This window comes from Zonotrichia leucophrys, chromosome 9 (assembly GCF_028769735.1).
Source record: "Zonotrichia leucophrys gambelii isolate GWCS_2022_RI chromosome 9, RI_Zleu_2.0, whole genome shotgun sequence".
Lineage (NCBI taxonomy): Eukaryota > Metazoa > Chordata > Aves > Passeriformes > Passerellidae > Zonotrichia > Zonotrichia leucophrys.
In genome coordinates, this window is record NC_088179.1 from 13476039 (window position 1) to 13544423 (window position 68385).

A 68385-nucleotide genomic window follows, 5' to 3' on the forward strand; every position below is an offset into this window, starting at 1 on the left:
TCTAATTTTGTGCACTTCTTTCCTCTCATTTTACTGTACTTCCAATTCCACTACTGATAGCTTGGTATTGTGTTAAGCTGTTGAAATGAGGCTTGGTGGTTGTCAGAGGCTCAGTACTGTCCTGTGCCATATGGGGTCTTCTGTGCTATTTCAGGCTGTGTCAAAAATAGCCTGTTCCTTCTTGTGTGTTCCTGGGCTGTTCCAAGAAGCCATCACTTGAAAATGCTGAGACAGGATTTAACTGGACGGTGCTGTTTTGCTTTTCACCACTTAAAGAACAGGACAACCTTTTTACCTCCATTGTCTATTTTTGCAGGCTAAACTTTATTTTTTAACTTCAGATAACTTACAATGAAAAACACAGTGAGTGCAGGACCTTTTGATAATTTTTGAAAATATTTTTGGCATGTAATTTAGTATAATACACTAAACCTTGTCTAGTGGAAGATGTCCCTGTCAGATGGAAAGAGATGATCCTTAAGGTCCCTTCCAACCCAAACCCTTCTGTAATTCTGTAATGCTTTTCTGTTCAAATAAATATGTCTTTTGACTACTTAAGTGTTTCATCATGATTTTTGTATACTTTTATTATAGTTAATTGGTACAAATACAAACAAGAAGTACTTGAGTTACAAAAATTAATTTACCTGTACTTCTCAGTGTAAGCTGAGTACTTCAGAAGTATTGGCAGTCAACAATAAAAGAGATTTTGAAGTTTGCTTTCAAGGCACGGGAAATTTTGCACACATATGCAGGTTTATGATATAATCACACATCTTTGTGAGCTGCTAAGTTACCTATGATCAAATCCTGATTCTCTCTTATCTCTTGTAACAGCTAATGTTTCTGGCACTTCAGCAAGGATGTTGGTGTTTCGTTTGTCAGTGATGATCAAGCTTTTCTTCCAGTTGGATGCATCTATTTGTCCTGAGAATTGTGACTGCTCTTCAAAAAATGCAATTTATTGCTCTGGCCCCCACATAAAAGACCTGGAATTGTTAAATCTGCCTTGCAACATGACAGAAATTCACATAACAAATGCTAACATATCGTACTTGCAGGATGTTTTTGCTAGGATGGAGGAACTGCAGCATCTCATCCTGTCTTCAAACAACATCGCTCTGGTTTCACCAATGGCTTTTAAAGGCTTGGGAAGGCTAAAAGTCCTCAAACTGCTGGATAATAAGCTGGTTGAACTTCCACCAGAAGTATTTGATGACATGGTGCAGCTTCAGCAATTGATGATTGAAAGTAACAGGCTGAATTCTATTGAGGAAAATCTGTTTGACAAACTGGCTGGTTTGCAGGAGCTTTACTTGAACAAAAACCAACTAACAGCACTTCCCAGTGGTGTGATGAAGAAACTCACTAAACTCAGAGTACTGAACTTGTCAAGAAATTACTTAGCAGCACTGCCTAGAAATATATTTAGTGCATTAGCCAGGCTTGAGAGGCTGATGCTGTATATTAATAGACTGTCTTCAATAGAGTCTGGTGTGTTTGATAGCCTGAAGGAGCTGCAGGAGCTTTTCCTGCATTCCAATAATATCCATTCCGTTGCCCCTGATGCATTTCATTGTCTTCGTAAACTAAGAACGCTGACACTCTCCAGGAACAGGCTTCAGGTTTTGCCTTCTGGGCTTTTTTTGCACTTGCACAACCTGTCTAAACTGACCTTGTACAGGAACCCACTGAAGTCTCTTCCAGAAGTGCTGTTTGGAGAGATGAGGCATCTTGGTAGCCTATGGCTGTATCACACAAAGCTCTCAACAATACCAGATTTTGTGTTCAGTAACTTGACAAATTTAGAGCTTCTTGTGCTGAGTTTTAACCCAGAGCTTACGGTTCTTCCTAGGAATGTATTCAGTGGCCTGAATGAACTGCGGGGCCTTTCTCTCCATACAAGTAATATTTCCAGTTTGCCAGAGGGAATCTTTCTGAGCCTTCAGAAACTGCAGAACATTTCCCTGTTTGATACAAGGCTTGAGGTTCTTCCTAGAAACCTCTTTCATAATCTCAAGCACCTCCAGAAAGTTTACCTGAATAGTACTAACCTGCAGTCTCTTCCTGCAGACTTCTTTACTGCTTTACCTGAGCTGGAAGAAGTTGTCCTTGACGACAACCCTTGGAAATGTGATTGCCAAATTCTTGGCTTCCGAGAATGGCTCCAGAAGAGCACAGCAATAATTAAAAATGTGCCATCTCTGATGTGCCACAGCCCACTGGCACTGCAGAATATTTCTCTTGTGTCTCTAAGCATCGATGACCTGGAATGCCTGCCAACCACAGCTGTGACCTATCAGACGTTCAGCTCAACTTTAACATCTCCTGTGACGGAGCACTTCACATCACCTCAGGAGACTGCTGTAACTGTGCTGTCTGACATGGAAATCACCAGCACGCCCACATCCATTCCTCCTGCAACTCCAAGTTTTACCTACTCCCATATTGAAGATGTTGGACAACCTGGGCTGCATTTCTCAGATGTTCCAGTCCAAACTTCTCCCAGCATCATAGCACGAACCAGCAGTGTTAGAGGGACAGATTTAACTACTCTTGTCTGGTGGGATGAGTTTCCAGCCCACAGCAGTGCTAAACCTTATTTTAATATCAGAGTTACTTATTGCCAGCTACTCTTGTGTGTTCACAGTTTGATTTTAACACTCCAGACTGTAGTCATTGTGCTCAGTCTGTATGTGATGGGTAACACCAGGCAACTCTTGCTCTCCAGAAATATTCCTGCTCAGCCTGTAGTTCTGATAAGAATATCAAGAAGATAGAGAAATCTAGCCCAAGAAAGAACTGGAAGTGTTGCTTTGGATGTTTTTTGAACATTTGAGCAGTTAATACTTGATTACAGATCTTCATAGCAAAGACCATAAGGACCTTGTCTTTATAACATAATGGAAATGAGTTTTATGCACCTTGCAGCATTTGCCAAGAGTGGCTGTAATCACTGTAAATTGCTACAGCACTTAGTGCATGAACCCAGAGGGCAAGATGGAAGTACTGTGGTCACCTCCACACGTGTGCTGTGGGTTTCCTACCTTGGTGTGCTGCCCTGTCCTCTGCCAGAGGCTGCTGCCTGCTGAGTGTTCACTGCTCAGATGGAGTGCCATCAGTGGAGGAACTCTTACATAGGAACATGGCTTCAGCTGTGCTTTAGACATCGCCCAAAGGACTCCAATAATATTATTCCCTCTACCGCCTGCCATCTTTTGTCTCCTTACTGAGAAAAAAAAAATGGTGGTTTTGGGAGGAGATGCTGGGAAGGACCTTTAAACAATGGGAATGTGTGCAGAATGGTGTGGTGAAGTGTCTTAACTTCTGCTTTCTGTCCTCAGCCCCTTCCCAGGACGTGGCATGAGGAAGGGATACCAATCAAAGCTAACAGCAGAGGAAGATGCTGAGCTAGGAAGTATAATCATGATGTATTTTATTGTTTGATTGGAGGTTTTAATTTTAATTTTAAGTAAACACTTTCATCCTTAAACTTTGGCCAGTGGTTGAAAAAACAAGGAATTCCTGGCTGCATGATGCAGGGAATCTTGAAACCAGAGTACCAGGAGGATGCCCAGGACTGAGGAGGGGCTCCACAGGCACGAATTGGTTTGAGAGCTGATCTGGACTGAACTGGGAGAGAAAAGAATGGTCTCTCCTGGGCTTGGCCAGCAAAACAGCAGCATGCAGCTGAGGGGCAGGGAGCCTGCCTGAACTGAGGGCCGCAAAGTGTCACCTCCATTTTGAAATTGGCTAGGGAACATATACAACTTCAACTTGGAGTGTCCAGTCACATTTTCAGTCTCACTACTTTTTACCTTATTACATCCTGCTATTCCCTGACTTCCAGTCCTTTCAAGTGTTGATGTGCAAAGGCAACTACTAGGCAATAGTGTGGGTTGTGGTCTTTATACTAACATTTTATTAGTATTTTGAATTGTATGAATATTTTAGTTCATAGGTAGACTGGTGGCTGTCAGACTGCCTGTGCTTTAGTAGCTCTTGGATTTAACTATCAGCTTTTATCTACATTATGGGACTTCATTTGCTCTTAAAAGCTCTGATGTGCTTAAAAACCTGTGGGTGTGGATCCCTGGCTTCTTGGGCTAGAGAGCCTCTACTCTAGGAGTAATTTTGTAACCTTAGTGACTTTCTCACTATTAGGGACTTTCATGGATGGCCTTTAAATGCATAACAGATTTGAGGTGAAGAAAACTTGCATTTCCTGCAGGTTGGTTATGGTTGGTTCCCTGCTGTGTGTTACTGTAGGCATGAAGAATAAACTGTGACTTCTTTGTTTCAGGGTGCTCTGCTGCTGGGCCTAAATTCCTCTTTGAAAAGAGAGAATGTGCTTCTATAGTGTTAAATGATTGTTTTCTTGCTGGCGAGGTTTAACAAAATTTGGCAAACCAGGCTAAATGGGAGTTAGAGCTATCTCTAAAGAAGCAGAAACACAAGTCACTGCAAGTGGTGCAAAGCAAGCTGTGACTGGAATCACAAACAGATGCTCCAGAATATTTACTGCAATATGATTGAGAGAAGCACAAAACCAGCAGTGAGCTTTCTCAGTGGTGGTTCTGGGTGGTTGCATGTAGTATTTAAGAAGAGAGAGTTGTTGCAAATTTAGTTTCTTGGTTGGACAGCTGTAATAAGCCCTCGGTGCTGTGCCAGCTCCAGCGCTGTCACACGGTGCCACGCAGGCAGCTGCTTGCAGCAGGCAGGTCACGATATCAGGGCTAGTGAGGAAATTCTGTCTTTGACTTCTATAAACCATGCTGGGGATCGTTACCTCAGTGAAGGAAGTGTGCTCTGGGTGCTTGGATGCACAGTGACTGATTTGTGAGGAAAAGCCCCTGTTTGCCCATGGTGTGGGTGTGACACCTTGCTGCCCACCCCCGGGCAGCACCAGCTGTGCCTTTGTGAGCCCTCTCTGGCTGCCCTGGCCCTGCAGAGCCCCAGCTGGGCCCCCACGCTGCTCCTTGGCTGCTGCTGCGGCCGCTGAGCTCCAGCTCTGGCACGTGGGGGCTCTGGCAAAGAGCTGTGCACAGGCAAGGCTAGGACAGGATGATTCCTCTTCCAGGATGATTCCTCCTCACATGCTGTCATCGGGCTTTCCCCATGCCTGAGCCAGATGGGGGAAGTGAAGTCATCAGACAACAAAAGGCTGGAGCAGTGAGTGCCTGGGGTGGTTTACTAACTTTCCTCTGAGGTGTACTGTTTTGAGCTGCTTCTGATTCATTGTTTCTTGCCCAGTAGAGCTCAGCCCTTCCTGAAAAATTCCCTGGCCTGAGAAACCCAAGGATATCTTTGTGCATACCCCATTTCTGTTTTTCCTGGAGAAGGGTTAGTTGTCCAGGTCAGCACGATGCAGCTGTGGCCGGAGGAAGGCAGCAGGCTGGTCCCTCAAAGCACTGTTTCCTTGTGTGCAAGGATTCTCCCAGTCCCTGCAGCCCACACTTGCATCATCTACTGCCCAGCCTTTGCCACCAGGCTGGAAGGGAACACAGGCTGGAGGTAAGAAACTGGAGGTACCTAATCCCTGATCCAGTGGGTCCCTGATACTGGGGAAGAGGTGAATGCAAAGCACATGCATTACAGTGGCTGAAGGGTTTGGTTCTTCTCTCTTGGCTCCAGATGGGGGTGCAGAGTCATGGTTAACAGCCCTGCACGTTATCCAGACCTCCAGGTCAAGGACCTGCTTCCAGGACCACATCCTGGCTGGGAGTGCTTGGGTACCTCCCCACCAGGCCATCTGTGCCAGCCCAGTCACAGCTTGCTCCGTCCCTTCAAGTGCTGCTGTAGCAGTTGCTCCTGCTCTCTCTGTTGAGGAAATCCTGGAGCAGTGGGAGCTTTGACCTACCCTGTGCCAAGCCATGGGACTATTCATTGTGTTTCCAGCTTGATGTCACCACAAATGCCATTCTCCTTTGCTTGTTGGGAGTTGAATCCAGAGTCCCCAAAGCACAAGTTGCTGAGGGTGGAACTGAATGAACTGCTGCCACAAACACTGGCAGCTCTGCCTGTTTCACAGCCACTGCAGCAAGCATTTCCAGCACACACATCCTTTCCTGGTGTCCCTGGTGTCCTGGTCCTTTCCATCCCACACCTCTGCCTCCTGAGAGCAGGAGCTGCAGCAGGGCCCTTGTCACTGCTTGCAGAGGGCAGTGAGCTTGGGCAGCTGCAGTTCAGTCCTCCAGTGCACAGCAGCAAGATCAGAGCCTGCACCTCAGATCTTCCCTGTCCTGATGTCAAAGAGAAGTAGGGCGATGGCAGATGTGCTTGGAGCAGGCCCCAGCAGTGGCTCAGGAGTGATGCAGCTGCTGGCTGTGAGGCAGGAGCCCTGGGAGCCTCTGCCTGTCATGGAGCATTGGCTGTGTCTCCTCCAGGCCTCCAACCAGCAGGGCTGGCCCAGGGCTGCTGATTTGGCTGCTCTGATATCACAGCATTTCCTAGGGATGTCAGAAGACCTGGGAGGAGACACAGCCCGAGGCACGTTCCCAATGGACAAGGCATGAGAGTTTACAGACTCACGGTGAGCAGAAGGCCTGAAGCTCCTGCTTTGTCCCAGCTAGGGAGTAGCAAACGAGGGAGGTGTTATGCCTCCATTTTTGTAGCCAAAATCTGGGTTTATACTCACTTGTGGGTGTTAGTGGGTAAAGTCCTGGGGTAGTCTCTTACTTGGGCCAAGGGGGGTGGGTCCCAGTTCACTACAGGCTGGGAGCTTCTGTTCCAGCAGCACCCGGACTCATCCAGCACCGGGCTCAGCAATTGCTGCTGTAGGACTGGCATGCCAGACTTCCAGCTGTGCCTTTGTGTCTCTCTGCATGGAAAAAGCTCAGGGCAGAGAGCCAGTGATGGCTGGCAGCAGCTCTGCAGTCTGCTGTTCACTCCTCTGCTGGCTTCTCCTGGGAAGAGACGAGGCCCCGTTCCCCCTTCGTGTGCTGGGGAGAGGTGCCTGGGCCACTTCGTGGTGCCAGAGGGAGCTTTACAGAGATGGAGCTGATCCAGGGAACATTTCTCAGCGTATGAGCCCTTGCCATCGCCGCCCCCTCTCCCAGGACAAGCTCTTTCCGCTCCGGATTATCCCTGCGGGCGGAGCTGGCCGGGCCCCGCATTCCTTCCAGCCTAGCGCTGCCGAAGCCGGGGCCAAGCACCGCTGCTGCTGCTGCTGCTATCGCTCGGGCCGGGGCGGCTCTGCTGCTGGGGCCAACCCCACTGGAGCCTGAGATCCTAAATGCCGTTTTCCTGGAGCTCCAGGAGGGTTGTGGTGGGCCTGGGACTGGTGCTGGGATGGAGGTCAGCCTGATGGCCGCCCCTGCTAAGCAAAGCTGCTGCTGCTCTCTCCCAGAGTTCCATAAGCACTTTCCCAGGGAAGGCAGGCATGTCCCCGTCCCTTGGGACAGATGATGGCAGAGCAGTGAGGCAGCCCTGGCCCTGCATTCCGGAGGCAGGGTGGGAAAATGTCCCTAGGGCTGGATCACTGGCCCTATGGAGGAGCTCTCTCATTTGGGCTCCTGAAAGCACTAGGGGGGCCCGTGGTGAGGCAGGGGCTGCTGCTGCTTCTCTAAGGGTGGAGGTGGCCCCAGCACAGTCCCTGAGGGTCTAATGTCCCTTCCTTCACCCCTCAGCTGTGGTGTGAGCCTGTGGGTCCTGCTGCAGGGCTCAGGCCCAGAGGTGTCCCCCTGTGCTGGAACACGGGGAGCACTCCCTCTGTGGCCCCAGCCCAGCCCTCCATCCTCCTCCTCCCCTTCAGCAGAGTTTGGCCTGGGGCCTGGGGCCAGCTGTGTGCACCGGGGACCACCGGGCTGGGGGTTCACAGCAGGGTGGGCACTTTGCAGCAGTGCAGAGTGACTGGGGGGTCCCAGCACTGCCCTGCAGGCCATGGGCACGGCTTGCCCTGCCCAGGGTGTCAATTCAGGCAGGAGTGGAGGTGAGCAGGAGCAGGGGCTTTCAGGGGGAGATGTGTCTGCATGGCGTGGGTGAGCACGCTCAGCTGCTTGGCAGATGAACAATGTGCTCTCCCAGCCAAGCCCACAATGCTAATTTTAGCGATTACATGAGTTTTTCCAAGCAGTCTCGAGTCCCTTGGTGATTCAGAGCCACTCAGCTTTGCTGCATCCGCCACCCTGGCCGTGGGGATGTGCTGGAGATGTGCCAGTATGGACAGACAGACACGGACTGTCCTGCTGTCCTGTAGCAAGGCAGGCAGCTCCAGCAATAAGTGACACTGCAGTTCTGGGGCTCCATTGTCTCCTTGAAGGTGCAGGGATACAACAGTGGTTCCACACTGTCCAGAGCTTGGTCGGGGGGGGCTACAGCCTCTGGCTGGTGCAGCTGGAGCTGGGACAGTTCCACCAGGCAATGCTGAACCTGGGGCTTTCCTGCAGCATGAGACCCACTCCATCCAGCACTGAGTTCCTGGCTATGTGGAACAGCCTCTCCCTGCAAAATGCTCATCTCACCCTCAATCACATCCGTTTTGCTCTCTCAGGAGCTGCCTCTCCCCTCCAAATGTGTGGGATGAGTCTGTGCTGCTGTCCCAAGCTGTCACACCCTGTGTTCCTCTCCCTGCAAGTAGCCTGGGGCAGCCCCCCGTGTGCTCACCTCTGGGAGTGGCTGCAGAAGCGGCTTACGGGCGTGTGCCGTTTGTTACTCAGCCCTGCTTTATTTTTAGCCATGTTTTGCAAACAATCATCTTTTCCGGCTGGAAGCCAGAAGCAGTTTCCTGAGGCCTGGGTAGAGGCAGGCAGGGTTTTGTCAGGGCTGTTACCTGCACTGCTCTGAAACTTTGCATGGTGGTAGGGACCATAATCTGATGACCCCCCAGTTGGGGCAGGGTGTTTGAGGTACCCATTACTGCATCATTGCTTGGAAGGAGGCAACTCCAACATTCCTGGGATCATCTGGGCTGGGGCAGTGGTTTATTGGAAGTGCTGAGGTTCGGTTTCTGCGTTGCCTGGCTGAAAAGCTGTGAGCTTCTGGATGAGTCAGAGTGGGCAAAAGCCCAGCAGCACTGGCAGCGGGCAGACAGAGCCATGATAAGGCTGTGACAAGGCTGTGATAAGGCTGTGAGAGCCCAGCTCTTGTGTCAGGGCTGCAGGGAGCAGGCAGCTCCCAAGCCCTGTGCCTGACCTTCAGCTGCAGTGCTGTCACAGAAACGAGGAGATTGTTTTGGGAAGTGTGGTTCTGGGAAACTGCTGTGTCACTAGAGTGTGAACTAGAGCACTTGGTGGGTGGTGTTTTCAAAATGCCCATTCTCTGTGCCCAAATGCCTGGGTGTTGCCCCAGAGCAGGCAGGAACATGGCCAGGGGTAGTTTCACCCACTTTCCAGCCAGAGGGGTCTGTGGCCATCCAGCATGTGCTATGGCAGATGGCTTCTCATGCGATGTGACATCATGGTGGCCGTGTCCTCCAGCTGAGGTCCCACTCCCTGCCATGTTCCCACGATCCCTGTCTCCTTCCTTTGAGACTGGCTGGGAGCTCTGCTCTCCATCCCTGCAGTTTGCTGTTTGTCCCGGTCTGGTCCCTCTCTGTCCCCTCAGCTGCCCTGCAGGCTCCCAGCGCTCACAGCATGACACATTTCCTCCCTTTCCCGGCAGCAGCCCCAACTGTTCCCGTCCTGAGCAGCTCCTCGGTGCCACCGGAACCTCAGCAGAGGTTGCTGCAACGGCGGAGGCACGGGTGGGGTGGGGTGAGAGGGGATTGGAGGCAGGCAGGGAAGTTCCCATTGCCCTGTTCTGAGCAAGGGACTGCAGTGTCTCTCCAGGAAGCCCAAAGGGGCCACATGCACTGACTCTCCTCACCTCCTTCCTCCCGAATATCCGTTCCCGGCAGCGGCTGGACCGGGACTGCCCGGAGGAGGTGGGCGAGGTGGGGGGACCTGGGCTGGGTGACGGGACCCAAGGGCACCCCAGTGCCCCCCTGTGTGCTGGAGGGGCAGGGAGGGCTGGCAGCAGGTGCCCCTGAACAAGCTGATGGATGCTTTCCAAGCACCCCTGGGTACCAGGCTCCATCACCTGTGTGTCAGGACTGCTGAGGGGGCAGAGCAGGGGCAGCCATTGGGAGACAGCTTGTCTGGGGTTCCAGGGATGCCTGCAGTGGGGGTTCCTCGGTGCCAAGGTGTTCCTCGTGGCTTGTGGGCAATGCTCTGGATTACTGAGGGCTCTCTGAAGCAGCCTGGCACCGATACAGCTGCTGACCCTGGCACAGGTCTTGCTTCCTGGCAGTGCTGGTTGTGGTGCCCACAGGACAGAGCCCACAGTGGGTGCTCATGGGTTTGTGGCCCCTTGGCATCTGCAGCTGTGGGGGGAATGAGAGCTGTGACCTGGGCAGGGTCTCTGTGCCAGAGTTCTGCCTGCACTGGTGGCCCTGGGCTGGGGCACAGCCCGAGGTCCTGACACTTACAGGAGCCATGGATGGGGAAACAAGAGCTGTGCCTGTGCCAAGGAAGTGCCATGGAGCAGCCCTGGTGTGGACTTATGCCAGGGAAGGATACGGTTGTGCCCAGGGGTCTGGCTTTGCTTGTCTGCCCCCATGGGTCAGTGGCTGTGTCCCACAAGGGGACTCTGAGGGCCAAGCCACTGGCTGGGCACTGGCTGACATGAGCAGTGTGTTCACAGGGCCCTCTGCTTGTCTTCTTACAAGAGCACTGGGGTTCAGGAGGGGGAAACCCAAAAGTGATCCTTGAAATGCGTGCTCTGCTGAGGAAACAGGAGTTGGAAGCAGCTCTGCTCCAGCGCTTTCCCTAACCCCGCCACTGCCCCTGTGCTGATTCATTGATTTGGACGGGTTATATTCTGGGAGGGGAAGAATGAACCACACTCTGCTCTCCTGCCAGCACGGGGCTGTGCTCGCTCGCTGCTCGTGGCTGCAGGACACTCGGGTAAGTCTCCTTCTCCTGCTGTCCCTCTGAGTGGACACGGATTCCAGGGACTGCCAAGGCAGCTCAGAGGGGTGGTGGTGGAGTGTTGGGATCTGCATGTTCAGCACCTTTTCATTTGATGGAGATGTTTATCTTGCAAGGGTTCTCCAAAAAAGTGAGACTACTTGGATGCTATGGGAGCTGAAAGAGTTTCATAGGCAATGTATCCTATCCTAGACAATGATCAAGAGAGAAAATTAAAGGGGGCAAAGTACTGTTTGGGGGGGGCTGATGTTAGGAGTAGTGGGATGCTGAGGGGCTGAACAGCAGAGAATGTTCAGCCTCTTGGTCTGTAAGATTTTTATCCCTAGAAGAAAAAGAGATATCAATTGTTTCCAGCTGCTTTTCCTGAAGGTTGCTCCAGTGTGTGTGCTCTCAGTGCTGCCTTAGCAGGGAGTGACATGAGCAGAGCTTTTGATCTGCTGAACTTTGGGGAAGTTTATAAATGTCTTGCTATAAACATAGCTGTTCTTGGATGCAGATTGTTTCCATATGGGAAACATAAACCATCCTGGCTTGTAGAGGGCTCCTCCCTCCCTGCCTGAGAGCAAGAGTGTTCCCTGTGGGGAGGGCAGGGCTGTGCCCCAGTACCCTGGGTGCCAGCTGGGGCACTGTGGCCAGACCCCTGTGCTGCCTGAGGTGCCTGTCTGGCTGAGCCGTGCTCAGAGCAGGAGCTGCAGGTTTTCTCCCTCCCTTGTGCCACATGAAGCTGTTAATGGGGGGCTGCTCCATGCCAGCCTGGCACAAGGCTGCTGCTTTAATCTAGGGAGGGAGGAAGATCACAGGCCAGAGGAGAGAGGAGAGGGTGTCCATGGTGTCTGTGCTCAGGGGTAATGGAGAGCTTTGCTGGGCACCACCCCTGGGACCAGCCTGTATGCACATGCCCACATCAAACACCCCACTCATGGCAAAAACAGGCCAGGCTGAGACCTCCTGCTAGGGATGGGGGAACAGGGCCAGCCTGTACCCAGCCTGTGCTGGGTGCTGTTGACCCAGGGTCCTGCAGGACTGGACTAAAGGGCTAAAGCATCCCTATACACTGCTCTTGGATTTGCAACAGGAGCTCAGAGCTCAGAGGGTGCTGGGGGCGCTGGGCCAATGCTGGGACCAGTGGCAGGTGCCAGGAGCCAGCTCTGGTGAAGGTCTGGGCTCTTTGGTGGTGCTGGGAGGCCAGTGCTGCTGGCAGCAGCTCACCACACTGTGTAAAACAGGAAACCACACTCCTGGCTGCCAGAAGAGCCCAGAGAGCTGGGACGCCAGGGATGCCACTAATAGCTGTGGTATGGCAGCCAGGCACTGTGGCCTCCAGCTCTGTCTTGCTCTGAGCTCCTGCTTGGGCTGAGTCAAGCTTTGCCTGCCCCAAGCCTTCCTTGTCCACCCTTTTCTGCCTCGTTGCCATGCTGGGAGCAGGATGGCCACAGCCTCGGTGGCTTTTCCAGGGGAAAAGCAGCACCCATCCCTTGCAGTGACTCTGGAGCTGGAAACCCCCAGGGTTGAAGCCCCCTCCTTTGTTTTTTCTGCAGGCCCAATGGAGCAGGGAGGCTGGCAGCGGTGGCTGCTGCTGCTGCTGGGCATCCAGCTGGCCAGCAGCCAGTGCCCAGAGCAGTGCCAGTGTGTCCGCAGTGCCCAGGTGGAGTGCTTTGGTGCCGACATCAGCACGGTGCCCAGCCCCATCCCTGCCAACGCCATGACCCTGCAGATCATCAACACGCGCATCGCCGAGCTGGGCAACGCCGCCTTCGGCAACGCCTCCCTGCTCATCGGGCTGCGCGTGGAGAAGAACCTCCTGTCTCGCATCAGCCCCGGGGCCTTCCAGAACCTGCCCGACCTGCGCTACCTCAGCCTGGCCAGCAACAAGCTGCAGGAGCTCCCTGTGCAGGTCTTTGAGCCTCTGGACAAGCTGGAGTCTCTGCTCCTCTCCAGCAACCAGATCCTCCAGGTTGAGCCTTCCCACTTCGCCCATCTGAGCAACCTCAAAGAGCTGCAGCTGCACGGGAACAACCTGAAGGAGCTGCAGGAGGGGGTGTTTGACCAGCTGACCAGCCTCACCAAGCTCAACCTGGCCAGGAACAACATCGACCGCCTGCCGCCCCGGGCCTTCGAGCGGCTGGCGCGGCTGCAGGTGCTGCGGCTCTACGAGAACCGGCTCCGGCACATCCCAGTGGGCACCTTCGATGGGCTGCCGGAGCTGCAGGAGCTGGGGCTGCACCAGAACCAGCTGGAGACGCTGTCCCCGGAGCTCTTTGTGCACAACACCAACCTGCAGAAGCTCTACCTGTCCAACAACTTCCTCACCACTCTGCCGAGCGGCATCTTCTTGCCCCTGCACGCTCTTGCCAAGATCACCCTGCACGTCAACCGCCTGCGGGACATCTCCCCCAGCGCCTTTGGGCCTACGCCCAACCTGCAGGAGCTCTGGCTTTACGAGAATGAGCTTTCCAGCCTCCCCACTGCTGTCTTCAGCAACCTGACCCAGCTGCAGCTCCTGGTTCTCAGCAAGAACCGGCTGCGGTCGGTGCCACCGGGGGCTTTCCAGGGCCTGGGGGAGCTGCTGGAGCTGTCGCTGCACTCCAATGCCCTGCGCCGCCTGGATGCCCGGGCACTGGAGGGGATGCCCAAGCTGCAGAACATCTCTCTGCACCACAACCAGCTGCAGGCGCTGCCACGGGGCCTCTTCAAGGCCACCCCTGGGCTGCGGCACCTGCAGCTGCACTCCAATGCCCTGGAGTACCTGCCCGCCGGCATCTTCTCCCCGCTGACGGCCCTGAGAGAGGTGAGGCTGCACAACAACTCCTGGCGCTGTGACAAGGGCATCCTGCCCCTGCAGGGCTGGCTGCAGGAGAACCCTCACAGGGTGGGTGAGATACCCCCGCTGTGTGCCCAGCCTCCCGCCCTGCAGGGCATCCCCATCGCCGGGCTGCCACAGGACCACTTCATCGACCCCCAGCCCCCCACTGCTGCTGCTCCTCATCCCAGCACCCTGCTGCCTGCTGACACCTCTGTGGCAGCCTCAGATGATGCCTCAGCAGCAGAAGATGCCTCGATGGAGCCCCCCACGGGGCTGCCAGCCTCCCCACATGAGGGTGAGGAGGAGAAGAAAGAGGAGGAAGAGAGGGGGCAGTGGGGGCTGACACGCCTGCAGAGTGGGGTGGTGGTAGCAGTCATTGTGTTGGTGAGTGTGGCCCTGCTGGCTGCTCTGGTGGCACTGGTGGTCTATGGCTGTAGGAAGAAGAGCCACGTTGTGCTCATGAGGATGAAGGCTCCGAATGAAGCCTGAGTATCTGGCAGACCCTGAGGGCAGAGGTGCTTGTGGGGGTCAAAGGACATGACAGAGGCTCTGCATCAGCTGCCCTTGCGGACTGAGATGGGACAACATCACCGTGTGCACTGTGTGTACCACTGTCCTTCTCTGCTTTGCTCTGTCCCTGCTCTGCAGCAGGGCTTCCCCATGGCTGCCCCCTGTCCCCAGCCCTTCCTGCCTCCAGTGCAGCCTCTGTGCTCCTTCCCTGCCCGGGTCCAGCAGCTGAGGTGTGGGATGCAGAGAGGGACCCCTCAAGCCAGGAGCCACAGCCTGGCCATGATGGTGCTTTACCCCAAATAACAGGACTTCCCCATCCTTCACCTTGCCTCATTCCCTGCAGTGCTGCCCCCTCATGCTGCCTGCTGCCCTCACCCCTGCCCAGCCCCTCTTCCCCACCTTCTGCCCCCACCATGCCTCCTGCCTTGCCCCTGCCTGGGCAGGCAGTGTGAGCCATCCTGCTGGGCCACCTTTGCCCCAGGGGAGCTGTGTGTCCTGTGCTGCTCCATCACACACCGGTGCCTGGGCAGGGCTCCCCGCAGGGCTCCAGGCTGGCTGGCACACCCTGAGTGTCTCAGCTGCGTCCCAGCTGCCCTCCCTGCCTGCAGGCAGGGCAGGCCAGAGCACAGCCAGCATCCTCTCCTGCTCCTGCCTCCTGCCTCCTTCCCTTGTGCTCCTCCAGCCAGGAGAGGCAGGGACAGTGTGCTGGCATCAGGGACGGGCAGGAGCAGCCCCCCAGCCCTCACTGCATGCTGGTGCTGACCCTGCTGTGGCTGTGCCCCTGCCTGCAGTGCCCTGCCTCAGCCCCACAGGGTGCAGGGGCTTGCACTGTGAGGGTAGAGGAGTGGGACAGTGGGTGTGAAGTGTCTGCAGGGAATGGGAGAAGCTCCTGTGCTCGTGCTCCTGGACTGCTGGGGCGTGTTGGGGCTGCTTCTACTCCACCCCATTCCTGGTCCTCATTTCCTTAACACCCTCCACCAGCTAGTGAGCCACCTGGTCCTGCTCTGCTTGACAAAGCTTCTTCATCCTCTTCTTACTCCCTTGAGTACCCTCCTGTGTGTGCCCAGTGCCCCTGCCTGGTGGCAGCCCTTGGCCAGGGGGATGCTGGCAGCACAGCGTGCTGGCTGCTCTGCAGTTTGCAAATGGGTGCCAGTGCCATGCCATCCCCTGTACCCAGCTGCCTTCTTCAGCTGTAGCACGACCATGGGGGATTGAGCTCACCTCCATGTGTGCTGCAGTGGCACTGCTGCCTGAGGACTGCTGCTGTGGGACAAGGTGTGTGTTTGGTGTCCACCCTGCAGTGCTGGCTGCTCACAGCACCTCAGCAGCCAGTCCTGGTACAAGCAGCTCCAACCTGGTGCATGTGAGGGGCCACCCCTCTGGGCCGAGTCCTGCATGGTAACAGGAGACTCATGACTGTGTCACGGGGCTGTTGGGTGCTGATGTGTGACCTTCTCATTAAAGTGCCACTGTCCACTCCAAGTGCCAAGAGCTGTTTATTCACTCCTTTATGGTGGGCAGCAGGGGAATGGCCCAGCAGAGACAGGGGCTGCGCTTGATTTCCACTCCTCAGAGATTTTTACAGCATTGAGGAAAAGCCTGTATGAGTTGGTGAGGCTGGGAGAGGGTTGTGGGCTGTGTTTGCAGAGCCCTTGCTGGTCCCTGGACTCCAACCTGGCATGATGGACCAAGGAGGGCTAAGCCATACAACAGCAGTGGGTGGGCTTTTGGTGAGTAAGCTGAGACCCCAGCAAGCTTCTCCATGGAGACACTGCCTGTCTCCTGCACAGTCCACTGCTGGAGTGGTGGGAGCTTGCTTGGCTCCCCTCAGAGCTGGCTGCCACTGAATTGTGTCAGCTGTGTTTTTCCATGTGTCACCATCTGCTCCATGAGTGCAGTGAAGTATCCCTCCTCCTGCCCCTCAGGGTGTCTCCATGGCTGCTGCCAGCCCAGCCTGTGCCAACACAGGCCCTTGCAATGCAGCTTTTATGGCAGTGTGGGCTGCTCCTCTGGGCAGGCTGAAACTCTTAGGGAGTTCAGCTGATCCATGGCTCCCTCGCAATCCCACTGCTGGCTGGGATGCAAAACCCCATGATGGTCCCACAGTGGTCCCCTCCCCAGAGAATCACAAGGTTGGAAAAGACCTCTAACCTCATGTACAGCCTTCATCTGCCTTGCTAAGCTGCACCTGGTCTCTTCTCTCATGGCAGAGATATTTTAAGCACCATTTCCCAGTGAGATTTGATAAAAGTCTGGGGCTCTCTTAGGAGGTTTCTGGAAGCAAGTATGCTGACCTTGGTGTGGGACTGGAGCCACCTGTGACAGCAGCACCCTGCCACCATCCCTGCCCCAGTGGATGTCCGGGGCCAGAACCCCACTTCCTTGCCAGGGTGCTCACAGGCAGCTGCCTCTGGCCTCACCTCCAGTCCCCTGGAGGCTGGGTTATTTTTCAGAGTGCTCCAAGGACACGGGCTGTTGTTGCTGATAAGCAGTGAGGGCAGCTCCGCCCCAGCAGGAACAGCTTGTTCCTGGCTTCCCATCCGCCCAGAAAACACTGTCCCATCCCAGCCAGCAGCATCCCTGCACATCTGCCACATATTTGGTGACCGACCCCGTGATGCCACACTTGGTAAGTGGTGCCCACAGTGCTTGGGTAGTTTGGGGGCCTGGGATGGGTGGGAGCTTCTGTTGTCTCTGTGAGCACAAGCAAGAGGGAGGGAAGGAAATGCCAAGGCCAGTGCTGCTCTCACGTGCCAGTGTAAGTCCAGGGGAGCTCCACTGATGCGGGGTGTCTGTAAGTGGGCCTTGCTCTGGGGTGGGCAATGTCCCCCATCACAAAGCAGCACTGCAATGTATCCCAGCTAGGGAGGGACTGGCAGAGGTCTGGGGGCCACCGCCTCAAAAAGTGCTTCTGTGGGCTGGGAATAGGCTTTTGGTCAGGCTGAATATCCCTCCAGCATGTTGATGCTGCTCTGATTCCCTGTGGAAAAAGAAAACTAGAAATACAAGTGGTGGGGCCCACAGCTACTGCCACTGAGCTGAGAGCTGCCCTGCAGGGCTCTCCCATCACCCAGTGTGCACAGCACAGCCCTGTGTTTCACAGATTCTCCTGCCCTAGAATGTGGCTTTGTGCCTGTGTGGACATCTGATGAGGGTACAGGTTTCCCCCAAGACTTCCAGGGACCTACACAGGTCCCACCTCAGCAGCTGCTCTGCAGGATGTGGCTGCTCTCCAACTCTGGTGAGGGTGGCATCACCCTGGCTGTCACATGGTGGGCTGGGGCACAGATAAAAACCCTGGGAAGACAGCTGGGAGGGAAATGCTTCCCATTCCTGCAAGGGGAGTGCTGGGGAGGTGCTGGCAGCAGGGGCTGGAGTGATCCCCATGGCCAGGGCAGCTGCCTATGCTGGTGGTGTCTCAGAGCTTGATCCTGCATTTCTGGCTGCAGAAGCCCTTTCCCCAGCAGTGCCTGTGGGTGCACGGGCTAAGGCTTGGTTCCTTCTCCAGTGCAGGCTGCTGATCTACGTGCTGCTGGGGCTGGGGTCCCTGCTGGTGGGGGCACTGTCCCCATCCTGCCCCCCTGCCTGCCAGTGCTATGACACCTCCAAAGTCTTCTGCTCAAATGAAAGGATACGGGAGATCCCGGAGGGCCTGCCAGGAAGTGCCACCCACCTCTTCTTTGTGGAGACAGCCCTGACCAGCATCCGCAGCGGGCACTTGGGCTCCAGCACCACGCTCACCAAGCTGGTCTTCATCAAAAACAACATCCAGGAGCTGCAGCCTGGTGCCTTTCAGGGGCTGCCCAGCCTCACTGAGCTGGAAGTGTCAGGCAACCCCTTGCCAGCTGTGAGCCCTGGGACACTAGCAGGCTTGACCAGCCTCAGCAAGCTCTCCCTCAGTGCCAACACCATCCGCACCCTGCAGCCAGGGCTCTTCACTGCCTCTTGCCGCCTGCAGGACCTGAGCTTGGCAGGGAACAGGATCGAGGCACTGCCCCCTGGCATCTTCCGCCCACTCCGGCGGCTCCAGGCCCTGGACCTGTCACAGAATGCTCTGCCCGAGCTGCCGGATGGGCTGCTGGCCCCACTTGTCGCCCTTCGTGTCCTCAAGCTCAGTGACAACCTGCTGGCACGGCTGCCTCCTGGTGCTTTCAGGGCACTTGGCCAGCTCACCGAGCTCCACCTGGACGGCAACCAGCTGGAGGAGCTGCCCTCGGGCATCTTCTCCAGGCTGGGGGCACTGCGGCGGCTGCAGCTGCAGCACAATGCCCTGGGCAGCCTGGCCCCCGACATCTTCACGGGTCTCCTCAACCTCACTGTCCTCAGCCTGGAGGGCAACAACCTGGCCATCGTGCCTGCCCTCCTGTTCGCTGGCACCCCTGGCCTCCTCCACCTCTCGCTGTCTCGCAATCAGCTGGAGACACTGCCCCAGGAGCTCTTTGCGAACCTGTCAGTGCTGGAAACCCTGGAGCTCTCACACAATGCCATAGATCACCTGCCCATCGGGGCTTTCCAGGGTCTGGAAGGGCTGACAGAGCTCCAGCTGAGCCACAACAACCTTTCCAGGCTGCCGGCGGGGCTGCTGGCCGGGCTGCCCCTCCTTACGGCCCTGGTGCTGGACCACAACCGCCTGGCCCGCCTGCCCGCGGGGCTCTTCGATGCCAACGATGAGTTGGTGCGTGTGGGGCTGGCTGGCAATCCCTGGCTCTGCGACTGCCACCTCTCCTACCTCCTGCACTGGCTCCAGAGCTTTGCTGAGCCCCTCACCCACGGCCAAGCCTTCTGTGCCAATCCCGCTGCTCTCCAGGGCCGGTCCCTGCTGGAGGTTTCCCGCGGGCAGCTGCAGTGCCCGGGAGCACACGGTGTGCCCCCGGAGGAGGGCTGGGACACAGATGCTCCGGGGCAGTGCACCTACAGCGACCCCGAGGGCACGGTGAGCGTGGCCTGCAATGCCACATCGTGCCAGCAGCTGAACCTGCGCCTCCCTCCTCCCGGGCCGGAGCGGGGCCTGGGGGCGGCCTACCGGCGGGCCTGGCTGCTGCGCTCCCGCTGCGGCACGCTGCAGGTCAGCGTCCTTGTCACAGCACAGAGAGGGAGCGAGGTCACACCACCAGCTCCCCCCGCCGTGCCCTAAGGCCTGGGCAGGCGTTTGCTTCTGCTCTGGCAGCCTCTGGACCAGCCTGGGAAGCAAACAGCTCTCCATCTCGCTCTGCTACTGCTGCCATGGTCCCCAGCTGTCCCCGAGCTCTCTGTAACAGCTGGCCTGGGGCTATTTGCCCTCTCAGCTATGTGTTTCCTGTGTATTTCAAATATAATTAAAATGTATCTATTATTTCTGTGTACTAGTTCCCATGGCAGAGAGAGGAATCATTCTGTTCCTCCCACCACTGTCTGTGTGTGTGGGAGAGACAGCGGAGGTCCATGTGGTACATTGGGATCTTGCCAGGAGCTGCATGGTGGGGCATAGTGCAGGTGCCTGGGTGTGAGTAGGTGCAACTCTGGCATTCTCATGGTGTGCTCATGCCTGCCTGCTGCAGCCACCTCCCATTGGCACCGCAGAGGGAAGAGAGCTGCAGCCTGGCAAAACCTGAGGGCACGGATTTGTGCTGTCCAAGGGAGGTGTGGGTGAGTGCTGCTGATTGCCCAGCAATGGGCATGAGCTGCCTGCCTGCAGGGGGAGCCCGGGTGAGCACAGGCAGGTCCCACTCCTACCCTGTCAGGGCTTGGTGTACAGCCCTGCAGCCTGAACATGGAAAGTGGCAACTTTCACATAAACTTTGCTGTGAGGGTGAGTGGAACAGGTTGCCTGCCCAGTGAGGTCGTAGAGTCTCCTTCTCTGAATATACTAAAAAGCCAAGTGAACAGAGCTATGGGTACCCAGGGAACCCTACTTCAGCAGGGCGGTTGGACTAGATGGCTTCCACTGGTCTCTTCCAACCTCTCCCATCTTGGGATTCTCACTCTGACCTGTGGAGACCTGGCACAAAGTCCCAGCAGTGCTGCCCACCCGGGGGTGACAGGTAAGGCGTGTGCTCCCCTGGCAGGGCGAGGTGGGTGTAGTAAGTGCACAGGTGTCTGTGTGTGTGTCCGTGTGACAGTGTCCCTGTGTCTATGCATGTCAGGGCCGCCCTGTCCGTGTGTGCCTGCCCGTGCCCGCGGTGTCTGCGAGTGTCCCTGAGTGTCTGCGAGTGTCCCCGTGTCTGTCTGTCCGTGCCTGGCGGTGCTGCGGCACCATCTCGTGGCCATCGGGACCGGGCTCCGTGGGCAGAGCCGGTGCTGGGGAGCCCCGGTGGGGACATGGGTGGATACGACGCTGGAAAAGGGTAAGGCTGTTAAAAATGTGCAGTAGTTTGTTTTTAAATTTGCCAAAAAAAAATGCAATGAACCTCACCAAGCAGAAGCTGAGCTTTAATAGAAACAGGTGAAAATGGAAGAAGTTTAAATGCAATTGTTGCAATTACCCACTGGGAAGCAATGGATATCCTGGCAGTTTGCCTCAAAATGAGCATCCCTCGGGATGCCCTGCACTAGCCAGGAGCTCTGGGTGTCACATGGGGGGGTCTTTGGCTTGCACTGGGATGCAGCACACAGCACTGGGGTCAGCAAGGTGGAGCTGTGGGGCTGAGCACAGAGCCCGGGGGTTGTTGTATCTGTTGAGCCACAAATGTTTCACTGTTTATAAGCGTTAAAAAATGGCTTCAGAAGTGCACTTTTAGCTACATAAGGCAAATGCTGAGGAATGAAACAGCTGTCTGTTGTGACAATGAGGGTGGTGTTTGTGAAACTGGTGAGTTATCCTGCTGGAGATACAGGACCACAGAGGCTGCAAACAGGCTGGCCTGGAGATCTTCAGCTTTCCCTGGATGTGACCAGTCGAGTGGTGCCAGCAGATAACGCCTGGGGAGTACGTGACTGCGTCCCCTCCAAGGGGTTTCTGCCGTGGCCTCTTGCACTGGGGGCACAGCTCCCTGGCCGTCCCTTATCTCCTCACACAGACTGGTGTCCTGACCTCACGTGAAACGGAGCCCCGTGCCTGGGACGTGGATAAAGAGCTGGCCAGGTGATGAGACCCCCATCCGGTGTCCTCACTCCTGCATGGCATGGCTCTCCCCGTGGCTTGTTTGTAAGTGCTCAGCCAAGTAAGTGATGCAAAATGCTTCTTTTGCCCTCTTTAAAATGTGCTGGGAGGGGCGGTGTGGAGGGCTGTTGGTGTTTCCTTGCATTAAGGAGCAGGGGAGGCTTCAGTGCCATGAGCTGAGACCATCTCTCCATGACTCTGCCCGGCTGGAGTGGGGGACAAGCGCGTGGCCACAGTGAGGGTTTTAAAAGGGTTTGGTGGTTCAAAACTGTCCATTTTCATCCTCACACCCTCAGATGTTTCTACATTTCACCCAGTGCACTGCCCCTGCAGCAGAAGTGAAGCAGGCACTTCTACAGCCACAGCCCCAGCTCTTCCACCTGAGTCTCCCTGGGGAGAGGATGGGCAGGGAGCAGCAGTGGCTTGAGCCCTGGGGGACAGCCTGCACAACCAGTGTCACCTCCCATCCATTATCTTCAAACCCAGTGGCTTTCAGTCTCCTGTATTTGCTGATGTTTCTATGTTCTTTAAAAAAAAAACTTTTCATAGAAGATTTACCCTCCTAGAATAAGATTTTTTTTGCATGGCCAGCTTTGATGGTCACCCAAGAAGAAAATCGTACCTCTTTTCCCTGCTCCCACCCAGGGCTGTGAATTAAAAGTTGGAAATATGGTCCCAGTGAGGTGCTCATGGCAGTTAAACCCCAGTTAATGTGTTAGCTGAGTGTTTCCAAATGTTTCCATGGAAGAAGTGGGCTCTACTAGTAGGTGTGCATCAGTGATTTCACTTCCTACCTGCAAGGTCAGAGCCCCAAATGTTGGGTGTTAAATAGTTCATCTGTGGACATTCCAAGGTTTTAATGAGCCTTGCTGTAAAGCTTGGTTGCTGTTCTCAGGTTAACTATTTCTGTCTATCGGAGCTTCATGACCAAGGCCAAAATATGGTACAATTACCAAGAATCCTGAAAAAGAGGTGCTTAGAAACCATGTTTTAAATCAGCCCCTTGAACTAAGAGAAGCAGAAATTAAATAGCAAGTCTGCCTAGCACAGTGTGGAAATTCTAAGCATACGAGGTCCTGTGGTCTTGGCTGGCTCCTGGGAGCCCTGCTGATCCCTCATTAGCAAGTGCAGGGCTGACTGCTTCTGTTGTTGCATGAATGGGCTGCTGCCCTGTGACTAACTGGACCTGCTGGGGCAGCACTAATGGCAGCAGCACTTTGCCTTCTTCACCCAGGCAGGCTGAGCCTGCAGTTCAAACATGTGAGAAGGGCCAGAGAACAGACTGTCCAGCCCTTGTCCCTCCTGCAGCATCTCCCAGTGGAAGCCATGAGCTGGCTTGCCTTCCCTCTCCATCCCTTGGTACCAGCAGCAGTGAACTCGTGTAAATGCAGTGAATGTTTGCTTGTCCAGTCTCTCTTTCTCATGAAATGAATCATGGTATGTGAATAGAAGAGTCCTGAGAGCTGAACAAGTGTGATACCACAGTTCATGAGCTGTGGACAGAGATTTATTGCTCTTCATAACTGATTTTTGAAACTTTTTTTTCCAGAACAATGTACCAGCATTTCCTTTTCCTTTTCCTCTTGTCCTTCAATCCCCATAAATGCCAAGATCAAATCCCGGGTGAAGATCCATATGAAATGCCCAAAGACTATCAGGAGGTCTACAGAGGGACAAAAAATGATGTCAAAGAGATCCCAAAGATTGCAAAGCCCTTTGTTTCTGAGATGATCTTTGTGCAAACCAGCATCACTTCTATAAGTAAAGGTGCCTTCAGGTACATGCCCAACCTGACCAAGATTTTGTTCATTGGCAACAAGATCAAGACTGTTGAACCTGGAGCCTTTGATAATTTGGACAAGTTGAGGGACGTGGACATCTCTGGTGCCTCATTAGAAAAACTATCTGTGGGCACTTTCCGAAACCTCCCAAGTTTACAGAGGCTGGAGCTGAGAGACAGCCAGCTCAGATCCATCCCCAAAGGCCTGTTTGATGGCCTGGAAAGTTTGGGGGAGCTCTCCCTGCACATCAATGCAATTCCTTCTCTTCCAGAAGGCATTTTTGATTCTCTTGTCAATCTAACTTTTTTGGACCTGTCTAGAAACAGGATCACAGCTCTTCCTGTGAATGCCTTTAGCAAACTCACCCAGCTGCAAGTCCTCCGGCTGTATGAGAATGAGTTGCAGGAGCTCCCAGAGGGACTGCTAGACAGTCAGCTGGAGCTGCTGGAGCTCAGCCTCCAGAGGAACAGGCTCAGGGCGCTGCCCCCCATGATTCTGAGGAGCCTGCCTCACCTGGAGAAACTCCTCTTGGACAACAACCTCATCAGGGTTCTCCCACCTCAGAGCTTTTTTGGTTTAAACAAACTGAAGTTGCTGACTCTGGGCTCAAACCATATTATGGAGCTCCCCTGCTGCCTTTTTGACATCATGCCACACTTGAGGGAGTTGGATCTGGGCAGGAACAGTTTGGCCACACTTCCAGAGGGCGTCTTTGTCAACCTCACATCCCTTGGCAAGCTCATCTTGTCCCACAACCAGCTCTCAGCCCTGCCAAGAAGGGTCTTCACTGGGCTCAGCAAGCTCTCGGACCTCCAGCTGGACACAAATCAGCTCTCTGCTCTGGATGAAGAGGTCTTTGCTTCTCTCCCAAATCTGAAAACCCTCAATCTTCGAAAGAACCAGCTGGAAAGTGTTCCTCAAGGGCTCCTAGACCCTCTGAAGAAGCTCAGCTCGGTGTATCTGAGTGGTAACCCCTGGAAATGTGACTGTAACCTCTGCTACCTGCACCGCTGGATTCTAGGCAACAGGGAGAAGGTCAAATTGTCCACCCAAGTCTCCTGCAAGAGCCCACCCCAAGTGGCAGGGCAAGAAGTAACATTGCTGAGGGACGAACACCTGATTTGCCCAGGTACTCTGCCATTTAACTCCACACCATCACAAAAGACATCAACATTCCTGTCACGTGGAGCTGTGTCCACAGCAGCTCCAGACATGCTGTCACTGGCATCCTTACCCATCAGGACACTGCCAACCCCTCTTCCACCTGTGGTCACCTCTGCTGTGTTGCCAACCGTGCCCATGGAGGTTGCCTTCACCACTCTGTCACCAACCAAGCCATCTGAGATCTTTGTCACCATCCCAACACCAGCTGTGCTGCAGAAGGTTTTCAGCACCAACCCATCAACAGCCAATAAGCCCAAGACCTCCAGCACCACACCATCAACAGCCAATGTGGCAAAGTCCTTCATCAGCACCCCATCACCAGCTGTGCTGCCAAAGGCCTCCATCACCAAGCTGTCAACAACCACTGTGCCCAGGTCCTTCATCACCACACCATCACCAAAAGCCTTCATCACCACCTCATCACCACCTGTGCTGCCAGACGCCTCCATTACCACCTCATCACCCACTGTGCTGCCAAAGGCCTCCACTGTCACACCATCATCATCAGCTGAGGTGCCCAAGGCTTCCATCACCACCCCATCACCAGCTGTTTCAACTTCAGCCATTGTAAGGCTACAGACTCCTGGGGCCACCCACCCAGAACCTGTGCCACCCACTCCAGCTTCTGCCTCCACACGGGTGTCAACAAGCTCACTGGCAGCCACCACCAGACAGGAGCCTCCTGCTCTCTCAGTGCCCAGGGAGAGGCCAGCCACCATCCCACAGGGAACACCCATAACCACCCCCCTTGTCTCAGCTCCCTCCGTGGCTCCCTGGCCATTCCCCAGGACTGCTGCTGTGGGCACAGTCCCGCTGGCCTCCCGTTCACCATCACAGCATGCTCCTGCACCAGGCAGGGACTGGGGCTATTCCACCACCTGTGACTCGTTCACTGCTGGTGCCCAGCCCACCCCCACTGCTCCCCAGCAGGCTCCTGCCCCAGCAGGCACCGTCCTGCTCCCAACACCTCCCATCCCCGCACTATCAGACAGCACCAGCCCCTCTCCAGCCTCTGCACCCCTGACCCCCAGCAGTCATCGTGCCTGGGGCCTGTCCCTGTGGACCAGCCCATGGCAGTGCCAGGTGTCCCTGGCCTTGGGGCTGGCCATGCTGGCACTGCAGGCTGCCTGCACACTGCTGGGAGGGGTGGTCGCCTTCCTTCTCCACCAGGACACCCGCCACCCCCCCGGGCCACCCGTGAGGCTGCTGAGCCTTCAGGCTCTGGCTGCTCCGGGGATCCCTGAGCCAGCCCCGGTGCCACCTTGAGCTTTGCTGCCCTGTGTGACCTGGGTAGTGCCAGCTGTCCTCCTGTGGGGTTTGCAGCCGTGCTGGCCGCAGGGTGCGCTGTCCCTGGGATGGGGATCCCAGGGCGATCCCAGTGCAGGGGGTCCCAGCAGCCAGGCTGTTGGGGGATGACTCCGGGCCATGCTGGGAGCCTGCGAGCCCATGCGCGGTGTCCCTGCCTGGCGGCCCTTCTGCCGAGGGACACTAGATGGCATCCCGACACAGGCAGTGGCTGCCACCGCCTGCCGCGGCCCCCGGAACGCCGGAGCCTCCGCAGCCGCCGGCCGGGCCCCCGCGGTCAGTCAGGAGCCATGGAGGGTCAGGAGCCCCACCCGGATTCCTCCCATCCCTGAAGGTGCTTGCAGTCCTTGGAGGAGCATATCACGAGGCTTCCTGCCCCGCACCGCGTCTTGTTCCCTGTGCCACGTTACAGGATGTGTCAGTATCTGTACCACCGTCACACACACACCTCTTCCCCTCTCCCTTTCCTCCTCCCTGATATTAAAGCTTCCTCTCCATGTCTGATGAGCTGGTGAGAAGACTGTTTTCATCTTGGGGCTTTTCTTGCCCTGACCTGTTGCTTGCTGGAGTGTGGAGCCCCCAGTCAGTGCTGGGGTAGGAGCAGGGCTGACCCTCCACGGGCAGTGGCACTGTGAGACGATAGATCCGTTTTTCTTCCCACTCTTAAATCCCATGTCCTCCAAACCCCCTTTGTGGTGCTGCCTGCCCAGCCCCTCTGGAAGACTGATATTTCAGCATGGCTGGCATGTGCTTCTTTACCATGACCTCACCTGGTGCTGAGCCCTGGCTGCAGGATAGGAACAGCTCTCCTGGGAAACTTGGCAGGAAGGGTTGATGAGAGCCTTCACCTCCACAGTCATGGGCTCCTGCCAGGCCTAGGGAAGTGCCAAACTTAAACAAAAGTGGCTGTTCCTCTGTGGTTTCTGCCATCACAGAAAGTGTTGAAACCTTTCCTGGGAAGCTTTATTCCAGGAGAATTTGAGCTGATGAACACAGGGCTTGTTCCCTTGATTTGGGTCTCTAGGTACCTTTTTTTTTGCTCTAGGTTCAGCATTGATTTTGCCCTGTGCAAGGTAAGCTGCTCCCAAATTTGATCACAGTTTCTACAGGGTTCAACTCCTTGCCATTGCTGCTGTCACCTGCTCCATCTTGTCCTGCCTTTGGGTGGCCTTCCCCAGTTGTGTGGCATGGGAGCTACCTGACTTGGGAGTCCCAGGGAAAGAGTCTCTGAAAAGCAATAGTCTGGACGTGTGTGTTTCACAAGGAAAAGTGGGAAAGCAACTCAGTGAGCCCTGAGCACCCCAGTTCCCCTGCAAGGCCAGGGGAGGGGGAAGGGGCTTTGTGCTGGAGTGCATGCCTGCAGCTGTGCATTAGGGACCTGGATATACATCCTTGCTAAGAACCTGTGCAGTGTTACAGGCCCTTCAGCTGCTCCTTGAAGTGCTGCTGACGGCTGTGAAATACGGGAGGCGAGCGGGGCAGCACATCTGGGCGGGATGGAGCGAGCGGCTCCGGGGCCGGGGCTGGCACAGCAGGTAATGAGATACAGATGAGGGGGAGGGAGTGTTTTTTCTGGCAATCCAGATGAACTCAGCTTAATACTTGATTTAGAGGGTTTGAAAGCGGGGCCTGGCTGCTGGGGAACAGACCCCGAGCACTTCCCGAGGTGATGAGGGGGGGGTCTCTGCTGGCTTTTCAGATATTTAATGGCCCAGCGCAGTCTAAACAGGGAAGTACTTCGGGGTGAGATTAGCACAACATAATCACATCTTAAAAGGTCTTCAGAGACACAAGGCACGTCCGCTCTCATATTAATTACTGGTTATTAATAAAGCTGGGGTCAGGCACGAGGTGTTGGCTCCGGAGCGTGCTGGGTCCCTCTTTGCAGGGAGGTGCTGTATCCAAAAGCAGCACAAAGCCCTGCAGCCTCCACCTGTGCCCATCCGGCTCTGGAAGCCAAATGGCCAACATTCCTACAGCTGCTTTTAAAACTAATTTGCCCCATAATACCCCGAAAGGGCCATATCTTTCTAAGTACCCAGAACACCTCTAAGTGCTTCAGAGTGCTGTAAAATAATAACAGCCAAGGGTGTTCTCAGCACGGGAATTTGCTCCTATGATCGATTTGTAATTTGCAATGAAAACACAGCTTGTGTGTTCCCGGGGCCAGGCTGGTGCAGCTGGCTCTCAGGGAAGACTCAGCTCCCTCCACCACTTTAGGGCCAGTCCTTGGAGGGTTACGGCTGGGCTGGGCTGGGAGGAATTAGCAGCTGTTCCCATTTGCCCCTGTTGAGGCCAACAGTGTACTCCAGGAGGGAAGGAGCTTAGAGGGATGCGGGGTGTCCTGGGGGTGATGTGCCTGAGAGGCCTGTAGGGTGACTCAGGCTTGAGTTTGCTGCTTGCTGAGCAAGAGCAGCCAGAGAGGACATGGAGATGGGGCAGAGCAGGGGGATCTGCACCAGAGAGATCAGTGTTTGCTGCTTCAGGGCTGCAGCTCGCTGCAATGAGGGTGTGTAGCTGGGGCAGGGCTGTGGAGTGCAGGGTCCCCAGCACAGCCTATCCACTCTGGGCAGTGCAGGGTCCCCAGCCCACTGTCTCCACTCTGTGGAGTGCAGCCCAGGCATCCCTTTGCAGCATGCTACTGCACTGGGAAGTGGCTGATAGTTTTTAATCTCTGAATTTCCCTGGTTTCCCTGAACTCAGGTAAGATTTTAGCATTCACAGCACCATGTGCTGAGGGCTGCTCAGGATTGCCCATGCACTGAACAAGACATCAGCTCGCTTTGCTCTTCCTCTGCTAGCTGCCCCTTGCACAGCATGCTCCTGGTTCTCACTTCGGGAAAAAAAAATTGAGCATCCCCGTGTGGCTTCATGCTGCTTGTGACACTCTACGCCTCTTCCCAGTTGCTGTGACTGCCTGAGTCCCTCACAGCCTCAGGTGACCAACTATTAGAACCAGAGACAGGAGACCACACATGTGTGTCATTGAGTGGTGCTGGGACCAGGGGTCTCCAGCATGGCCTGGGACTCCTGCAGCTGCTGCTGGCTCTCTTCCCGCCCTGTGCAGGTGAGAAGTGGTTCCCAGAGCACTGTCACTCATGCTGCAGCACTGACTATAGCCCTCTGCATGTCAGCCCTGCCAGGAGCCAGCCATGCTGCGGGTGAGGTGCCTGTCCCTGCCACCTGCCTCAGTTCCCTTTCCTGTCCCTGGGGCACCGCATGGGCAGGAAGGGGCTCACAAGCAAAACTCTTTATTGTGGCTCATGGGAAGGGGAGGCAATGAACACCTGCATGAGGGGATTTGCACAATAACCCGCACGAGGAGCAAGCCTGGGCCTCCGGTGGGCAAGTCTCACTGCTGGCTTGTGATGAGAACCTGTCCCAGCTCGTGGCCACGCTGCCACAGCTTCCTCCCTGCATGCCTGCCTCATGTGCTGGTGCCAGACATGTGCCAAGCTGTGCTGGAGCAGTGTCTGAAAAGCTGCTGGTGGGGTTTGAGAGGCATGGGGAGCTGTGGGCAGAGCAAGAAGGAGCTGGTTTGTCACTTGCTCTTGTAGGAACAGAGAGATGCTGGCAATGCCACTGGAGAGCTGGGATGGGCAACATAGGATCTGCAGGCTGAGGACACAAGCTGGGGCAGCTCCCAGGCTCAGGAGGCAGCGACTGGGATCAGCCTCAGGTCTGGCTGCACAGGCACGTACAGCACTCATCCATCCCCTATTGCAGCCAGCAGAGATGGCCTGTGGGCTGCCAGTCATTGCTTAGTGTGCTGCTCGATGCTGGTGATGGTTTTGAACACCAGCACCACTCCTCTGTGTGTCCTCTGGATGGTTTGTCCCCCTCTCCATCCTTCCTATTCAGCATCCCTCTCCACAGCCACTCACAGTACCCATCCAGCCATGCAAGGAGCCCTGTGAGACACATGGGGCAAGAGCTGAACTGGGACATTCCTGCATTTGCTTTGCCCTTGGCATCTCACAGCCCTCCTGCAGCAGGGGCTGGCTTCCCCAGGGGCAGCAAGAGGACACAGATTAGGGACGAGGCTCAAGGAGATGGGGGCTGACACCCCTGGCATTCTCATCCTGTCTCCTGCCTTGGGCTGTCCAGGCTTTTATCCAGAGATTGGGCAGGGCATGAGAGCAAGGGCAAGAAAAACAAGCTGGTGCATCCTCCCTTGGGCAGTGAGAGAGCCTGGAGGGGCGGAAGTTCCTGTTTGTTTAAGGTGCAAACAAGTGCTGTTAATCTGCTGCCTGTTTGTATTTCTTTAGAGCCCCTGAGTGTGGGGGGAGCGGAGATGGGGTCTCCCCTTTGTACGGGGGCAGGGTCAGGCTATTGGAAGTGGAGGTGAGAAAACACAGAGGGGCAGCTGGAACCTGCTTTGGGAGGGAAAGATTTTTTTCGGCTATTTATGATAATTAGTGGGAAACGTTCCTCAAGCGTTTCAGATGATTCTGTAATGAAGTTGGGTCGAATGTTTCCGCTTTGTTCCCCTGGAACCATTAAAAATCCCCCTTCTTTGGCTGCCTTAATGCAGTGCTGAAAAGGCACAATGGCATAAAAGTGGCTCTGGGCAGGGCGGCACGCCTCCCACCCCGCCAGATAGAGCCCTTCAGAGCCCAGATTTTCTGGGTTATAAACCCCAGCACTTGTCATGTTCATGCAGAAGCTGCTGTGGATCCTGTGCCCAGGGCTCCTTCATGTCCCTAATGCTGGTCAGGGTGTGTGAGCACTACTGAGCTTGGTGTGCTCAGGGGGAGCAATGGCCAGCACAAACACAGCAGAGTGACAAAGGGCAGGAACGGCCAGAGATGCCATCACTCCACTGTTACAGAAAAGCTACTTCCTGCTGTGGTTGTGCTGGGGATTTGCTGGGATGAAATGTTGCACTGGGAGAGGACCAGTCTTTATCCAGGGCAAAATGGGGTGTCCATCCCAAAGGAAAATCCTTCTGGTTCTAGGCCAGATCCTGCCCTGCCTGCTGGACCAGGCAGCACCCAGGCACCAGAGCAGAGCAAGGGGCCTGAAATCCAGCCAGGACCCTCCAGGTGAATCATTAGCAGTCTGCAAGAGCTTGCTCAGTCTCCTCTTGCTTTTAGCAGGGGAAGGCTTTTCCAGCATATGTGATGAAAAGAAAATCCACCTGCCTGATCTCACACATCTATCAGCACTATTTCCCCAGGGATGATGTGTAAAGCTAATGGGAGCGCTCCTGCTAAAGCTGTGATAAAAAGAAAAAATGGCAAGGGCTTTTAGCATACTGGTGGGGGCTGAATGTGATGAATTTTGGCCTCCCCATCAATATTCTCCTGTGGACTCCAGTCGAGTTCAATGTTCCAGGCTGAGCACAGGGCTGCAGCAGGCAGGGGGGAGCTGCTCCCCTCCTGCTTCACTTTTGGCTGGGCAAGGGCAGCTGGGGAGTGCTTGGGCACCCAGTGTGGGCACCCAGCATTGGCACAGTCCAGCAGCAGGAGGGAGCCATGCTTGTTGGCCAGGCACCTTCCCTCCCCTGTTAGCAATCACAGTGATTGCTAACTGGGACCACATCTCCCTTAATGCCCACCCCCTGCCTCGTGGCTGGAGCCAGCACACCCCACTAAGGTGCTAAATCATCCAGTTGTGGAGCAGAGGTTAAGGACTAGGAGCACACCTCCCCAGGAGCTTCCTCATCCCTCTGCCTTGCCTGCCCCGGCCGTAACCAAGCAGTCATATCAGTCTCTTCACTCCTTTCAATGGGAGAAAATTTGCAAACAAATTCCTGCCAGCAGGACTTTTGAGCTCTCCTGCATGGTGGGATAAAGATACCTGTCACCTCTGCCCTGTCCCCAACACCAGCTCCTGCTGGGAGCACAGCTGGGGAGCTCCATGCAGGGCTGGTGACTCCAGCAGTGTGGGAATGGGCTGGGAGGGCTCTCAGGAAGAGCAGAAGGGCTTTAGTTTTCCTGGAGATAATGCATGGCCCGCAGTGATGGGGTGACACAATGAGCCCTGCTGTGAATTAGCTGGATCCTTACCTCGGGTTTCTGTTACGGCAGGTCCTGAAGCACCACTTGAATTATGATGCCTTTGCCAGTTCCCATGTCTGTAGCGCCAACCTTTTCTGTGGAAAAATCTCAAGATGCACAGTGAAGTTTCTGTGGGAGCTGAGGCAGAGGTCCTGGCACTGAGATGAGTATTTGGATGGTGTGTGTCTGCAGGCAAGGGTAACGGGTCCTGGGCTAATTGCAGAGTGTTGGGTTTGGAGATGGGGATTTCAGTGCAGGTTGCTGCCTGCACCACGCTTTAAACCTCCACACACAAATGGCTCTCTTGGCACAGTTTGCAGTGGGAAAGCAGCTATCCTGGTGTATAGGAGTGATGATATGAAGCCTGATGGAATGTGGCAAGCCCGTGGCTTCCTGAGCACACCGCAGCTGTGGCCAAGACCCTGGCAGGCGTGTTTGGTGGAGCAGGTACCTCTGGTACCACCCTGCCAGCACATCTCCACCCCTTCCCTCCGTCCCCCCGCCAGCGATTGCTTCCCAATGAATTATTGACATAAGTTGCCGGCAGCGGCTGCAGACAAAGGCTCAGGTACGGGCGGCAGCGTGCTCCTGACCTTTCCCAGCGCCGCACAAACGGCGGCAGCAGCACGGGGCGGGCGCACAAAGGCGCTGCGCCGGCCCGAGCGCTGACCCCGCTGTGCCACAGCTACCTGCTGCTCGGCCACAATGGCCCCGCGGCCCCCGCCGGCCTGCCGGGCCCGGGAAAAAGGGCCCGAGATAATAATGAGCCTGACTACCACTGCTCTCTTCAGAGAACTGAGTCAACTCCTTGGGAAGAAAGGGGAAAAAAAAAAAAGAAGCGGAAAAAAAAAAAAAAAAAGAAAAACCCCTCTTGGATAATAAAGAAGTAACAAATGAAGACTGAAAGCCTATAGAAGGCGTCTTAACCCAGTGAAGAAAAAAAATGTCAACATCTGTGGAGCTGTCTGCAAAAACAGACCAAACCCCTAATGAATACCCTCTAGAAAAGACATTCACTCGAGGAAAGGCAAAAGGCTACATTTTTCTATGGAGGTATAAAGATTTTGATGAATCTGCCCTTTCCCTTTCCAGTGCAGTTGAACCAAGCACTAATGTTCATCTTCAGCTGTATTAAAGAGTGTGGAGGGGGGCAGAGGGGGGAAGAGTCTTGATCTGAAAGCTTATGGGGAGGGTGGATTTAGGGAGCCTGGATAGACGTCTGAGCACTAAAGCAAGGAAGAAAAGCAACAGGCATTAGAGAAAATACTGTTTAACAAGAGTTTCCTTAGTCAACCCATTTGAGCAGAGATTGGTGCACCATAAACGTAATCCTCTTAGTGCTGACTTAAACGTGTTTGTACAAAACAGGGAAATATAATATGAATGTAATAGTCTCGTTTGCTAAAATGCTTAATAAAAAGACAAAAGTCCTTTATTTTGATCTTCAGATCCGGTGTGGGCTTGGGGCACAGCAGATGTTTTCTCAGAAATCTGTTTGAAAAAAAGAGAAAGAAATAGAGAATACGGTTGTGTCCCGGCTGGCTGTGTCACACGGCACCTCTGCAGCTTCATGGGTTGGTCTCTGGAGAAGGCAGCCCCTGCCTGAGGAGCCCCCAGGCTCTCCAGAGTGCAAGGGAGCCACTGGAGCTTGAACCTAAAAACACTTGGTGGGGAGTGTTTGGTAAGGCAGGTTTCAGGTGAGGGGACACAGGCAATTTTCTTTGCTCTGTCCAGAAGCTCTGTTGGGGTAAACAGAGATAAAGAGTAGTCCCCAAATGGAAATGTTGCAGAAAAAGTCAGACTCAGACCCAGCCAGAGCTGTTGTGGAAGGACCATAGCTGTTGTCCTAGGTGCATCCCAGCTTGTGCTATGGACACAGTGGGAAAACCAATGGCTGGAGTTGTTGTAATCACCATCCTAACATCTACATTAATCACAGATGAATTTGAAAGATGTGAACAAAATGTTGCATGGTTTTTTATCTTTTTTTTTTTTTCGTTCTACAGAATAATCACAGACAATACTAAACTGAAATGGCAATATTTGGGTTTGACTTTGCTTGATAAACATCTATTTAACATTAGCCAGTACGACTGTACAGCATCAACACTAACTGAAAGCCAGAAAGCAGTAACATATTGTGTTTTCCTCAGTGATTCCCACACAGATATCATCTTGCCCCAGGAAATTATGGTTCCCTCTTGATCCAGCCTGGGTGGGTGCTTGGTGGCTTACAGGACTTGGGTCAAATTTTGAACTAATGCCAGGGTTTATGCCACAGGTTTTGGTCATGCCACAATGCCCACATGATGCCTGGAGATGAGAGGGTGAGATGGGGACAGGGCTGCTTGCTTTCTGCTGCAGCAAATGTCAGTGCAAACTAGGTAAAACTTGTTTCCTGAGGAAAATTTCCACTCTAATAAGAAAAGAAATGCCCTGTCTATTTTGGAAGCACATCAGATGTTTTCTGGTATGGTCCACAATGTGTACAGCGAATGCAAGGCATTTTCTGTGGAGACCAGATATTTTCCACAATAACAACATATTTTTGTTTTAAAAAAAATCATCTGTTCTCCCAATTAAGAAGAAAGAAAAAAAGGCTTTGAAAGCAGATAGTTTCTGCCTGCCAGGGTCCTGTGCTTGGGCTCTGCAGCAGTGAGCAGGGATGGAGCACAGCCTGGAGGGGAGCCTGGGAGTGGGAGGGCCAGGTGTGTTGGTACCTGTGCCTGGCTCCTGTCAGTGGGTATGTGCAGAGGTTTGATGCCATGGGCCTCAGGTCCTTGGCACCAACCATCACCCCCTCTGTCACTTGTCACTGGGAAGGAGTTCGACAGGTTCGGTTTTTCCCACCAGGCGCTGCTTGGGAAGTTCTGCCAGGGCCACCAAGACAGGTGGCAGCTCCAGGGAGAAAAGAGCGGCCAGACTAGTGGGACCATGCCTATAATGGTGTTCATTCAGGTCTGTGCAGCCAGATGTGATGGCTGGTAAGCTCTCGTGCTGGCCTTGAAAAATCAGTCCTGGTTTAGGTGTGAATTGGTGAAAAAAGACTTAAACCAACTGACCTGCTGCCTGCAGAGCATGGATACATTTTAGATATTGGGAAAATAGGAGATGTGTTAATTGCATCTATCTATCACTTTTTTTTTTTTTGGAGGCTGCTTCCGTGGCTAAGGGAAAATGAAACATGAGTGGCTTTTCCACAGGGCAAGGAAGCTCTTGGTGCTCAGGGCTGCTCCTTGGGGCAACAGTGCCCTTGCTCTGCTCCGGGCAGCAAACTCCATGTGTCACATCTTCCCAGGTGCCGCAGGAGGCACAGGAAGTGCTGGAGCAAGGCAGAGCAAAGTCCATCAAAACAGAGCCAAGGAGCCAGCAGTCACTGGCTGTTTCCTGGTCACCCCTTGCACCCTGACCCTGCCAGGGGGAGGGCAGGGTGTGCAGGCCCATGTCCGGGAGCAGGGGGCCGAGCCCGGCCCGTAGGGGCTGGGGCAGATAAATGCCAAGGGCTGAAAAGCACAGCAGCCCTGGGGGCAGGGGCGGCATATCCTTGGTGTCGCCCCCTGCTTCCTCCCACGTCTGCTTTGTTTCTCTCTCTATTATCCCACTGGTGACAGCAGAGCCTCCAAACCCTGCTCTGTTTCCTTCCGGCACACCTGGTTCCCGAGCCCCATGTGCTAAAGGCACATCTCTTCACCAGCGACGTCGTTACTGTAACGGGAACAACGCAGTTTACAGCCCAATAAACCCCGGTCCTTCTGTGCAGGCTCCCCTTACGCGATGCTAATGCTTACAAGATGTGCAGCGCTGCGGGACGGCCCCGGGAGCCAACGCCCAGCGACCGCCTCGTGTTTTACACGGCCCCGCAGCCGCAGCCTTCGCTAATGGATCCCAGGGACGAGCCCGCTGCTCTGGGCAGCCCCGCGGCCGCCGGGCGCCAGCGCCCATCGCGGCTCCGACCCGCCCGGAATGGGGACCCGGCCGAGCCACCCTCGGTACTCGCTGTCACCCGCAGCTCGGGGGTGCTGGGGATGTTTATAACCCAGAGTTGGACACAGTTCGGGGGTGCTGGGGATGTTTATAACCCAGAGTTGGACACAGTTCGGGGGTGCTGGGGATGTTTGTAACCCAGCGCCGGCCGCGGCTCGGCGGGATGCCCGAGCACCGGGGGAAGCGCGGCATTGTCTCGCAGCGGCGTTGTGATCACACACTGCGTCTAACGTGATTTACATCCCATATTCGACCTCTGGCGACTTCAAAGCCTGGGCGAAAGGGGGATTAAGTGGAGGAGCTGGGGCCAGGGGAGCCGGGGAGTGGGGGCCTGGCTCACCTTTGAGCTCCCGTCATCCCCTCCCCGTGTGGACCCGGGATAATCATCTCCCTTTGTGCTGCCGGGGAAAGCCGGGGTGCAAACACAGGAACCTTGTCAATATTGGTTTTTGAGAAGACTTTTTTTCTATTCTCCCATGTCTGGAGTTTTTGTACCCAAATCCCTCCGGAGCTTCCCAGTCTTCCCCTGGGAAATCGTGATCCCAGGGGTCCCTGCTAACACCAGCCATTGATTGAAATTTCACACCCACCTGTTTGCACACAAGATTTAATTTGGTTGATTCTTCATGCCCTTTTCCTGCTTAATCGTCAACCTATTGACCTTAATATTAAAAGGGGCTAAGGGCGAGGGAGAGAGAGACTACATTTCTGTAAAGGAACAAAAGCTGCCAGAGAATAAAGTAGGCACAGCCAGCCCTGAGCTAATGAGTCCCCACCACACGCAGGAGCAGGAAGCCCTGTGTGCTGCCCTGGGCTGGTGGTGTGCTCCTGTGTGACAGGACACGTCTCTCTGACCATCCCTTTGCTCACTGCCCTTTACAGGACCCACAAGTTTAATTCATGAAGGATGGGAGACCACGCTGGCTGAGCCTGGGCACCTACCAGCCTGCTGGGGCTGCTTTCCCCCTGCACTTGTGTAGGGTTGCACATGTGCATTCTGCACATTGCAGAATGGTCTTGCTGAAATGTTTCCTGTTCAGTGGAAGATGCCATAGGATGGAGGAAACTTGGCTCCAGCAATGCAGCCAAAGGAGCAGCAGTGGACACAGGTCAGGAGTATCCTGCACACCTGCTTGGCTGTGCTGGTCTGTGCCTTATCTGGGTGCTGTGGTGTGGCTCCAAAACACACATCAAAGGAGCCTAGTGCCACAGCCTGCCCCCAGGGTAATGCTGCCCCCAAGCCCTGCTCCAGACCCGGCCCAGTGAGCTGGGGCTGGACCAGCAGCCCAGCTGTGCATCCTGTCCTGCAGCACGTGTCTGTCCCAGTGCAGTGGCCAGGCAGCCTCCCTGCTCTCAGGCTGCTCCCACGCTTGCTCTTCCTCAGAGCACAGGCTGGGGAAGGGCAGGAGAAAAGACTCTGGGAGCCCATAGAAGTTGGAGTGAGGGAAACACAGCCTTTCACAGCTCGGTGGAATCAGGGGTGGGACTGTCCTTCCCCGCTGGCTGGACGGACAGGATGCACAGAGACCCGTGGGATGCTGGGCTGTGCTGGGAATCCAGGGGCAGCAGGAGGGGCTGGGTGCACCAGCAAAGGCAGGACACAGCCCCACATGTGGTTGTGCACACCCATGGGGACCGGCACTAGCTGCTCCTTGCCAGAGGCATGTGTCCAGGCCAGAGGTGGGACTCCAAGCAGCAATTTTGGATGGGAAATATCAGCCAGCCCAGACCCTGGAGGGCTCTGGCCACTTTCCACACATTCCCCTCTTTCATGGGGTAGAGTTTTTGGCGGTTTCTGCACTTGCAGATAATCTGCCTGCTGGAAAACCAAAAAGGAAAAGGAGGACTATTTTTTACCCAGCTCTGCCTTGGCTGACGTGAAACCGGAGCTGTGTGGGAGCGGGCGGGCGTGTGGCTGTGCTCACACGTGTGTGTGGCGAGCTGCCTGTCCCAGGCCTGGCTGGGGCCGTGCTGGGGGAGCCTGTGGGTGCGGATGCATGTGTGCCTTCCCCAGGGGACTGCCTTAGGCTGCAGAGTGCGGTCGTGTTTATTTAATATCTGACGTCCCTTCTGTCTTCAGCGCTGACATCCATTAACGAGTGTCTGAGCACTCATTGCTCAGACAATGAGCAATGGAGCCCAGATGTTCCCTGGCAGTGGCCTCCCTTCCTTCACCACTGTTATGTGGGTGATAAAAAAATCCAAGGGGGATTTTTTGGCCAATGTTGTTCCAGGGCCATTCCAGGAGCACGTGGGGGGCTTGCAGGTCAGTTAACCCAGCGGGGATGCCCACACACAGGCAGCTCCTGGCCCAGCCCCTCTGAACCGGGAGCTGGGCACAAGCAGCATGGGTGTCAGGGTGTCAGGGAGCAGGGGCTGTGCAAAGTGCAGGAGGTGAAAGCAACTGGCAGCTGGGCTGATCTCCAGAGCCTCCCCGAGCACCTCCCTGCCCCAACCGCAGCAAAAGGCTTCTGCCAGCTGTGCCCGGCTGCCACGCTGCTGGCATGCTCCCCTGCCAACCAGAGATTAACACTGCAGCCTGTCACTTCAGAAATACCCTCACCCGTGAAACAAGAGACAGACACGGCCTTATCAGAGAGCCACAGCGCTGCTGGGGCCCACACACACCCAGCTGAGCACCAGGCTCTGGCTCTGAAGGCTGTACAGGCACTCTGGGTGCCCCCAGGATTTGTCCTGAAGAGGTGGAGCAGGGTCAGTGAATACTCCTGACTGGTTTGTGAGGGCTGAAATGGCACAGGAAGGCAGCGTGCCCTCTGTGTTCTCTGCCATCAGTAGGACATGCCACCAAGGAAGATGCTTAGGCAGCATGCGGGGGGTAGCCCGACTTCTTGCTCTGGCAGGGGCTTAGTTTGCACCCAGTGCTAATGATTAGACATTATTCTTTAGTTGGGGATGAATAATTAGAACAAATGGTACTAGAGACTAATGTGTGGGATGGTGTTATTTTTAGAAATTGTGTCTGTCGTGGAGGCATCACTTCCTAAGGGGATGCGCGTGACAGGGAGCACAACCAGCAGATCGGCCTGACCAGCAAATAACCCCTTGCACGGTTTCCATATTGCCTTTTTAAACAGGAAGGGAACATGATACAAACGCTATGCGAATTATGATCTGAAAAGTTTTCCTGGCAGGTTGTCACATGAGTTGTTAGTGTCATTCTTTGACATGCACACTCAAAGCCTTTCTGCACCAGTGCCTTAACCCTCTCACCCCTCGAGAGGGCTGCCAGGTTGGAGATTTTCTTCCCTGCCTTTTGGATCTTGCCCTTTTCTTAGGTATTCTGAGATGTGATTTCACACCAGTTCCTGAGCAAGAGCTCCCCATCTGCTTAATCTTGGGTGCAGCTCGAGGGGCTGGTGAGCCAGGCCAGGCAGGGAGACATCATGCTCACCCTGAGGCTGCCAGGCTGGGAAGTGGCCAAACAATTCCTCCTGTGCATCACCACTGCCCTGCCCCAGAGCATCGTCAGCCCCTGAAACCTTGCCCAGCCCAGGCCAGGAGCGTGTGGGGCCCACTTGAGCCAGCAGGGCTGTGTGTGTGGGCGGAGGTCCCTGCCTGCGCGTGTCTTCATCTCCTTCTGGGCCGCCTTGGCCGCGCTCTGCGCAGAGCCCAGCTGCACTCTGGCCAGGGAACATCCGCTGTGGAAACCTGGGAGGAGCTGACAATCCCCAAAGATTGGCTGCACACCCAGCCAAGCAAGAGCTGCTGGCTTCCAGCCTAATTCATTGCAGATGTGCTTCCATGTGGTTCCAATCTGGAGCCCTGCTCCCCCCGTGCTGCCCCCCGGGTTCGGCAGGGGCTGGAGCAGCCGCACAGGGCAGAGCCGGGAGCAGCCCAGGGCTGGCCTGGGCACACAGCAGCCTCCTGGGCTCCCTGGCCCCAGGATGTGTCCCCCAGCCAGCTCCCTCCTGGGAGTCACAGGGAACTTCCACCAGGCTGTGAGAGAAGTTCACAGAAGATTCCTGCTGGGGACACAATGTTCGGAATGGTCCTCACTCGCCTGCAGCCCGTGGAGGGACTAACATCACTGGTTTGCCCTTAGCCCAGCCCCAGGCATCATCTTCCCACCGGGATTTGATTTTCCTCTGCCAAAGGGCTTTTGGCAGGCGGCACTGGGCTGGCAGCCAGCAGTGCCCAGCATCCTAATTTAGCCTTCTCTTCACCCTGCCCAGCTGTCCTCCTGTCATTATTGCTGTGGCTGCCCCCTCACTGTCCTTGGGCACAGGTGGGGGCACACACCCCTGTATGCCAGGGCTTGGGGCAGTAGAGATAAGCTGGGCCCTGCTGGCTGCTGCCAGGGCTGACCTCTGTCCCTGCTCTATCCTGGCTCTGCTGTGCCCATCAGCCCTTGGCAGTGCTGGGGACACGGTGTCACCCTGTGCACCCCTCCCACGGTGGCTGCAGCAGAGATGTCCTAGGGCAGCGATGGGCTCCTGAGTCCCCCTGCTCCTGCAGTTCCTTGCTGTACTTTGTTTTCCCCAGGAATGTCTCCCACAGGAGCAGGGCAGCTCTCTCAGCCCCTCAGCACAGGTGTTGTGGGGACTCAGGACCAGGGAGATCCCAGCAGACACCCTGGTGCACAGTCCCAGCATTGCCAGGCAGGTCTTCTCTTTGCCCTATGCATGCAACATATATTCACTTCAGATCTTCTCCCTGAGGGTCCTTCCTTATCTTCTGGAGTCCTTGCCTATGTCCGGCAATACCCCTTCAGTGCTGCCAAGGAACTTTAAGCTCAATTTAAAATGACTCAAACATCCTCTCCCCACCAGCTTGTGCATTTGAAAGGAGATTGCATCAAATCTTCGATATAGTCATTAAAAACATTGCTCATTAATCAAAGTTGTGGGCCCTCTCCTCTTCTGTGTTTATTGCTGAACTAAAAATGCCTGGCACAAGGCTAACCCTGAGAGCATTGAAATAAAATGGCATAAAATGAGTTCAGCTCTCCTCAGGTTTCAGGAGAAGCGGGGTGAAGCATGTGAGGGAGTGAGCAGGGCTGAGGCCGGCACCTGGAATAACATTTTTGGTGTTGGTGCAGGAGAGGAAAAGGAAATGAGCAGTCAAAGAGCTGGGAGCAGCCCGGTGGTGGCCGGGCAGGCTGGGCTGTGATGGGCTTGGCATCCCCCCTCACCAAGCTGAGAGCCCCTGCAGGCAGTGCCGTGCTGTGCCATGCTATGCTGTGCTGAGCTGAGCTGAGCTGTGCTGTGCTGTGCTAAGCTGTGCTGTGCTGTGCTGTGCCGTGCTGTGCTGTGCCGTGCTGTGCCATGCTGTGCTGTGCTGAGCTGTGCTGTGCTGAGCTGTGCTGTGCTGTGCCGTGCTGTGTTGTGCTGTGCCGTGCTGTGCTGTGCCGTGCTGTGCTGTGCTGCCTCGGGGTGCCTGCACTGCTGCCAGGGCTGCACGGCCCTTGGGCAGCCTGCAGTGCCCAGAGCAGTGCCAGGAGTCACCTGGACATGTCACTGTGGTGGGGCACATGAGGAGATGGGGTCATTCTGCCTCCAGCCATTGGGGTAGGTCCAGCTGCCAATGAAGGGGAAATTTCCCTGCCAGTGCTTTTGGGCCCTGGGAAATGAGCATCTCAGCTGAAATACAGCAGCAAGGAGGACTGGGGAGGTTGTAGGCCAGGGGTGATCACTGCCTAGGCTTTTGCCACTTGCTGTCACAGCAAGGCAATGCTGGGATGGGCTTGGGTGGACCTTGCAGAGCACAGAGTACATGGGAAGCTCCAAATCTACACAGCTGGGTGCCCTCCCTCCACAAAGAGCCGAGTTAATGTTGTTGATGGGACTCAGGGCTGCCACCAGCCTTGCAGGGCAGCGTTGGGGTCTGCACTGGGGCAGTGGGTGAGAGCTGATGCCTGATGTGAGGTGTTCAGCCCTTGCTGCTCTGGAGCTGCTGTGCTGGAGTGCTACTGCCCTGGTGCAGCCAGGCGTTGTGCTTGCCTTTTTAAGATCAGAAAGGTTTTTGGGCTGACACTAGCTCTGGTAAGCAGAGGAAAGTGTACAGCAGGGTAATTAAAGTGTAAGAGCGAGGCTGGGTTTGCCTTTAATGGCTTGCAGCTGCAAATATTTTTGTCTTCCCAAGTCCACTTGTAAGCTGTCTAGCTGTATTTCTCATCTTGGCCAATTAGATTCCCATGTGTGCTGCAGAAGTGGAAATATAGAAAGTGAATAATCCTCCAATTCTGCTCTTTGCTGCAGAGGCCTTTGAACCTCTGGCTGCCAGGGCTCCCTTCCACCCCAGCCCCATCACCACTCTGGCCACCCCTCTCCACACCAGTCCTGGCTCCCCTCTTTGCAATCAAACTTCAGCAAATCTGCTTTGGGCATCACCATGATTCATCTTCAAGCTTTTCTGATCAAAGCTACAGGCTGTTTCTCCTCCCTCCCCACCCCCTTTTTGCCAAGCTTTACAGCAATTTTCCCTTTTGGATGCTGGTTTTCTGCCAAAAGTTCCACTCTAAAATCAAAAGGGGCAGTCCATTAATACCGGGCAGCTGTAACAAGTACACTATTGTGTTGTCTCTTCCAAGGTACGCAGGATTTTTAATAAACTGTGGGGTGTGGAGAGCTGGTTGCCTGCAAGAAAGGGGAGGCAAAGGAGGAGGAAGAGGGAGCTGGCAGAAACTGCAGTACCATAAATGCAGCCCAGAGGTGCAGAGCCCACAGTGCTTGGTGCTGTGTGGTGGTGGGAACAGTGCAGGAGGCACTCGGCAGCCTCCCGGCTCTCTTCCAGCACTAGGATCAGGTATCGGTTGGGAAGCGCTGCTCCCTTTGATCTCTGTGGGCTGACCAGGCCCTGTGCCAGCACCCACGCTGTGGAAACAGGCGGCCTGCCCTGGCTGCCCTGTGCTGGAGCCACGGCTGCCGGGGCGGCTCACTCCAGGGCACCCACGCACCAGCTGGGAGGCTGCTGGGGAGATTTGATAAGTGCAGTGGGGTGCAAACCTGAAACAGACCCTTGTTCAGTCAGGCTTGGGTCTCTGGGAAACATCCCTGTTATTCTCAGCCCAGCTGGGGAATGTCTCCAAGACCTTCCCTGTCTCATTCCCCACGGGGGACATCAGCCAGCAGCCAGTGGGGCCACATGCAAACTGCCTTGTCCAGTCAGGAGGTGTGAATGATGCCCCTCGAGCTCCCAGCAGCCATAGCCAAACTGCTGGAGACAGGTGGGCAGAGCAAAGCCCAGACAGGGCTGCCACAGCAGCACCCCTTTCTGCAAATCCCTGGAGATCCTGCCCTCTGCTCCTGTGGGCAGCACCCTATGGCAGGAGGGCTGAGGGCAGGGAGGCAAGTTCCTGCACCAGAGTTTGGGAGCAGCGGGGCAGAGGGGCTGACACTGTGGGCTCACCACTGCAAGTCAAGGTGAGGCCGGGCTGGGAGCAGATGGGACCTGCTCTGCTGGTGAAAGAGCGTTTCTGCTATTTATGCTAAGCGGTGGGAATGCTTCTCAAGCATTTCGGATGGCTCTGTAATGAGGCCGGCCTAAATATGCCAGCATTGTTTGTGCTGGACAATTAAAAGCTCCCCCTTGCCACATGAACGGTGTCTCTGGTGGCGGAAGGGCCCGGGAAGGCGCGGGCGAGGGCAGCCACAAAGCCCGCCTTTTGTTCCGTGCTCCTTTGAACCCGCTCAAAGCCCCCGTTTCAAGGGGTGGCTTTTGTTTCCTTTTCAGCGGGCCTGAACCCAGAGCCGCCTGTTGTTTAGCAACACAGAAATGTGACCTTAATTGACTCTGCTCTCGGGTGCACTGTGTAAATCACTTCTGGCACCCAGGGGAGTGCGTGACGTGCCCCCCTCGCTCCCCAGTGCCAGTACACCCGGGAGCATCCTCCCTCCGGCCGCTCCTGCTCCCTGGCAGAGTGGAACCCAGCTCTGCATCATCCCCAGCTCACAAGCTGGCAGAGGAGTGGGATGGGAAATGGGGCTGGGAATACTCCTATCTCCATGGCAAAGGGTTTCCGATTTTCACGGGAGCGCTGATAAAACTGTTTCCCTCTGTTCTTCAAACTCTCTTTGCAACTCAGTGCCTCCTGCTTGTGTTTACGGTCCAGCTGGCGAGCCTCTTCACCTACCTTCCCTGGGACTCACCAGGTTAAAGCTTATTGCAAGATAAATTAAAAGATGATGATGATGAAAATGATTAAGCGATGAAAAGGTAACAACTCCTCCTGTGAACCTCTGACACACACTTAGCCAGACGACCTATTTGTAGGATACCAGGGGGCTGATACATTAACAGATATAATTTGCGGTCTCCCGAGGAGAGGTTAAGGACTGGGAGCACGGCTCCCTGGGAGCTGCCCCGTCTCTCCACCTCGCCTGCCCTGGCCTTAATCAAGCGATCATCTCAGCCCGTGCCTTGCTGGCCCCCTCTCTTCTTTCAATGGAGGAAAATTTGCAGACAAATTCCTGCCAGCGGGACGTGCGAGTTCTCCTGCGTGGTGGGATAAAGATACCTGTCACCTCCACCCGGCCCCGCCGCCAGCTCACGCTGGGAGCGCCGCTCAAGGAGCACCATGCTGATACCCTTATTTGATTACGCCTCTTCATGCCTTCCTCTGAGCGGGAAGAGCTATTCAACAGCGGCACCGCTGTGCTCCCAGCACGGGCTGGCCCCGCTGCTGGCCTTTTGTTAGCCCCGCTGGCAGCATGCCGGGCATCAGGGCTGCACACAGGGTCCCCACGCCACCGCCAGGGCCACGGCTCTTCCCAGGGCTTTGCAACAAGGCCTTGGCCAGGCTGTCGGTTTTTAACTAGAAAAATGGCAAAAATGAGGGGATAATAGGACTTAAATAGAAATATGAATGTTTTCATGAGATAAGGGCTCTCTTCTTCCTGCTTCACCATGCTTTTGGCATGATGGAGATGGAGCTGCCCGGTACCTGTTATCTGCATCCACTGGGAGATGCCAGGGACACATTATCAGGATCTGCTCTGGGTGCTGCTTGTTGCTGCGTGATCCAGCTCCTCTGTGGCCTCAGGAGCTTTTGGTCAGGTTTGTGAGCTTGCAGAGAAGGGGTCAATTGTCCCTCTGCTCAGGAGTTGGAAGATCAGCACATGGAGATCCCCTGGGCACCAAGAGCTGCAATCTCAATGGAAACACCAATTTTCAGATTCCCTGGCCAGAACCATGCACCCCATGTCACCCTATCCACTCCTCCTGAGCAGTGCCACATGTTCTCTGCTGTGTCCCAAGGACCAGCGGTGCCCACCTCACCAGATGAGAAGATGTGCCCTCTGTAGCCCAAGCAGAGAGGACCCAATGCTGTGTCAGCTCTGAGCCTTTCTGCCATCCCTGAAAGTTTCTTGTAGCTTATGTTAAGGTAAAATATGTCGCTCCAGGTGACACTGAGGTGTGAGTTCCCAGCCAGCCCCACAGCAACCTAGGGAGGGCAGCTTGTGTTCCTGCCTCCCCTTCAGGAGTTAATCACTTGGACTGCTGGAAATGTGGAGCAATTGGCCCTTGTTTTGCCTTTCCCTGCTAGATTAAAGAGCTCTTAAGTACCTGGTTCGTTATTTCTGCCAGGATACTTTCGAACCAAGGTCCTTGTGACTGTAATCAAGCCACCTCTTGATCTTCTTCCTGATAAACTGAGTAGGCTGAGTGTCCTGTCTGCCTCCATCGGAAACGTCCTCAGTCCTTGTCTCGCTCTCCTGGGGTTTCTCTGCAGGCTCTCCAGCCTGGGCACAGCCTGCTTGGCGATGGCTTCAAGTGTGTCAGGATTGGACTTGTTGGTGCAAAGCTACTCTCCTGTCAGCTCCTCCAAAACAGCCCTTAAGTCTTGCAAAGCCAGAGGTGGAAGGAACAAACAAGCAAAAGGCTGCACAAACCTCCCTGCCTGCACAGATGCAAATCCCCCCACGAAGCCTGAAGACTTTGGGCATCTGCCCCTTTCCCCCTTCCCCACACCAACGTTTACTCAGCACAATCCCCCCTAAAATCTCCCTTCAGTGAGTTCTGCTCTGTGGGGCAGGAGGAAGGCTCTGCTGCAATGAGCATGGCTGGGGCTCAGCATCTCAGGAAGTGAGGGGCCTCTCCAAGCTGTCAGGGAGGGAACCAGTGAAGGCCAGCCCTCACCCAGGTATCACATCCACCCCATGATCCTCAACACTAGCTCCAGGCTCTCAGAGAGCCCCAATGGCTCTGGAGCCACTTGCTGTCTGTTTCTTCACCTTAGAAGCTGATGGGCCTACACATGGCTGGCTGGAGAGAGGTGACCTGGGTGAGCAGTGCAGCAAGGATGACATCTGGGACCTTGCATACAAGGTGTCACCTGCAGGAGCCCAGTCCCCTGAGCCACACGGCAAGGAGTGCCTGTGGTCTTTGGCAGCTTCACAGTCACTGTGCAGAGAAGTGCCAAATGAGCCAAATCACCATTTGTGTTTGTACAGATAAAATTAGTCTGGTACTTAATTAAAGTAATCTTCAGTATCTTGCTTTTGACTGAAATAGCCTGCAATACCTATTGCAGGTGTTATGCAGACTGGGGCACCTCCTGCCCTGCAGGGAGCATCTCCCGGTCCCTGGTGCTGAGCTGGCCCTGCCACCCTGTGCACACTTACTGCCCCGGCCAAAAAGTGGCATTTGCAGGACTCAGGTCACTGCCCCCAGCACAGGAGCTCTCGCCTGAGCCCCAGCAGCACGTCCTGCCACCGGCACCTCCTGAAAGGGACCTTCCGCTGCAGCCCCAGCCCTTTGTCCACAGGGATAATTGGAGGGAGAAGTGAAACAGGGCTGTAATGAATTCTGCAGCTATTCAACAGGGCCGGGAGGCAGAAAGCTCCCTGCTCCTGACAAAGTGCTGAGGCTGCTACTTCCATTCTGTGTCCAGAGGGGAGGTCTCTGGAGGGCAGCTCACTATTGAGGAGGCTCTGGGGTTGAAACAACACCTGGTATCTGAAGTTTTACTCTTTCTGTGCAAACGTGCTCTGACGTGGCTGTGCACAAGGTCCTTCCCTGCTTGGGACTTGGCAGGGCTGCAGCTGTTGGCACTTCCCAGCACACACAGTGAGGTGTCAGGGTGTCCCCATCATGGTGTTCTGCTGACACCAGCCTCAGCTCTGCTGCCCTTCTCCCCAGGCTGCCCTCATGGGCTCTGCCTGGCCAAGTATCCATTCACTCATCTCTGGGGTCCCATGCAAAACTTCCTCAGTGACTCCAGAAACCAATACCTGTGCCACCCCAGCACCCAGCAGCACACACACAGCTCCCCCAGACCCCTGCCAGGGGCTAGATTGCCCCCTTCCCATATTTTTGGGCAGGATGGAGCAGCTCTGGAGGGAGTATCCAGTTTGGGGGTGGATGGAAAATCTGTGCTCCTCTTTCCAGGCATCCTGAGGCTGTGAGGGCTGGAGGGTGAAGCGTCTGTGTGGTCCCTCCCGCGCAGGCAGAGCCCCGCCGAGGGCAGCGCCTCTCCCACATGCTCCCGCCGGTAGCTGGCCATCTGCAGACATCTTGCATCACTTTGCTCAGCCCTGCTGCAGCTGCAGCCGAGCTCCTGCTGGGCTCTCACACCCAGGGTGGGGTTCCCCATTCTCCAAAGCCTCCTGGCAGTATCTGGCTAGAGGCAGGGACACTGTCAGGAGCAGTACCCAGCAAGGCTGGGCCGGCTCTGGTGCAGAACCTGGGTCCGTGGTGCCTGAGCCCTTGGGGAAAGATTTCTGTCATTTCTTGCCCAGGCTGCAGAGGGATTGGTGGCAGAAAATCTGGAAGCCTGTGCAGGGGTTGGCCTCCTGCACATGAAGGCTGGAGGGGATGAGGGAGTGCCCAGCTGCCTCCCTGGTGCAGACAGACAGTGAGCTTGTGTCACAGGGCAGTCCCCACGGACTGTGCTGCCCTTGCATGAGATGCATCGTCCTATTTTACAGCCAGATGCTCTTGAAGCAAATGCATAAGTAATCCCCTTCTCCTTCCTGCCCATTGGGATGACACAGTTTCAGACCTTGGAAGGGGTTTTAGCTCTTTTGTCTCTGGCCTAGTAAACCAGGTGAGTGTGCAATCAGCAAACTGCTGGCAATTACAGCCATCACCAATTTCTGCATCAGTGCCATAAACAAGTGGGAGGGGGAACCCAGAGTACAGCACCCTGAAGAGCAAGAGAAGACAAAGAGGACTATGTTCCAAGGTTTAGATGAGGCTGCAGGCATCCCAAGGACCCAGTGCTGTTCTTCCCAGCACATGGTGCTCTCATAACACCTTTGCTCAGTGGAACTTACCAGGCTGTCTCAAGCCCCAAGGAAAGCCCTCGTGACCTTCCTGGGAAATTACTCCAGCAAGCAATAAACTGGCTTGTGTTTACCTTGAGAGGGGTGTCTTGTCGGGCTTTAACACAAGAGGGACAGCTCTGAGCTGTGAAATGTGGCTGACACCAGAGTCATGGCTGGACCAACCCACAACCACCAGCACATGCGAGGGACCAGCTGGGTCTGAGCCTCCCCTGTGAAAGATGGGAGGCCATGGACAGTCCATCCTGTCAGACCTTTTCCTGTCCTTTTTCACATGGGTGAAGGTTAACCATAGCGTGCTTCTCCAGACTGGTAAACACTGAGCGATAAGTGAGCCCCTCACCCCATGCAAGATCTGCAGTGGGGGCGAGGATGGGGGAAGAGGGAGTGATGACTGTGCCGTGGGCTTACCCAGCCTGGGAGGAGCTTCCCAGGAGGTTCTCTGTGATCCTCGTGCTCACCGTGACACTGGCTGAGCAGGCACAATGCAGCTCTCAGCCATGCCCCTCTCCCCTTTGCCTGGCTTTGGGCTCCCATCCCACAGCCCTCATCCATTACTTCAGCCGTGGGTAGCCATGGTGGTCCAGCTCCTCACCCCTTTGAGGAGACATGACCCCACTCAGCCTGTGCCCAGCACCAGAGCCACTCTCAAGGCCAAAGAGGCAGCACTGCAGGCAGGGGCTGCCTGCCCACAGGCTCTGCCTGCAGCTGAGCCCAGCGGGGAAGGCAGGGAGCGCCAGCCCCGGCTGTGAGCACAAACATCTGCTTGGAGCCTGCTCAGAAACACCAGCCCAGGCTGTCCAGCTGCCAGCCTCTCTGTTTTGAAGCACAATAAAAGCTGAAGGGTGGCTGAAAGGAAATGCCCCGTGGGAAGTGCAAAGCTCTGTACTGTGGGACACAGCAGCCCTGATCCCGCAGTGAGGAGCAAGGCGTGGCTGCAGGGAGCAAGGAAGTATCCATCAGGCCTGTTGGAGTCTTTCCTGTGAGACCCTTGTGCAGCTGATGACCAATGAGAGCCCTCCCAGATGCAGAGCTAGGGATAAGTGCTCTGATTTCCCTGTCCATTCACCATGCAGGGGACTGGTCTGGTTGGAAACACTGCTTACTGGAAGGATGTGTCCTGATGCACCATTATCCCAAAGCTCCCCCTTCCCTTCCAGGCTCATCATCTCCTCCAGCACCCACTGTGATGCAGCCCTGAGGGATGTCCTGGCCCCTCTTCCTCAGCCACACAGATCTCCAGTATTGCTTTGCACTTTCATGTTGCTGTCGAAGGCCTGAGTGCAATGGACCATTTGCTCTCCCCTGCCATAAACAGGGTTCATGTCACTGCTGGAACAAAGGCAGGTTGTCTCCCAGGTCCAGACATGAGCCTGTTGCTGATGGAGGCAGGAATGAGGCTCAGCCTGATACAGGAGATGCAAAGAAGCCAAATGTTTCCCAAGCCTGGCAGGATCAGCCTGTGTTGGTCTTGCTTTATACCTGTCATAGCATCAGTGAGGATGCTGCTGGGGCCCAGTACCACTTCCCCTGTCTGGCAGATGCCCCATGTGTGTCAGCACTGCCAAATGAGATGGGGGTTTATCTGTGCCTGGGGTGCAGCAGGGCTGTGAGGGCCAGAGCCAGGCAAGATACATAACTGAGGTTCAGCATGTGTCTGTATCCCTCTCTTGCTACAAACACTGTCCAGATTTCCAGCGTCACAGGGAGAAACACCAGCCAGATTGTTTTACGGTTTCAAGAACTCATAATGCTTTCCAGAGAACAGAGGTACAGCCCATCTTCTGCAGTGGGCCATGCTGTGGGAGACTCCAGTCATTGCTGACAGCCCTCTTTTTAAAGGGATATTCCTGTCTGAGCATTGAGGAGCCACTCTGGGGGTCACATTCACACCACACTGCACTTTCACTGCTGGGACTAAAGCCCCTCTGCAGTGGGTGGCTCCAGGTCACCATTGGAAAGGCTCTTGTGAGGCACCCCAGTGCACCCATATCCAGATCAGTGTGTGCCATCCCAGCCCCGAGCAGGGAGCAGTCTCCTCCTGGCACAGCCTGGGACATGTCCCCCTTGCAGGGCAGGCATGATTGCTGTTGGTCCCAGTACCAGCATGGCTGGGTGGTGTGATGGGAGCCAACAGCCCAGGGATGGTGTGTGACCCCACCTGGGGGGAAGAACCCAGCAGAGGCCCCACTCCAGGAGCAATTTTAAGGATGAGTTTTGTCGAGGTGCTATGCAACAGCAGGCTGGGTCAGGCTGTGTCTCCTTAGCAGGGCTGGGAGGACACAGAGAGAGACACAGCTCTGCAGGCAGGCACAGGGTGACCCAGCCCTGGCTCCCAGCCCCAGCTCCAGCCCATGAGCCACCTCATGTCCCAGTCCTGCAGTGAGGCTGAATCCCAGCCTCTGTTCCAGCAGCACTGCCCGAGCCACACTGTTGTGCTGGCAGGCTCATTACAGAAGGTCTGCTTTTAATTAAGCAGGATGCTGCTTTTGTACAGCTGAACCCCTCGGGAGTTTGGGTACAGAGCCTTAACCCCTGTGTGCAGGGCAGCGGGCGGGGGAGCTGGGCCAGGGGCTTTGGGAGCACGTGCTGGGGCGGTGCGTCCCAGCCACACAGGATGTTGGCTGTGTCCCCAGGGTGACAGGGCATGGTGCAGTCTGTACCATGCCCTGTGGCGGCTGTTTGCTCTCTTGGGGCCAGAAGGCAAAGCCCAAGGCTCTTATCGCGCCAGGCAGATAAGGGTTAATGCCCCAGCAGTTGTGCTGAGCTGGCTTTATTGGCAATAAACCCCTTCTGGGAGCAGCTTCCTAATCATTACAGATTGCAGGTAGCCCTGCCTCCAAGGCTGTCTGTCCTTCAGCAGCAGCACCTCTGCCCTGCCCTGCTGCCCCTGCCCTCCCCTTGGCAAACACACCAGGAGCAGGCCCCTCCAACCCGCACCCCTTCAGTGCCACACAGCCCCGTCACAACCCTCACTGTGGTGCTGGCACAAGGGACATGTGCCCCCAGCCTGCTGCCAGTGCTCCATGTGGATACTTGTGCAGGGCTGAGCAGGGGAACAGTCCAGAGGCTATGGCCTGTGTGGATCATGTCGCTGTCCTTGGATACCTGAAAGACACAGGAATGGGGAGCTGGTACCCCTGGGGCACAGCTCTTCTCGGGCAGAGATGTCAAAAATCACTCCTGCTGCAGAGAAACGGATAAGATTGTCCCAGCCGTTCCCAGCACCAGCTGATCGCATGGCCACAAATGTTTAATAAATGGGAGTGGAGTCATTTGTCTAGGCTGATCCCCCCAGGAAGTCTGTGCTCCGCAAAACAAACCGAGCTTTTGTTTGACTTGCTTTAAGTTAAACACGTCACCCCTGTAAATCACAGGTCCCCTTCCCTGCCCCAGGGGCAGCGGCAGAGCGAAGGGGGCTGCTGGGCTGGAGGTGCTGGTGCAAGCCAGAGCCATGCGCTGGCAAGTCTGGTCCCACTGGGGGCTGTGTGTCCCAGCTGGAAGCCGTGGGGCTGGATCATCCCAGCCCCCGCAGCTCACACGCCCTGCTGCACGCAGCCCCCAGGCAGTTTGCAGTGCTGCTCCCGGGGGACTCTTCTCCTGGCTCCCCCAAACCCCAGCCCAGCTGCCAGGCTGCTTTTTCACCACCCCACTCCCTGCGGGCCGGCCGCCTGGCTGCCAGCCCAAGGTCAGCGGTCGGCTGCGGGCCTTGGCAGGAGCGCGGCGCGGGTCGGGGACAGGCGGCCGGGGGCTGTGGCGGCCGGGGCCGGGCCGGGCGCGGCGTGCGGGCGGCGTGAGGCCGCGGCTGCCGCTCCCGCCGCCTGCCAGCGGGGGCCGGGCGCGCTCGTGTGCGGCGGCAGCGGCGCGCTCCCTCTCGCGCTCCCCACACCGCTGGCAGCCCGCCACCGCGCCGGGGGTTCGCTCCTTTCTCACGACCTCTCAGGTTCCTGAGCTCATCTGGGAGCTATTCATTTCCTGCCAGAAAACAGCCTTGCCTGCTAAAAAAACCACCTTGGCCGCAGAGCGGCCCAGGGCTTGGTACGAGGGCTCTCCCGGCTTAAATCATAAAGCTCCGGCTGTCTGGCTGGAATCAAAGGCAGGGCGGGCGTGGGGGGGCGCGGGGGCCTGTGCCATATGGTAGCACTTAAGAGCCAAGGAGGAAGCAAGGAGGGGCTTTTGCACAGCTCACGAGGAGTGTGGGAAAAGTTAATTGACTTTAATGACAGGTTTCCCGGGACGGCAGCAGCAGCAGATGGAAGGGAGCTGCGGGGATGGAAGGGGCAGCCGGGGCTGTAAGCTCCGCGGTGGGCGGGGGGCAAGGCAGGGTGCTGGGAAGGCAGGAAAAGCCCCCTGCACACAGACCCCCGTGCAGGTGCACTGCAGGCAGTGATTGGAGTGCTGCTCCCTCCAGCTCAGCACCCGAGGGTCTGCAAATGTACCCTAAAGGATTGTGGCAAAGCGCTGACCAACCCAAGAATGGTCATGAGAGAGAAAGACTGGCCTCCAGCACTTCCCAAGATCCTCTCCACTGGCAAACAGGGCTCAGCAAGGTGCCCAGGGAAGCCAACAGGAGCTGCATCCCATCTGGCAGCACTAAGTCCAGTCCCTTTTCCTACCTGTCCTGTACAGTCCCTGTGCAGGGTCATAGCTCAGCCCTGCACCTTCCCTGGCACTCCTCCCTTACTCTTTCCTGCTCATCACACAGCATCAGTTTAAAGGCATTTGCTGCACCTGAAGGAGAATTCCCACACACAATGATCCACAGACCCACAGCCTGCATTTGTCATCCCAATTTGTCACGGGCTCAGTGAACTGGCACCAAGAGCACGGCTCTTGGGAATTGCTCTGATCCCCTTAAAGCTCACAAACTCAAGCAGATCTCTCATGTCAACAGGCTGTGGGATAGAGTAAACAGAGAAAGCTTTGGAGAAACCGGCCCAAGCATGCAGTATCTGCTTTATACTAGGCTATTTAAACTCCATTAGCAAATAGGTTCATCTTGTCTTTCACTCTGGGATCTGCTGTATGTTCTCCATTAGCCTACAGCAGAGGCTCTTTTTTCTAATGTGCTTTCCAAACCAACTGCTTCAGCAGAAGACTCTGCTCATATGGAACAGCATTCACTCATAGGTGATGCATGACTGGCCTACATCAGCTCTACACAAGCCATACAGCAACAGGAGCTGGTCTGATATAATAACTCTGAGACAGGTCCTGTGAGCACTTCTCTGAACACAAGGTGGGCTCACTCCTACCCTCAGTACCTGCAGTGCAGAAAGGCGACACTCTGGCTGGTGGAAGGGAAAGAAAGCTCAGCCACTGCCTATCCCAGGCACATACCAACCCTCTTTCCAGGATGTATTTTCAGATCAGGTGAATATGTTTCTTTACCAGGAGCAAAGCTGGGGAGTCAAACCCCAGCAGGTTTAATCCATCTGGTCTCACTCTCCCCAGCTTTCATTTCCCCAGCACCTGGATACAGTCAAGCACCTGGCTGATCCAGACAAAATCCAACAAGCTTTTGCAGCAGGATTTGGACAGAAACCCCAGTGGATCCTGGCACATCTTAAAGTTGTCCGCTCTGAGTTAGGACTTGTTAAGAAGGGCCATGCAAGCTGTAACCTGAGACTGCTGCTCGCCACTATCTATGGCTTGCATCTTGCCTGGAAACGGGGCATCCTCAAGTCACAGGGGTCAGCTGCAGCTCATGATTACAGAGCCCTTGCAGCCCCACATCACTCCCTCAACCACGTGTTTTCCATATAACAGCAGAGGAAATGCCCAACTCTATCAAAACCACATGCAAAGCATTAATCATCAAGCAGAGCTTGGCTGCTGCTCAGGGTCAGGAACAGCTCTATGCTTTTAAGTCCAGGTGGAGGTGGTGCCCAGCGCCTGCTGCAGCCCGTCAGCCAGGAGACAGGAGCACTCGTGTCAGGCTTGTCCTGCGGAGAGCCACTGCTTTTGTAACTCGAGAAGCTGGCAGGCACCGCTCTCTCAATCAACTGACTGGAGTCACTTGCAATTTACACTACAGCCTGGGAAGCAGGCTCCTCCGGGTTCAGGGCAGGAGGCTCACCCGAGCAGCTCCATGTCTTGCTTTACCACACCAACTCCATCAGCCCGAGGTGCCAGAACAGAGCAGAGGTGAGTCCCACAGCACATTCACCAGCTCTGCAAATACAAGCTCCTTTTAACAAGTGTGATTAATTGAGCTGCTCCCAAAGAAGCAGTAATTACATCTGCCCCAGGGCAGGGAGAGGGGCCAGGTGATTTCACAAGACAGAGGGGACAGAGGGTCTGAGTGACAGCTCCAGCCTGGCAAACAGGACAAGGTAGCCCTGGAGCAGCAAGATCCACAGGCAGCCAGGAACTGGGGTCCCTCCTATGCACACATGCCAGAGCTCAAATTTTCTCCAAAGGCCTTCCAAAATGGAAGGGAAACTTTTATTTTAAGAGCATTCAAAAAAAACAAAAACAAAAAAACCCAACCAAAAAACAAACCCCCAATCTTTGGTGTCACATAAGGAAAGGGAGGAAAGGAAGAAAAAAAGATCTCGTGTAAAACACGAAACACTGTCAAGGGAGTGCTATGGTACAAAGGCACAATCCAATATGAACATATAATCTATGTACAGCCGTGCCAGCAGCACGGGGTGCATTGCCAAGTCCAGTCCGGTGCCCACCACCCTCACCAGGGTCTCCAGACCGAGTCGGCCGTGCCAGGTGGCGGGCCTGGCGGCGAGGCAGCAGTGGCAGCTGTGGGTGGGCCGCCATACAGAGGCAGCACAGCTCCACCAGGAGCAAAGGCAGTGCTGGGGATGAGGAAGGCAAACTGCCCATCAGAGGCCGGCAGCAGCTGGAAGCCACCGTACACCTTGGCCGCATCGGCACCCGGCTTGCAGGGCATGCCCGGGAGCGGCCCCACGCCCCCGCCTGGAGGAACCAGGGGTGGCCCAAAGGCTGCGGCCGGTGGCAACGGGGGCGGCGGGGGGGGCGCAGGGTAGTTCATGGTGTTGATCTGGGTCATGCAGCTGGCCAGGTGGCCCAGGAGCCGGGTGCGCACCTCAGTGTTGACGCCCTCGCAGGTGGAGAGGAACCGCGTCACCTCGTTCATGCACTCGCTGAAGCCAGCTCGGTACTTGCCCAGGACTGTGGGGTCTGTGCTCAGGGCAGCTGTGGGAGGAGAGAGGCACACAGCAGTCAGCAGGCTCCTTAGGGAAGAGAGGTGTACAGCACACTAGCAAGCAGCCCCTCTGGCAGTATGTCTTGTGTTCCCAAGCACCAAGATTTCAGACAGAGAGCACAGCCCCTCTGCTACCAAGTCCACCAGCACCAAGGACCCAGTGGGGAATAGGTAAGTCCCAAGAATTTCCTTATGTCTCCCTATATCAGAGACCCAGGCAGGAAACACAGTACTTCCAGTGGCTCTTGTGCCTCTCACACCCCCAAAACAGATCCATGTTCAGAGCACAGCTCTGCTAGCAGAGGGAACTCAAGCTGGGACGGCAGCCCTCCATGTGCCCTCCAGCACCAGAAATGCACAAACAACACAGTGATCTCCTTATTGGGGATACTAGCACAAAGCATGATACCCCTCACCGCCCCCAGTAGCACGGATGGAGCACTGTGTCCCCCATGAAAACAGGATTCAGGTGTGGAGCTGCTGGCACCAGGAATACAGGTACAGAACACACCTCCCTCCCCTCCATCACTCCCCGGGGATAGAGGTGCAGAGCCTGGTGCTCTGCTATCCTCCCCACCGAGCAGGCAGGCGGAATGAGTGATGGTCCCAGCCCCCGGGCTGCTGGCAGCGCCACCCCAGCTCCCTCTCTCCGGTTCTCCCTCGGGACTCACCAGTCATCTGGGCTCGCTGGAGGCTCCGCAGGTGCTTGACGGTCATCTCCAGAATGTCGGCTTTCTCCAGCTTGGAATGCCGGGAGCTCTGCGGGAACAGGCGGGGTTCAGACCGGCCCGGCAGCGCCGTTTGCCCCCGCACCCCCCGCCCGGAACCCCTGCGCTTACATCCTTCTTCAGCGCGTCCAGGATGAGCGTCTTCAGCTGCCCTAGGCTCTCGTTGATGCGCGCCCGCCGCCGCTTCTCCATGATGGGCTTGGAGGACTGCAATAGAGGCGACAGTCAGCGTCCGGCACGGCTCCGCACGGCGCTGCCCATTCCGTCCCATCCCATCCCGGCCACCCTTACCTTGCGATGCTCAGCCGCCGTCTTCGGCTTGTCGGGCGTCGCATTGACGCTGGCGGGGGTGGCGGCCACCGGCGAGGCGCTACTCTTCTCCATCAGGTCGGCCGGCATGGTGCGCCGCCGGGAAGAGGCGCAGCGGCGGCGGCAGTAGGAGCCGGGCCGTGCCGGGCCAGGCCAGGCCGTGCCGTGAGGGAGCGCTCGGGGCGGCGGCGGCGGCGGGGCCGGCGGGGCGCGGGTACCGCGCGCCCTTGGCCGCCCCTACTTATATAGCGCGCGCCGCACGCGCGCGGCTCGTGTGAAACGTCCCCCGCCGCCGTTCCCACACTCGCGCCCAGCCAATGGGCGCCGCCCGCACGCGGCCCCGCTCGTGGACGGCGCCCGCCCATTGGCTGCGAGCCGCGCGGCGGCCGCCGGCCAATGGCGCGGGGCGGGCGGCCGCGGTTTAACCCCTTGGGCACAGCCCGCGGCGGGGGGGGCGCGGGGAGCGCCGCGCTAATTACCGGGTTAATTGGCGCCCGTGGCAGGCGCGGCCCCGCCCGCTCCCCTCGGAGAGCGCCGGCCCCAGGGCGGACCGCGCCGTGGGGGGCCGCGGCCCTCCGGGGTGATGGCCGGGACGCAGCGGGCCGGGCCCAGCCGTGTGGCCGGAGCGCAGCTACTGTGTGCGGGGGCTGCGGCGAACCGCGGGGCGCGCCGCGGCGGCCGCATCCTCCCACGATGCCCGCAGCGTTGCCGCGGTCACCCAGAGCTCCCCGGGGCAACCCAGGTCTGCCCACAGCAGACCGGCTCTCCCCCCCCATCGCCCAGGTGTCCCCACGGCCGCCCGGGCAATGCCAGCGGTGCTGCCCCTGCCCCCGCAGGTGTGCCCGGGACTGGGCAGGGCTGGTGCCCGCAGCAACGCGGGGCGCGGGGAACGGGGCAGGTGCGGGGTGGCACACTGGGGCGGTTGCACACTGGGGAGGTGGCACCGCGGGTTCTGCTGCCCGGGTTGGCGGCGCGGGCCCGGCCGCGCTGGTGCGTGCGCTGACATCGGGGACACAAGCGAAACCGCAGGGAGGGAGGTGCCTGTCCCCCGGGCCTGGCCCAGCCGCCCTGCTGCCACCTCCGGCCGGTTTGGGCAGTTTGTGGGTTACTTTAAAAAAAAAAAAAAAGAAAAAAAAAAGTATTTTGCCTGGGGACTTGAATCCTTTTTTTCTCCCCTCCGCTTGACTGACTTTCTCACACTCCTATTCCCATAGTCTGCCAGCTAGGCCTGAGTCATCCTGCCAAGAACTAGACCTGGCCTATTCAAAAATGTGCTCACTCGCTCTTTCTCTGTCTCTCTCTTTTTTTTTTTTCTTTTTTTTTTTTTTGAGTATACACAGTAATGTTTTTCCACCTCCTCTTCTACCTGATCTGCACCTGTACAGGGCCAATCCCACACGTATCACCCGATCTTGCCTTTTCAGAGACCGTGAGAAAAATAAAGTTCAAGAAAGAAGAGACATGTTTGCAGATCTCACCGGTGCAAAGCCTTCGTCCCTGCAGAGGCTTGCCTGCTGAGCCTTCAGAGTTTAAAAAAAGAAAAATAAATAAAAGGGAGAGTGTCATGTTTAAAACTGCAGAAAAGTACAAATCCAGGCTTTCTTTTAGCTCCTTGATGGAGCCACAAGCCCTTTGATTTGAAAAAAAAAAAAAGGAAAGAAAAAAAAAACCAGCCTTCAGCGTGCAAGGTTTAACTTCAGATGAAGAGTATTTGAGGTAAGTTTCAATTATCTAAGCAGCTGGACAAACTCGAGTGAGGAAAAGACCGAGACTGCACTGGGAAGTCAGTGCCTAAAAGCACTTTCACACTTATCTTGGTGGGGAAATCGGAGAGATCACAATAGCCTGAAAACTGCAGTCTCTTTTTGGAGAGCTGAGAAACTCTCCGCTGGATCAATATTTCTTCTAGTGCTGATATTTGCATATATTGGTGGGGAGGAAAGTTATGGCAATTACTGAGCCGGTGTTCCCTCTCCCTCCTGCGGGGATTCGCAAAGGGCTGAGGAAACGCGGCGCTGGGCAGCCCGATCCCTCCGGCCGGAGCGAGAACAGGCTGCAATTATGTCTGTGTTTGTGGTAGCCCAGGAGCTGCAAACCGCCCGTAATTGCCGGCAACAGGTCGGTGTCTCTGTGGGACGGGAGCGGGGCAGGCGGCAAGGGCAGGCTGTCATTAGGGCTTGCCAGCCCTCGCCCGCACCTGGGAATGGCCTGGCAGAGCTCCCCTGGCTCGCTGCAGCGCCTGCCGGGTGCCTGTCCCGTCTGGGCTGTGCGGGGACTGAGTCTGCTTCGGCAGAGCCTTCTGAGATGCACCAGCGAGTGCTGCCCGGGCGGCGGGAGCAGCGACACCGCCGTGTCCCTGCCGCGTCCCTGCCGTGTCCCTGCCGCACATCTCCTCCTCCGCCTGCCGCCGCTGCGAAATGCCTTCATGTGCAAGGGTTGTGATCTCCAAGCGGAAGCGCGTCTACTTGTGAATTCCCCAGGGATCAGGAGAGGAAGGGGAGGATTTGCATGGAAGGATGTCTCTGGAAGTGAAACGGCTGAGGCCAAGTTTAGGCTGGAAGGCGGTGGTGGGGAGGTTTTTAACCGCTAAGGGGGTCTGGAACTGATCCTCTGGGCATCTCTAGCCCCGCCTGCTCTTGTGAAAGAGGTGTCAAGGGGGACATGAAACCCTGAGATAAGGAAGTGGCCCAAGGACTGGGATGTCCCTTGTCCCACAGTCCTCCCAAAATGTTTTTGCTTTGCTCCGGCAGTCATCTTGGATTACAATTTGGGAATTGTCCAAAGCAGATTTGGGAAGAACCTTTAGACAATGCATTAGGGCTTTACTGACTGGCAGAACATCTTGGAGGAAAAATGTGCTGGCAAGAAAATTTAGACTAGTCCTGGGCACAGGCCCAGAGGTGGGAAGGAATAAAATAGGATGCTGCTGCTGGTGCAGCACACAGGAGGTGAGGAGGTGGTAGGGTTGGCTGTGCCTGCTCTCTGGTCCTTTAGGAAGCAGCCAAGATGAGCAAAATGTGCTTCTAGAGATCCAAGTGTTTTAATATCCAAAGCTTGAAGGATCCTAGGAAATGCAGAAAATAGAAACCAAGTTGCTTGTAAGAGCTCGGTTGCAAGCTGTATCCCAGGGTTGCATAGCAAGCCTTTCCTCTTTAGGTCATAGGCTGAAAACCTAGCCTGGCCACAGCTCAAAGCTGTCACCGCCCTGAAGGCTGGAAAACAAGTGCTGAGTCTCAGGGACATGTCCCTGGCACAGGTGTCTCCTCTGGATAGCCCTGCACACATGCCTCTGCTCGTAGTTCCCATCCCAGAAGCTGTTGTGCAATCCATATCCAACCAGCTCCCCTGGGAGGAGTGATCTCAGAAGCTTTGGGTGCAGGTTTCAGGATTTATTTCCCCTCTATAAACGTTTGCCAGGTCTTTGGAACAAGGTCACTTTCAAACTGACTTCCTGACAAAGCTCCCTAGATGAATCAAAGCTTTCATGGACGTTGCTCCCCTACACACCAGGTCTTTGTGGTGAAGAGGGCAACCTCTGTGCAGCAGTGTCACTGCCTGGCCCCCTTGATGGCAGGAGCAGCTCATTTTGAGGCAGCAGCCTGGTTTTATGGCAGGTCCTGCCCTGTTGCTCCATTGGGAACCCATTTCCCAAAGACCTGTTGAGAGCTGGGGTCCCAGCCCTGCCAGAGAAGCCTCGGGGTGGGTACTGTGTGGCAGCTGCTCCCCAGAGCTGGCCTCTTTCAGCTGCTCCCTGGCTGCTGCTGCAGAGGAGAGGCTGAAGTGTTTATCCATTTTACTCCTCACTGTGTGAGTCAGGCTGGGTGTGTTTGGGGCAGCTCTGGCCATTCTGCAGTGACACCCCCTTGTGTGGAGGGAGCATCCTGGCCTCCAGGAATTGGTGCCCTTCATTCTATTGCCCACACAACCAGGAGAATGGTGCACACATCCCTGGGAATGGTGCAGGAAACTGTGGGATGAAGAGGCTAAAACTTTGCTTGAGTAGCAAAGTGCCAGTCTGAGAAACTCCAGAGTCACTAAGGACAGACAATGATCAGCCATTTTCATCTCCCCAGCCCATCCCAGCCCAGGCTGGAGCACAGCTCTGTGCTGAGAAGGGCTCTGGGACAAGAGCCAGGATACCTGGATCTCTTGCTAAGCTGATTCCTCTTGGCAGGCTCCTATCCTGCTGAACCAAGGAAACGCTGCCGGGGAGCTGGCGGGGAGGGCATTTTGGCAGCTGTGAAATGCCACCCATGTGGATGGGAATTCCCTTCCTGATACCCACGGCATTACTTCAGAGGTTGCTGGTTTGGCTAGAGCGGCCACAATGTGCTAATGGGCATGAGATGGTGCAGTCCCTGCTTTCCCCCGTGTGCCTTTCCAGAGCCCCAGCTCCAGCCTGGTCCTCTGCTGGCAACCAAGGCTGGGTGTTGGCAGGCGCTGCAGCTGGGAACAAGCTCTGGGAACATCCCTAAATTTCCTGTGGGGCTTGGACTGGTATCTGGCACTGCTGCTACCAGCCAGAGGCTGTGAGCTGCCTCTTACCCTTCTCAGGGATGCTCTTTTCATGCAACATGCCCAGAGTTCACCAGACCACTGGTTTGCAGCCTGCTGACCATGACAGGGCAGTCCCACTCCAGTACAGCAGCCAGCATCCTTGGCAAGATACAGGAGCTCCAGGCAGAGGGACAGACAGCTGAGCCTGCATCCCTCTGAGAACCAGAAATAAATGCACAGTCACTGCCACGCTCCAGAGGGGAGCAGGAGCATCTCTGCTCTCGCTCACTCCTTCTGTGGTGGGCGGTGTTGGCAGTGAGAGCCGAGTTATTTATTTATTTATTAAGATCCCACTTGTGTTGCTGCCTGAGGCTGCTGGTCTCTGTGCTGGAGCTGTGGTGCTTGCATGCTTGCAGGAAATGGAAAGACTGCAAGCCATGAAGCAGGAGTACATACAAGAAAACACTGTGAGTTTGGCAGTGGTGGGAGGAGAGGGTATGAGGGCTCACTGGCACAGAAGATGTCCCTGTCCCAAACACTGAGCAGAAGGAACCCTCCTGAGAGCCAGATGAAGGTGGGTGTTCACCAGCTGCACATCCTGAGTCCGGTCTCCAGCCGCGTTGCTGCAGCACTCGTGTGCTGAGCCCTGTGTGATCCCTGACATGCTGTGGCTGCAGGAAACCCCGCAGGCTGTTCCAGAACACGGCTTTTAAGTCAGATCAGCCCAGCAGTGCGGTTTGCAGCCCAGCTGTGCACAGCTGGCTCGGCACAGCCAGAGGATGGGAAGACGTGGGCGGGAGCGTGGCGGGGTGGGAGTCTCGCCAGCCTCCTCAGCGCAGGGAGCCTCAGAGCAGGCTGGGTGTGTCAGCCTGCCCTCAAATTCCCAGCACACAAGCCCTTTTCTGTGCCCCCTCCGCCCTCTTCCCCTGGCCCTGCTGGCACCCGCAGCCAAGGGCAGGTGGGAGCCTTGGCATGTGGCTCCCTGGGGACTCAACCTTCACCGACTGCAGGCTCATGAATCCCACAGGGCCAGCCCTTGGCCACAGTGTCTGTGCTCTTCTGCAGAGTGATCAATCATATTTTCCAACACAGTTCCTTCTCCTTGGTATTAATCAGTCCAAGAAAGCAGCCTGGACTGATTGCTGACATTGAGCTTTGTGCTGAATTTACCAGCTGATCACCATCTCTTCTCTTCATGCCATGAATTGGCAGCAGGGAGTGTGTTGTGTAAACTTCACGTTATCCTCAAAACCCTGGCAACCGCAGTGATGCAGCAAGAAAATATTTGGAATCTTTGGGAGGTGCTGCAACAGGCAGCCCTGCCTGGCACTGGGAAACTCTGCTGAGGGCAGGCAGGCCAGGAGTTGTGTGCCCCACCAAGGGTGGGGACAGATGTCTCAGCCTCCCTGGTCTGACCAGGTCCTGAAGCCCTTGGGACACCAGGCATTTCCCCTTGGCAAACAGGATTGGTCACAACTTGCCAGCCTTCCCATTTCTATTATTCCTGTATCCATTTAGTCAAGAAAACACAGGCTACTTCATGGTGCAGTGCTTTCCTACTGCAGAATGGAGCCTTTGCAGAGCCAGCGTCTTTCTTGATGTGTAAGTAGATGGACTCTGATAAATCCAGGGTACAATGAATCATTTGCACTTGGTGCCTGGCCTCCCTGGTGTCTTTAGTTTTTAGTTTGGCAGCCTTATGGAGAGAATTAGCCTATCTCACTTATATTGAAATGTATACATAATCTGAATCCTGTAAAATCAATATTCATTATTCAAGGTGACAACAGAGCTCAAATGAGTCCTTCAGCTATATCAAGAGTATCAAGACGATCACATGTTACTTGGATTAGCGACCTCATGCAGCCGCACGGTTTCCCCGCGTGGGCAGGGCGGCAGGCCCGGTGCCGAGGAGCGCGGCCCGAGGCTCCGGAGCGGATCCCGCCCTGCCCGGTGCCCCGGGAGCGCCTCCATTGCGCCAGAGCTCCGCAAGTGCAGGTGAGCTGATGGGGCGGCGTGCCAGGGGGACACAGGGACGGTGCATTTTTGTTTGTTTTTCTGCCCAGGGCAGGCAGGGGGAGGAGGGGATTTGAAATCCTCGGTTAGCACGCTTTGACAGCAGCGCAGGGTGTGTGCTAGAATGGAGTGGTTTCTCCCTTATTTTTCTTTTCCTGCTTGCTGATGTGTAGCCAAAGCTCCCCATTAGCGCTTTGGCCGTTGACAGGTGTTAGCAAGGGGTGGGATTTTTGGAGAACTCCTGTGCATTTTCCATTTGCTTTGTCTGGTGCACGGCTGCACATGTGCTGGTCCAGAGCTGTGTGCGTGCCCTGGTGCCAGAGATCGCGCTGGAGAATCATCCTCATGTGGGCTAATGTGAGATCTCTTGCGAGCTAGTCAAGAATTGATGTGTTACTAATTGCTGTAATAGAAAATATTATCCTTTAGAGGATGTTGTTGTTTTATAAACAAGGGGATAATTTACAGTTCAATTGCTTAAATCATACGTTAATTGCTGTGTGTAATGAATAAATACATTTGCAAGTACATTTAATTTGCACAGTTTCCAGAAGTCTAGACATTAAGAGGCAGATCATTATTTGATAAGTAATCTGGAATGTCGTATGAAATGACATTTATTTTCACATGATGAAATATCCTGAAATGAGATTTTGAGATCCTTGTCCTTCCTTCCCTGCATTGAAGGGCAGTGTTGTCATCGGCTGCCTCAGAAATGTGTCCAGGCTGCCTAGGAACACAGGGGAAGGCAGGAATCCTCCAGGAGCGACACAGAGTAGAATAGCAAACTTAGCTTTATGCAGATGCAAGTTTTTAATATTACAGAATGTAAAGAGATAATATTGAGCCAAAAATGGGGGATGTCTGCAGTAGCCTGGGAGGCTTTACATCAGTGCTAACTGATGGCAGGATGGCTGTGGGGCTGTGAGAGCATAGGGAGTACCTGAGGAGGTGAGCTGCAGTATTGGTGATGAAAGGGAGGCATTAGTGCAGCTGCCTGGGCACTGGTGAGAGCTCAGCCCAGTGTGAGGATGCAAGCAGAAGCAGCAGCAAATAAACCCAGCAAAGGGGGCTTTTGCAGCCTGCTGCTGGTCATGCGTGCCCTGTGGCTGTTGCTTGCACCACGGGAGGCTGCAGGGATCTGTGCAGGAATCTGTGCAGGAATCTGTGTCCTCTTCTCCAGGGAGTGAGGAGCCCTCTCTGCTGCTGGAGCCAGGGCTGGCTGCTGCTGCCCAGAGTAAGAGGCCCTGCAAACAGAAGGCACCTGTGCTTCAGTTGCTGATACTGAATAATCTTGGGCTACTGGTGCCCTTTCGCAGGCCCATATCTTTATTGGAGGCTGTTAAAGCCAAACCTCCCAACAGCAATAACATGACTACAAAGCATTCTAAGAATAAAGTACGTGGGAATAAGGGAGATACTGAGATCTCAGCCAATTTCAGTACAATACAAGTCTGAAGTACCTTATAAAGTTAACAAGTCAAATTTAAATGTATACAAGGCTCAGGAGCATACAGGAAACAGGATTGGCCAAACCTTCCACGGCCCATCATTGTCTTTCAAAACGTCCACTGAAGGCTCATACCATAAAAAAAGGTGCATTCACATGGCTGATACAGTGGTAAACCTGGTGGAGAAATGCCAGCAGCCACAGTGGGCAGGGATGCTCCCTGCAGGGATGCTGTGGTGGCCCAGCCCCTTGTTACAGAGTGCTCTCTCTGTTGCTGCACCACAATAAAAGAGGGTTCTTCTGGAGTAAATGTGGGGAGTGTTCAGCAGGTGACTGTCTCCAAGGCAAGAAGTAACCCTTGTCCCTGGTTTTATGACAGGTCATCCAGCCTCTGCAATCTTGCTGCTGGAGAGGTAAAGAATTAGCTCTTCTGCCTTGCCCAGCACCATCTTCATCACACTCCTGAGCAGCACAGGCTGCAGCCAGGAGCACAGCACATTGTGGTGGCTTCCCTGTCCCCTGTGATGTGAACACCCTGGATGCCACAGACAGGAGAGGACAAGGAGAGAGCTAGGAGAGACTGCTTGTGCTGCATACCAAGGAGCTTGTTCCTCCTTTCTCAGAGCTGAAGATACCTTGGGTTAGAAGAGCCTTCTGTAGGCATCTGGAGAACAGTTTGTGAAGTGTTACAATGTGAAAACTATGCCCAAAGGTCCCAAGCTTGCTCCTGTTTAGCTTCTTTGAGTACTGGATTAAGAGCCACATGTGGTCATGAAATGCCAGAGACCCAGATCTCTTTCAGCCTGCCTGAGTGGTGTCAGTGTGGGAAACTTACACACCTGATCTTTTCTTCTCCTGTGTGTTATTTGTGTTTAGCAGGCTGTATTCTGCCTTCATCATGTGCCATTGTGTGTTTATACATTTTACACATCCATTTGGAAGCAAGAACCAGTGCCACAGGACTTACCAACCAGCCACGCTCTCTAGCAGAGCACCCAAGCAAGCTGCATTGAAAACCATCCAGAGATTGAAATAGAATGGCAGAAAAGTCTCAGGAAAATGCCCTGCTACAAAGACATTGGAAAATCAAGGTTGTTTCATGGCTTGTTTGTGAGCAGGAAGCAAAACCACCCTGATTTGGTGCCTCTGAAGAGGCCAGCAGAACTGGGATGCATGTTGCAGGACTTGGCGTGCAGGAATTCATGAACCATAAGGCCTTGTCAAAACTAATTTTTAAATAAAATGCAGTGTCCTAGCAAAACACATGCCTGAGACTTAAACCAAAACCAAAGTACAAAATGTGGTGTTTAAAGGCTGGGTTCCATCTCAAGTGAATGAATAGAAGCCACATGCATTCATCTGAGATCAGATTTTGGCGTGATCTGAAGTTGTGCTCATGGAGGCTGCAGTGAGAGCGGGCAGAGGACGTCTTCATCTTCTCCTACAATTCTGTATACAAGATCAGCCTTTCTGCACTTTCCAAGTGAAAAGGTTTCTGTCACCAGCCCTAGGCTCCCCAGGTGTGGGATGGAGCATCCCAGGGCTGCTCAGCTGCTTGCTCCACACTGTGCAGGCAGCAGTGAGGCCACTTCCACCAGCCTGAAAACCTGGTGCAGACTGCATCTCTTTCCCCTTGCTGCCCACTGTGGGTTTGGGACTGTGAGCTCCCAGTGACACCACTCTGTAGCAAGTGTCTTGCAAAAGAGCCAGTATTGAGGCTTAACCTTTATTAATTGTGGAGAGGAAGAAATAATGCTGGCAAAATATTGTCAAATACTTCAAATTAATGATTAATTCTAGATGGAGAGATACTGTTTGATGTGGTCTCTGCTGGTTTAAACAGGAGAAGGGTGATTCACTCTAAAGGAATTTATAAAAACACAAGTATTTGCTCATGGACAATAAATACTGGGGTAGATAAAAAGGGGGATGAAGTGTTCGGTGTTTTGATAGCAACTCTGCTTGAGAAAACTTTTGACCTTCTCACATCCTAAATCAATGGCCCCCCCTGCCTTGCTTTCCTCCAGGCCTGCTCTGGAGGCTGAGGGAGCGGGGTACGTGGGAGCACACCGGGCTTGCCCTGGGCTGTGTTGCTGGCAGGTGCCCCCGGTTCCCTCTCGTTCCCACGGGGAGGACAGGGCGCCCGCCGAGGGGCACAGGGCAGCACCCGACTGCAGTTTACACAATCTGTGTACACAGCCTAATCTGTCAATTTGCCTGTTGTAAAAGGAGGCGCATAAACCTGGTGCTGGAGCTGCTGTGGTTTACAGAGCTGCTCCACCTGGCAAGCTGAGATTTATGCTGTCCACTGGCGAGCGAGGCATCCCCTCCCATCCCACCCTGTCCCCTCCCAGTGCTGCCAGGCAGGTTGGCCTGCAGGGCTGGCTGCAGGCAGCGGAGAGCCCATGAGCAGCCCAGTGGGAGCGGCAGCAGAGGTGCTGTGCCTGCCCCACGGCACCTGAGAGCCATCGGGTGGGTACCTGAGGGAGGGAGGGAGCTTGCTATCTACCTTTCCCGTGGGAATATGATGCAGCTGAGATAACCTCCAGACCTTGCTGGGACTCTGCCAGTGTCATTAAAGTGTTGACATCTGCTGATTACCCTGACATGATGCTGGTTTTATTGAGACAAGATTAGCCACTCGCACTTTGAAGGGAGGCTGGGCACACACAGTAACTGGTTGTCCCCTGTCAGGAAGGGCTTCAGAGCCTTTTCCATTCTTGTCTTTTTTCTTTATGAAAATCTAACTATTTATGCCCTAAAAATAACAGCATAGGAGTGAGGGCTCAGAGCAGACAGAGCAAAGTCCCTGAGCTGGTGTCCAACCTTTCCATGTCTGTTGTGGGTTAGGCAGCAATGCAGGGTGGCCCTGGTCACATCACCTGTCAGTGTGGGGCTGATGGAGCAGAGCTGATACCCACAGAGGGGCTGAGCCCCTGCCTGCAGCCATTCCCGCAGCATCGCCTCGCAGGCTGTCAGCAAGCCTTTCATCACAGCCCCTTCTGACATCAGCCTTTCCAAAACACCTGAGCTCCTTGTGGTCCCTGTGCTCATAACACTTGGAAGTGACAGCAGCTTCTGGTTCCAATTAACCCAGGGGCAGTTTGGGGACTATCTGATTGCACTGCAGTGGAGGGGAGAGGAAAAAGAGCCTTTCTGGGAAGCAGCGATTGAGTGTGTGGGTGAAGAACTTCTGAAAAAAGCAGATGGTTTCTCTCTTTCCTTCCTCCTTCTTTTCCTTGTCTTTTTTTTTTTTTTTTTCCCTGAATTCCACGAAACAGACAACCCAACAGCACATTTTTCACCATCAAAGCTTTGCTGAAGGGAATTCTCCACTGCTATTTCATTTTTTCCTTATGTTCACACATTGTAAAGCAAACGGCCTCTGGAGAGCAGGGAGGGCAGATCTGTCCCAGGGTGACAGCAGAGGACTGGCCAACATCCTTGGGGCACGACAGGCTCTCCCTGCCAGCTGCTGGCACTGGAATCTGGGCCACAGGGATTTGCCAAGGTCCATAACCTCTGCCTTGGACACCTGCACAAGGTTAACAGCTGTGAGCAGAAGCTGCAGGCAGCAGGGGAAAGCAAGCACCAGTTCCAGGGCTGGCCCCAGTAAGTGATGCTGTCCTGGGAGGAGATGCACTCACAGGTCAGCAGAGCAGGTCCCACCTGGAGCCTTCCTCCCCCAGCCTTCCCACGGTCACACCACAGCCAGAGATCCCAAATATTATGTCTCTGGGAGAAACAGGGAGGGAGGAAGCTGTAATCCTGTGAAATCCCAGCCCACACTGTGCCAGTCCTTTAAATTACTCTCACATGCAACATGTTCAATGCCTGTTGAAAGAAAGGTGGTTAAAGGAGGAGATGTAAATGGAAAATAAGCTTGAAGGGCAGATGGGGTTTGGAGAGTTCTGTCTTGTTAATCCAAGATCTGTTTTTTAAGGCCATTTTTAGACCTGGTAGTGCAGCTGATTGCTGCCTGCTGTGGTGCCTGGCAGCACTGGTGTGCTGTGGGAAGGTGCTTTTTGGAAAGGAGGAGTGAGGATTCAGCAAAGAGCTGGAGCACAAGGAGGGACATGGCAGCCAGTTGTGCTTGGAGGGCTGGAGGATACTCTGTTGGCTCTGTTCTTCTCCCACCAGTGACTTGGACACAAAAAGGGAGCATTTTCTTGCAAAGTGTGCTTCCCCAGCCAGGAAAGTGAGATGTGGAGGCCGATATGAGGCCAGAAGCTCCTGGCATTGGAAGGTGGCTGGACAACATGCTTGCTACATGTGCATGGCTGAGTCAGAGGAAGAAAACATTAGAAGAGAATGGCAAAACTGCTGGCAAGAAAAATGGGACTGAAATGACCACTGCGACCAAGAGGATCCAGAGCAATTCCCAGCTGGAGCAGTCACAGTTAGAAAATAACCTCATTGC

At 55.2% G+C, this 68385-nt stretch overlaps 4 protein-coding genes across 5 annotated transcripts; 3 read left to right on the forward strand and 1 right to left on the reverse strand.

Moving 5' to 3' along the window:
* Positions 1-863: 863 nt before the first annotated feature.
* Positions 864-2780, forward strand: GP5 (glycoprotein V platelet). The gene has a single exon (XM_064721525.1). The coding sequence runs from the start codon at positions 864-866 to the stop codon at positions 2778-2780; it is 1917 nt and encodes a 638-aa protein (XP_064577595.1).
* A 7938-nt stretch (positions 2781-10718) lies between these two features.
* On the forward strand, positions 10719-19552 carry LRRC15 (leucine rich repeat containing 15). The gene is made up of 5 exons (XM_064721428.1): positions 10719-10883; positions 12446-14193; positions 15459-15495; positions 16713-16849; positions 17729-19552. The coding sequence occupies exons 2-5, from the start codon at positions 12451-12453 to the stop codon at positions 19352-19354; spliced, it is 3543 nt and encodes a 1180-aa protein (XP_064577498.1). The 5' UTR covers positions 10719-10883; positions 12446-12450; the 3' UTR covers positions 19355-19552.
* Positions 19553-19680: 128 nt separating this feature from the next.
* LOC135451687 (vasorin-like) lies at positions 19681-26028 on the forward strand. 2 transcript variants are annotated; one of them, XM_064721108.1, is made up of 2 exons: positions 19681-21359; positions 22848-26028. In XM_064721108.1, the coding sequence occupies exons 1-2, from the start codon at positions 21316-21318 to the stop codon at positions 25507-25509; spliced, it is 2706 nt and encodes a 901-aa protein (XP_064577178.1). In that variant the 5' UTR covers positions 19681-21315; the 3' UTR covers positions 25510-26028. The 2 variants fall into 2 exon arrangements, with proteins under 2 accessions (XP_064577178.1, XP_064577179.1); XM_064721109.1 differs by having other exon boundaries at positions 19681-21343.
* A 28169-nt stretch (positions 26029-54197) lies between these two features.
* Positions 54198-56266, reverse strand: HES1 (hes family bHLH transcription factor 1). Its single transcript, XM_064721485.1, has 4 exons — positions 55985-56266; positions 55805-55900; positions 55637-55724; positions 54198-54955 (listed from the first exon to the last, which is right to left on the reverse strand). The coding sequence occupies exons 1-4, from the start codon at positions 56090-56092 to the stop codon at positions 54471-54473; spliced, it is 777 nt and encodes a 258-aa protein (XP_064577555.1). The 5' UTR covers positions 56093-56266; the 3' UTR covers positions 54198-54470.
* Between the last annotated feature and the right edge of the window lie 12119 nt (positions 56267-68385).

Bases quoted from the DNA above. Each gene is read 5' to 3' on its own strand.
- GP5 (XM_064721525.1), top strand. From the start codon at position 864: ATGTTGGTGTTTCGTTTGTCAGTGATGATCAAGCTTTTCTTCCAGTTG.
- LRRC15 (XM_064721428.1), top strand. From the start codon at position 12,451: ATGGAGCAGGGAGGCTGGCAGCGGTGGCTGCTGCTGCTGCTGGGCATC. The intron at 14,194-15,458 runs GCCTGAGTATCT...TGTGTGCTGCAG, and splicing joins GGATGAAGGCTCCGAATGAA to TGGCACTGCTGCCTGAGGAC. The intron at 15,496-16,712 runs GTGTGTGTTTGG...GCTGATAAGCAG, and splicing joins GACTGCTGCTGTGGGACAAG to TGAGGGCAGCTCCGCCCCAG.
- LOC135451687 (XM_064721108.1), top strand. From the start codon at position 21,316: ATGGCATGGCTCTCCCCGTGGCTTGTTTGTAAGTGCTCAGCCAA. The intron at 21,360-22,847 runs GTAAGTGATGCA...TTTTTTTTCCAG, and splicing joins GTTTGTAAGTGCTCAGCCAA to AACAATGTACCAGCATTTCC.
- HES1 (XM_064721485.1), bottom strand. From the start codon at position 56,092: ATGCCGGCCGACCTGATGGAGAAGAGTAGCGCCTCGCCGGTGGCCGCC. The intron at 55,901-55,984 runs GTAAGGGTGGCC...CCTCTATTGCAG, and splicing joins CGGCGGCTGAGCATCGCAAG to TCCTCCAAGCCCATCATGGA. The intron at 54,956-55,636 runs GTGAGTCCCGAG...CTCCTCCCACAG, and splicing joins CCAGCGAGCCCAGATGACTG to CTGCCCTGAGCACAGACCCC.